Source organism: Sphaeramia orbicularis, chromosome 7 (assembly GCF_902148855.1).
Source record: "Sphaeramia orbicularis chromosome 7, fSphaOr1.1, whole genome shotgun sequence".
Classification (NCBI taxonomy): domain Eukaryota; kingdom Metazoa; phylum Chordata; class Actinopteri; order Kurtiformes; family Apogonidae; genus Sphaeramia; species Sphaeramia orbicularis.
The window spans coordinates 17482843-17554931 of record NC_043963.1 but is presented as its reverse complement, the minus strand read 5'-3'; the positions used below and the strand labels follow the sequence as shown (position 1 = coordinate 17554931).

Below are 72089 nucleotides of genomic sequence, written 5' to 3'. Positions count from 1 at the left end.
CAAGAAGAAAATATTTTTTTGTCGGTTTTTATGCTATTATTTTATTTGAGATCATATTGCTCGTATGTGGAACCTGAACTAAAATGAGTTCGACAGCCTTGACTGGAATTTTTGCGTTTTGCAAATTCATCCCACAGGCTGGATTGGAACTTTTGGCGGGCCACATTTGGCCCATGTTTTAGACCCCTGCCTTAAATAATTAATAACAATAATAAACTTCCGAGTCTAAACATATTTCAGACAATACTATAACAATTTCAATTGTTGTTAAATAATAATAAATAAAATATAAACAAGAAAGAAAAACAAAAAAATGAAAACGAACTTACAAAATATCTACATTTGAATAAATACCAAATATTATCGATATAGTACTTTTTAATATTGATACAGTATTGTGAAATGAAATATCGCGATATATTGCAGAACCGACTATACAGGATAGTTGGTAAATGTAAATATTTTCATAATTTAATGTTATTTTTGCACTTTGAAGTTGTCATTATTTATAGGCATAATGTATATAATTTTTTTCACATCAAACCAAGAAGAAGATATTTTCTGTAGGTTTTTATGCTATTATTTTATTTGAGATCATATTGGTTTGTATGTGGAACCTGAACGAAAATGACTTCGACAGCCTTGACTGTGGAATTTTTGCGCTTTGCAAATTCATCCCATGGGCCAGATTGGAACTTTAGGCGGGCCACATTTGGCCCATGTTTTAGACCCCTGCCTTAAATAATTAATAACAATAACACTGGGTTACAAAAAAAAGTTTTTTGCAAGTTGTCTAGGTTTTTTCAACTGAATTAGGACCATTTGCACCGCTAAATCCAAAAATGACATCTGTTTTTCTCAATCAGGTCAGGTTTTTTTTGCTAATTTGATTTTGAAAAATTTGATCTTCTCACAAAATTGATTACATTTTTGTGACTTCATCAGTTGATTTTTTTTTATATAGTTCTCACCCAAAATAGGTTTCAAGAGAAAAAAAAATCATTTTCCAACAGGATTCCTGTTAGGTCCAATGGTGTATTCACCGCAGATGTAGCAGAATACGTCAGGCTTATTTTTGCAAGATCTTCTAGTCGAAGCCATTTCATTCACCTGTAATATTAAAAAAAACATTAATCATAAATTGACAAAAGTAAAATCTTCAGAACTCGTTTATTGCAAGAAATGTGAAAGAATTTTGTATCATATGATGTGAAAATGCCCATAAATGTAAGCAAAAATATTAAAAAGCCAATATGTAGCATAGTTCAGAAAGTTGACCTGATTGAGCAAAATTAATGTGATTTTTGGATTCAGCACACCAAAATTATCCTAAATCAGCTCAAAAAACTTTAACAATAAATTTGTTGTTGACCAGTGTAATAAGCGTCCGAGTCTAAACATATTTCAGACAATACTATAACAATTTCAATAATAATAACCAGAAGATTTTGATTCAGAATTTCTATCCAAAAACCTGAAACCGGCTTTAGCTTTGCCTTCTGTTCTGCAGTTCCTCATACATGCCCTTTTTTTTTTTTTTCTGCTCTGGTACTGAAAGTGCTTTACAATGTGTCTCATTCACACACTGGCTTACATAAGAACGTACACATTCATACACCAGTGGCACAGCCTGTGGGGAAACATAAGGTTCAGTATCTGACCCAGGGACTCTCTGACATGTGGACCGAAGCCAGGAATTGAACCACCAACGCACCTCGTGAGCCGCAGCTGCCCATGGTGCAGTCTGCTCACTGTTTCCATTTTCACATTTATGTTTGTTTCTTGTTTTAACCCTGTAAAGCTGTGGTTCCCAACCTTTTTTTTACTCATGACTTCATTTTAACATCATAAATTTCTGGTGACCCCAGATATTCAAAATGGAGACTTTTTTTTTTTTTTTTTGCTAAAATTAATTTGTTTTGATCATGTAATAGTTTGCTATACTATGTTGCAAATAAACATTAATTTTAGACGACATTTAGTCTATATAATGTATATTATTATGGACGGAGGCAGTAAAACCAGGTGTAGATTACTGCACAAAGGGAGAATTTTCTTTTCCTTGGTCAGGATATGTACAGTCAGTCCAGCTTGGATTTACAAGGTTGACAATTAATACTGAACAAACAAGAACTCAAACTATGAATTATGAAAGAGCTGCAGCATCTGAAACTGACCACAATGAACATTTGACAGATAACAGTACCACAGTGCTTCAGTTTCAGCTTCAGTTTGTCATGTCTGTTATGGATTGGGATTGTCTCTCTCACTCACTATATATTTTTATTAGTAAGTTTTTATTTATTAATACTAGAAATTTCATGCAACCTCATTGAATTCCAGGCGACCCCATGTTGGGTCCTGACCCCAAGGTTGAAAACCACTGCTGTAAAGCCTGAATCATTAAATCACTGACCTGGTCCTTCTGAACAACCAATTTTTTTTTTTTTTTTAAATATTAATTTCCATGTACGAGTTTCAGTTTTGTATCATATTAGAGCTGGACAATATTGAAAAAAACTGACATTGTGATTTGTTTTAACCCTGCGGTATACAGGGTGGGGAAGCAAAATGTACAATATTTTGAGGCAGGGATTGAAAGACAGTGTATGACCAATTAGTTTATTGAAAGTCATGAGAATTTATTTGCCACAAGAAATTGACATAATAGAAAATGTTTTTATTCTATGTGTCCTCCTTCTTTCTCAATAACTGCCTTCACACGCTTCCTGAAACTTGTGCAAGTGTTCCTCAAATATTCGGGTGACAACTTCTCCCATTCTTCTTTAATAGTATCTTTAAGAAAGTCGACATTGCTGTGTGATGTTCTATTGGTAGCATGTTCTAAAACGCCCCAAATAGCAGAATCCAGAGGGTTTAGATCTGGGCTAGAAGGCGGCCATAAACATGATTCCCAAAAATTGCTTAAGTTGGATTTGTTGCTGTTGTCAACAAGTGTTTTGGTGTTCTTGTGTAAGATTTTAACTTCAAATCATATTTTACTGCATTTCTAACGCTCTTGTTGTCTACCTCAAGTTCAATTGCCATTTTTCTCATGGATTTGGTTGGATCCTTTAGGATTTTGGATTTGAGAGCTTTAATAAAAGCTTTGGTACGTTTTTTGTTGCTTCTTCCACTTCCAGACTTTCTCGTAATAGTTTTGCTCATAGTCATTCTCTTCTTTCCATTATAAACAGTCTTTATGGACACTCCAACTATTTTTGAAATCTCCTTTGGTGTGACGAGTGCATTCAGCAAATCGCACACTCTTTGACGTTTGCTTTCCTGATTACTCATATGGGCAAAAGTTTCTGAAAAGGTATGGATAATAGTGTTAGGTATGATTATGACATCAATATATGTTTGGTTTCAAAACAATTGACGTAGTGCCTGCTGAGAAAAAACAACTGAATGTTCATTGTAAATTTTGCTTCCCCACCCTGTATATTGCGATATGCAAAAATACTCAGGGGGATATACTAGCTGTGTGGCACCGATGTAAATGGTCAAACAAATTAGTTGTGTTTCCTCTCGTTGTGGCAACAATTGCACGGCACTGTCGACACAGAACACGTGTTTCAGTATCATCCTTCTTGTAGCCGAAATAGTTCCAGATAACTTTCTTTTTGGCACCAAGTCTTCGTTTACGGTGATTTTCTCTTGTTCATTGCTCATTTTTCAATGTTGTTACCAGCGACTCACTCCAAACTGATTAAGAACGTTTGTGATTGGTGGATCAGTGCGTGCAATATGTGTCAGGTATCCTTCAAATTAGGCCACGTTTCCAATATGTGGTACCGGCTCGACTCAATTCGACTCGGCCTTTTTGTGTTTCTATTATGAAAAATGACCTGGAATTTGGTACCTGGTACTAGTTTATAGGGGTGTGCCAAAAAACTGATTCATATAAAAATTGCGATTCTCATTCACTACGATTATGAATCGATTTAAAACGTCCCAGAATCGATTTTAAAAAGTATAATAAATTCGCTGGCAGTCTTACACCACTAGCGCGATTAGTGGCTAGCACAATTAGCGGTTAGGGTTAGCGATTAAGCGGCGAGTGCGATTAGCGGTTAGGGTTAGCGATAAGTGCGATTAGCGGCTAGCGTGATTAGCGGTTAGGGTTAGCGGCTAGCGTGATTAGCTGTTAGGGTTAGCGAGTAGCGGCTAGACTGGAGTAGGTCATGAGGATCCTTTGCATGCCTATAGATTGAAGCAGAAATCATTATGAATCAAATCGTTTTGAATCGAAAATCATTTTGAATCGAAAATTGATTTGGAATCTAATCGTAGCCCCAAAAGTCAGAATCAAATCGAATTGTGAAAAGAAAATTGAAACAGAACAGAAAATTCCAATAAATAAATAAATAAATAAATAAATCATATATATCACTATGTGGCGTATGAATAAAAGGTAAATGTGATGAGGTGAAAAAGGAACAGATTGAAGGAATAAATATGAACTCGGCGTGGGAATCTTTTACTATCTCACAATTCCATTGATTCTGATTTTTGGGGCTACGATTAGATTCCAAATCAATTTTCGATTCAAAATGATTTTGATTCAAAACGATTTGACTCATGACCTACTCCAGTCTAGCCGTTACTCACTAACCCTAACAGCTAATCACGCTAGCCGCTAATCACACTTATCGCTAACTCTAACTGCTAATCACACTCGCCGCTAATCGCTAACCCTAGCCGCTAATCGTGCTAGCCACTAATCACGCTAATGGTGTAAGACTGCCGGAGGATTTGTTATACTTTTTAAAATCGATTTTGGGACGTTTTAAATCGATTCATGAATTGTAGTAAAATAGTAAAAGATTCCCACCCCGAGTTCATATTTATTCCTTCAATCTGTTCCTTTTTCACGTCATCACATTTACCTTTTATTCATACACCACATACTGATATATATGATTTATTTATTTATTTATTGGAATTTTCTGCCTTTCCACTGATTTTCCACCTAGTTGGAGTAACTTGAGTTTTGTTTTCTTTGATAAACCTCATAGAGTTTGTGTCTTTTCAGTGAATGTGTGCTTATTTTTGTACTGTAAGTGTGTGTGTGTGTGTGTAGCTGTGTTTGTGTATATGTCTGTGTTTAGACAGGCGTGTCCTTATAAGGAGAACAGATGAATTTGGAGCTGGTGTGGTTTGTCAGTTCAACCCTTCACTGAAAAACCTTGAATCTGTTACCGCAGAGCTGCACTCCTGTTGGATTATGGGCCCACTTAACAGTGTGTGTGTTGTTAAGGAAAACAGAGTGTTTGAGTGCAAAAGTGAAGGAGTGCGTGTGATATTTCTAAAGAAAGAGTAAATGGAGAGAGATGGGAGTAGAATGGTGTAGTGTGCAAACTGTATGTGGGTATTTGTGTGTTTCTTTGTGTGTGTTACCTGTGTATTAGTGAAGTATTATGTGTTCAACATGTCAGGGCAGGAGTTTAGAGAAGCTCCTCAGCTCAAAACACGATTCTGGATCCGATCCATCTGTACTTTATACTAAACTGTGTGTTTTACAATCTGGACATGTCACAGTAGTGCTTCATATGCACTGAAAAAATGAACTCAACCTGGTCTTTTAGGGATCACTGATGGTTTTTGTTTGTTTTTGTTTTTTTTGCAGGAATGGCATTGATTTTGTGTAATCAGTATGGCCGATAGATAGATAGATAGATAGATAGATAGATAGATAGATAGATAGATAGATAGATAGATAGATAGATAGATAGATAGATAGATAGATAGATAGATAGATAGATAGATAGATAGATAGATAGATAGATAGATAGATAGATAGATAGATAGATAGATAGATACTGGGGTAAATAACCAATGTTTAGAAGTGATATACAGTGTATTTGCAGTGTAAATGCCAGTATTGATCTTCATCCATACATCCATCTGTTTTCTGAACCAGTTAATTGATTTTGATACACTAACGGCTTATGTTAGTGTAATTCAAGTCCTTACCACAAGGTGTCACTGCTGGACTTTGTTGAAGTTGTTTCAAGGTAAATGTCTCGTAGAACTTGGCGGTCCGTCCCCTGACCACATGATGGTCTTTTGAGGTGGCCCTGCAGGGTCTGGGTAACATTGGTTAATCCATAATTCATTTGGAATTCAGAAACTAAAATAATGCAAATCTGTTTTTGTTTTTTTTTCTGACCATGGTTTTCATTAGAATCATGATTGACAATCTGAGCCACAATGCATTCTATACTCTAGTGAAACATAGAAAAGGTACAACTATACTATATTATACTATACTATATATACTGTACTGTACGAAACTATACAATACAGTACTATACTGTACTGTTTAGTACTATACTATACTATTCTATACTATACAAAACTATACCATACAAAACTATACTATACTATACTTTACTATACCATACTATAGTATATCATGCTATCCTGTGCTGTACTGTAGTCTACTATACTATACTGTACTGTACTGTACTGTACTATGATGTATTGTACTGTACTATACTATACTATGCTATACCATACTATAGTATATCATACTATCCTGTACTGTACTGTACTGTACTATACTATACTATACTATACTATATCATGCTATCCTGTGCTGTACTGTAGTCTACTATACTATACTATACTGTACTGTACTGTACTATGATGTATTGTACTGTATTATACTATACTATGCTTTACCATACTATTGTATATCATACTATCCTGTACTATGATGTATTGTACTGTACTATACTATACTATGCTATACCATACTATAGTATATCATACTATCCTGTACTGTACTGTACTGTACTATACTATACTATACTATACTATACTATAGTATACTATATCATGCTATCCTGTGCTGTCCTGTAGTCTACTATACTATACTATACTGTACTGTACTGTACTATGATGTATTGTACTGTACTATACTATACTATGCTTTACCATACTATTGTATATCATACTATCCTGTACTATGATGTATTGTACTGTACTATACTATACTATACTATACTATATCATGCTATCCTGTGCTGTACTGTAGTCTACTATACTATACTATACTGTACTGTACTGTACTATGATGTATTGTACTGTACAATACTATACTATGCTTTACCATACTATTGTATATCATACTATCCTGTACTATGATGTATTGTACTGTACTGTACTATACTATACTATACTATACTATGCTTTACTATGCTTTACCATACTATTGTATATCATACTATCCTGTACTATGATGTATTGTACTGTGCTATACTATACTATACTATACTATGCTATACTATACTATAATGTATTGTACTGTACTATACTATACTGTACTTTACTTTACTCTACTATACTATACTACACTGTACTGTACTGTACTGTACTATACTATGCTATACTATACTATACTATACTATAATGTACTGTACTATACTATACTGTTCTGTACTGTACTATACTATACTATACTGTTCTGTACTATACTATACAATACTTTTCTGGGATACTTAGGGTTGGAAAACCAAATGCTTTCTTATAATTTTGGAGTGATATTAGTAAATATAGACAATGTCTAGAAGGCATTCTAGATCAGCTTTTTAATGAAGTAAGTCAGTGAATCTCAGCCTGGTTATCTGTGAGAGTCGGACCTGAGTAACACCACGATTCAGGAAAATTGCTTTAAAATGTAAAATGTTGTGTAGTTATACCTCCTTCTAATCAGTTCACAGGCCACAAGCTCGTATCATGACTTTTTTTAACAAAATTATGACAGATTTTTTTTTTTATAAGTTTAAGGGGGAAATTGTGATGTGAAGACTGTGTGGTTACTTAGCTTAAAAGAATGCATTTGTCCTCATTTTGGGGTGATATTACAACCAGAACAAACTCCTAATAAACCTGCTAACTGATGAGGTAAACACTATGTGGACATCTCCTCTGAGCTGCAGTTGTTTCTTGTTTAATACCTTGAATAGTCGCCTGGCACAGACTCATTTGTCTTCAACGGTTTACAGTGAACTGAAAAGATTTTTACATTTCTCATAATAATGTAAACGATCACTAATGTCGTGTATTGCAGTTTTACATCAGTGCAAACCAGACTTAGAACTGCAGACTTGTACAGTTTATGGAGTTGTTGTAATTCATCTTTGTTGTCATTTCCTGAATGCTAATAAAATAACTCCTTGCGCATTTACACATACATAAACACTCACAGTTGCAAAGAATTTTTCTAGATTTTAACACTTCAATGCAAAATTTGTCCTGTACTTGTCAATAATAAATGCAATATCGATACAGAAAAAAAGAGCAGGCAATGTCAGTGTTTGTTCCAATATTGATCTTTTTTTTTTTTTTACTAAATACTTTTCTTTTTCTTTTTTTTTGCTTTATATCTCACTGCCACTGCACAGCCTCTCTCATCTCTTGATCTGTTAAACACAGAGCTGTGGTCAGATTATGAAGCAGTAATCTCTCAGATTAATACGGAAAATGAGCACTTAATTACTTAAGCCCTGCAGCAGCTGTGTGTGTGTGTATGTGTGTGTGTGTGTGTGTTACTGGAATGTGAGTGTGATTGTGCCATAGCATTAGTCACTGAAAGAACCGCAATGATATAGGAGACATCTGTATTAAAAAGTGTAGGTTACGTTGTGTATTTTGTGTTAGCGTTGGTTCTATTTTTGGTCCTTTTTTGTCATATAATGATTCTACTGGTCATTCTTCACGTTGGCTTGATGGTTTTAGAAATATTTAACCAATGAAAAGTGATGAAAATGGTTCTTAACTCCCTTCATGTATATCACAGATGTCAAACATGCGGCCCGGGGGCCAAATCCGGCCCGCCAAAGGGTCCAGTCTGGGCCTTGGGATGAATTTGTGAAATGCAAAAATTACACTAAAAAATTAACAATCATATTTTTTCAGGTTCCACATTCAGACCAATTCAATCTCAAACGGCTAGGACCAGTAAAATACTATCATAATAACATAGAAATACTGACAACTCCAAATATTTCTCTCAGTAAATGTAAATATTTTCATGTATTTACACAAAAACAAAGTTTAATGTTGCAAAAAATGTGAATAACCTGAACAAATATGAACAACCTGAAATGTCTTAAGACACAGGTGTCAAACATGTGGCCCGGGGGCCAAATCCGGCCCGCCAAAGGGTCCAGTCCGGCCCTTGGGATGAATCTGTAAAATGTAAAAATTACACTAAAATATTAACAATCCTTTTAGTTCAGGTTCCACATTCAGACCAGTTCAATCTCAAACGGCTAGGACCAGTAAAATACTATCATAATAACATAGAAATAATGACAACTCCAAATATTTCTCTCTCTAAATGTAAATATTTTCATGTATTTACACTAAAACAAAGTTTAATTTTGCAAAAAAATGTGAATAACCTGAACAAATGTGAACAACCTGAAATGTTTTAAGAGAAGTAAGTACAATTTTAACAATATTCTGCCTGTTACGGAATGTCGTTGCGTATTTGTAGATCCACTGTGATCTGTAAGTTATAATGTACATTTGGAAATGATAAACTGAGGCAGAATAGTGTTAAAATTACACTTATTTTTTCAGTTTGTTCATGTTATTCACATCTTTTGAAAGGATAGTTTGTAGATGGAAACCATCTCATAATGTAAATTTACTTTTTTTGCTCTAAAACATAGAAAAAAGTTTGAAGTTGACATTATTTATATATCATTATGTTGTTATTTTACTGGTCCGGCCCACTTCAGATCAAATTTAACCGAATGTGGAACTGAACTAAAATGAGTTTGACACACCTGATGTATGACATTGTTTTTCCAGTTTCCTAAAGAATAACCGTTTTAGACATAAGTGGTTTTTACCCGACAGCGACAATATGGTGTAGGTTCCCTCATTTCCCACAAAACCAGCTCTGACCTGAGGCCTAATGTCGCGTTTCTACTACGTAGTACCGGCTTGATTTGACTTGACTCGGAATTTTTGTGTTTCCATTACGAAAAAAGGACCTGGAATCTAGTACCTGGTGCTAGTTTTTTGGTATCACCTCCGCCGAGGTTCCAGGACTGGGGAACAGATGCTAAAACACAGATGTCAAACATGCGGCCCGGGGGCCAAATCCAGCCCACCAAAGGGTCCAGTCTGGGCCTTGGGATGAATTTGTGAAATGCAAAAATTACACTAAAAAATTAACAATCATATTTTTTCAGGTTCCACATTCAGACCAATTCAATCTCAAACGGCTAGGACCAGTAAAATACTATCATAATAACATAGAAATAATGACAACTCCAAATATTTCTCTCTCTAAATGTAAATATTTTCATGTATTTACACTAAAACAAAGTTTAATTTTGCAAAAAAATGTGAATAACCTGAACAAATGTGAACAACCTGAAATGTTTGAAGAGAAGTAAGTACAATTTTAACAATATTCTGCCTGTTACGGAATGTTGTTGCGTATTTGTAGATCCACTGTGATCTGTAAGTTATAATGTACATGTGGAAATGATAAACTGAGGCAGAATAGTGTTAAAATTACACTTATTTTTTCAGTTTGTTCATGTTATTCACATCTTTTGAAAAGATAGTTTGTAGATGGAAACCATCTCATAATGTAAATGGACTTTTTTTGCTCTAAAACATAGAAAAAAGTTTGAAGTTGACATTATTTATATATCATTATGTTATTATTTTACTGGTCCGGCCCACTTCAGATCAAATTTAACCGAATGTGGAACTGAACTAAAACGAGTTTGACACACCTGATGTATGACATTGTTTTTCCAGTTTCCTAAAGAATAACCGTTTTAGTGGTTTCTACCTGACAGCGGCAATATGGTGTAGCTTCCCTCATTTCCCACAAAACCAGCTCAGACCTGAGGCCTAATGTTGCGTTTCCACTACATGGTACCGGCTCGACTTGACTCGGAATTTTTGCATTTTCATTACGAAAAAGGACCTGGAATCTGGTACCTGGTGCTAGTGTTTTTGGTATCACCTCCGCCGAGGTTCCAGGACTGGGGAACAGATGCTAAAACACAGGTGTCAAACATGCGGCCCGGGGCCAAATTCAGCCCACCAAAAGGTCCAGTCCGGCCCGTAGGATGACTGTGCAAAGTGCAGAAGATATTAACCCTTTCATGTATAGTGATCACTACAGTGGACAGCTATTCTACAGCTGTTCTCTTATATATTCATGGGGTTTGTTGTTTTAGTTGGATATCAGCCAACACAGTGGACACTTATGCACCATCCCATAAACTGCAATTCACACTATTACAGTAACTTTGCTGTTCTTGATAAACCTGATCTGCTGTAACATGTCTGAGTGGAAATCAATTGCTTGTCATTATTATTAAACAGTTTTGGGGTTTTGTTTTACATAAAGGTTTTTTTTTGGTTTTTTTGCATTATCTTCATGAAGTGAGTAATGACTAGTATTAGAGTACGTTAAAATGTGAGAAAGCATCAGATTAGCTGCATTAAAAGTGTTGTTATTTCATAGTTTTCACATGATCTATCAGTAAATACATGCTTCTTTGCTTCAAAAATTAAATCCATAGTATCAAACTGAGTGGACATTTTTTGAACTCCATGAAAAATAGATTCATAGCAAAATTTTCAACCGCTTTTTTTTTTTTTTTTTTTTTTCATGCCTAAAGAGGAATAAAAACACTCAAGAAAATAAATTTTGATCAAGTTCTCATAATTCGTGCATGAAAGGATTAACAGTCAAGGGCATCGAAGTCGAAAACAACAGCATAATAACCTAAAAATAATGACTCCAAATGTTCTTCTTGGTTTAATGTGAAAAAAATAATATGACATCATGCCTCTAAATCACATGTGTCAAACAAGAGGCCCAGGGGCCAAATCCGGCCTGCCAAAGGGTCCAGTCTGGCCCGTAGGATGAAATACACTGAAAATACTAACAATCAATGGTGGAAAAATCATTTTAATTCAGGTTCCACATACAGAACAGTTAGATCTCAGTTGGGTCAGACCAGTAAAATATTATCGTAATAACCTATAAATAATGAAAACTGCAGATTTTATCTTTGTTTTAGTGTAAAAAAAGTAAAATTACATGAAAATGTTTCTATTAACAAACTATCCTTTTACAAAAAATGTGAATAACCTGAACAAATATGAACGACCTGAAACGTCGTACGAGAAGTACATGCAATTTTACCAATATTCAGCCTGTTACTAAATGTTTTGTGTATTTGTAATTGTAATGTAAGTTGTAATGTACATGTGTAAATGATAAACTGAGGCAGAATATTGTTAAAATTGCACTTGTTTTTCTTAAGACATTTCAGGTTATTCATTTTATTCAGATTTTTATGGAAACGTAGATGTAAACATTTTCATAACGTAATTTTACTTTTTTCACTGTTATTATTTTACTGGTCCGGCCCACTGGAGATCATATTGGGCCCTTGAACTAAAACTAAAACACCAATTTTTTCTCTTTGATTTATTGCAAAGAACATTAAATTTTGATATCCTTTAATAATAAAATGTCAATAACTTGAACAAATATGAGCAACATGAAATGTCTAAAGAAAAATAAGTGTAATTTTAACAATATTCTGCCTGTTTTGTGTCTCGGTAGATGCACATATAAATATTGATCCAATTTTTCTTATTATTTCTTCTTATTTTTCTTCAGAAATTTCAATTTTTTCAGGTTTTTCAGATCTTTTTTGTTTGGATAGTTTGTAAAATGTAAATGATTTTATAATTTAATGCTATTTTTTGCTTATAAAAAATTTGGCGTTGTCATTATTTATAGGTTATTATGCTATTATTTGACTGGAGATCAAACTGAGATGAATGTGGTCCCTGAAAGAAAATGAGTTTGACAACCCTGTGCTAAAACATGACGTGTAAACACTGCAGACCACTGACTGGTCGGAGAATCGTCTCTGTGACCCGCCGTTTTACAAAAAAACAGATGCCAAAAACGATTAATTTCTTCTGGAAAAATAAATCAGATTTAAAAAACATCATGTAACCGTACCCGTTATGGCTGATCAACATGCATTCACAACAAAGCAGAAAACAGTGAATGTCATTACAGCCGTCAAACACCCATTCATACGTCAGTAAATAAATTATCGAAAACAGATTAGAAACATGAAAACTTGGACACTAACTCACGGTAAGAAATTTATTAGTCGTGCATTTTCAGTTTTTGATTGTGATCCTGATATTTCACTTGACTGGATCTGTTATGGTCTGGTGAAAACCTTTTCTTTTGTGTTTTTTTTTCTTTATATTTCTATTCAAACTTATACAAATGTTTTTTTCTCTTCAGGGTGCTTTCACGCCTCTTTGTATGAACCAGTAGTTTTAGAGCAGACTGTTGACTTTTAATCAGTTACTTACTGTAGCTGTGCAATAAAACTGTGAACAACAGCATCCAGTTTGAGCTCCGGAAGGGAAAGCAACAGCTAACGACAGTGAAGTGTGTGTTTCTGTGTGTAGCGTAGCATCGCAAATTGACCCGTGTGCTCTGTCAACCAAACCAGGATAAATAAAGGTTAAAAAATATTTGCAGAGATGAAGTAACGATGACAAAAAGGGAGTGGTGTACAACTCTCTCTCTCTGTGTGTGTGTGTGTGTGTGTGTGTGTGTGTGTGTCTGAGCCTTTCTAATATCATCGACTTTAATCAGATTAACACTCCGACCCAAATCCTGTTAAACACACACACAAATATATCGCGTTGTGTTTCGACGGGCTTCACACTGACTTGGGTTCATTTCCTGGAGAGTGATCGTCTTATTAAAGCTGTATTATACATCTGTTATATGTCATGTAATGAACACACACACACACACATTAAACAACACGTGGGACCAAAGAGGAAGTGAGAAAACTGTTGACAGAGAAGTTTAGACGTTACAGTATTTCTGTTTGTTGTGTTTGTGTCTGCACTGTAAGACCGGATTAGTTGAGTTTACTTTAAAAATTTGAGTAAACCAGTTGCCTTAAAAAATTTAAGTAACTGAAATGCTTGATTCGAATGGAATTGCTATTTTAAATACAACACACTGAATGCCAAGTTAATTTAACTTAAAATGTGTTTATATAATCATTAGACCTCATATCATCAGTTCATTGTACTCAATTCCAAGTTGATTACCTCCGCCAAGGAGGTTATGTTTTTGCCAGGGTTTGTTTGTTTGTTTGTTTGTCTGTCCATTAGTGTGCAACATAACTCAAAAAGTTATGGACAGATTTGGATGAAATTTTCAGGGTTTGTTGGAAATGGGATAAGGAAGAAATGATTAAATTTTGGTGGTGATTCGGGGTGGGGGGGCCCACAGGGGGGCCCACTGATCAGCCTTTACGGAGGTCTGCGCTCTCCGAGTGCTTCTAGTTTAAATTAAAATCTTTTGCAGTATAAATTACTTTGTATAATTTTTCAACTTAATATGTTGTAGCATGGATGGAACTTAGGCAGGAAGTTAACTCAATGTCATTTGCCAGAACAGGAAGTGCTTTTTCGTACTTTCGGCTACACTGTAAGCCTGGATAAGTAGAGTTTACTCAAAAAATTTGAGGTAAGCGATCGCACTTAAATGATTTGAGTAATGATCGACTAATCAGTTGGTTTAAATAGGTTCAACTTTAATGTTAAAAGTGTTGAACTTAAACTATTAAGTAGAAAACACTAAAAGACAAGTTATTTGTACTTTAAATCTGTTGTAAAATCAACCCCACTGTCCAACCATTCAAACTCAGCATTTCAGGTTACACTGACTAATTTTCTCAATTGCAGCTAGATTAATTTATCATTGATGAAACAACTTTTTTTAAGATAATCAAACTCAAAATCCTATTCCTGACTAAAATAGTTATGAAGTTATTCAACTTAATATATTGAAGCATGAATGGAAGTTAGCTCAGTGTCATTTGCCAGTACAGGGAGTGCTTTTAATTTGACAAGACATTAATATTCCCACTGTACAATAACACTCTTAGATGAACAGTAAAGCCATTGTTCTTCCTCTGGCTCTGACTCATGGTGCAGCTCTACAAAAATACAAAAACAAACACAAAAAGGCCAATAAACACTGCCATACCCACATTAAATCCAAATTAATACTAACACCACAACCCCGCTGAACCCCTGCACATAAAAATAACACATTTTCAACAACATGCCCGATACCCACAATGCAATGCGAAGATAAAAAGGTGCACTGTATTGCTTAAGGTGCACGGAATTTGTATTTACTAAAATGCTTTAATTACAATGCACTTAAATGATTTAAGTTTTATGATGGTCATGACTAAAACTTAGTGATTTAAATCCATTCAACTTAAACTTTTTCGTACTTTCAACTATGTCTACAAATTAGTAGAATATACTTAACATTTTATAGTAATGGAATAAAACTAAAATCATTTAAGTACATTGTAATTAAAGCATTTTAGTAAATACAAAGTCCAGGCTTACAGTGTTTTTGCTGTTTTTAATTCCCTGTAACTCACTTTTTTCCACTTTTATCTCACATGTACACAGAGGTGGACATGTGATATCTGAGTTAGAAAAGGAGTGTTTTTGTGTTTCTGCTCTGACGTGGCAGGTGAACTGGGATGTATCTGAATGTGTGATTGTTGCTGTTTGTTTTGTCTGTGTGTATTCAGGGTCTTAACAAGCCTCAAAAGTCTGCAGTTTACAAATCTGCATTTAAAGTCTTTAAAATGTATTAAATTTGATATGGTAGGTCTTCAGTTGTGTTATGAACTTGTTTGCTGTGTTGTGTTGAAATGTTGAAGCTGCGAAGAAAGTAACGTTAGTAGGGCATAGTAGGGCATCATGGCCAATTTCCTTAATTGATTTGATTTCGATTCATAATGTTCTGAACCGATTAATCATGATTTGATTCGATCACCTAAGGCTGAGTGTGGATCCAAGTTAATATTCCTAGAACGACCGGCTTCTGTGACTCGCCTCATAGATGGCAGGTTGACAGATGACTGTATCAGCACTTATGTTGGTCTAGTGTTCTAAAAGTGATGTTCTAATGTTCTAAAATACATGTTCCTTTCATATTACATGCGGTTTTTTTTGTGTATTTTTACCTCAAGTTATGCCAACTGTAACGGCGGAGATTATGTTTTTATCGGGGTTTGTCTGTTGGTTTGTTTGTCTGTTAGCAAGATAACTCAAAAAGTTATGGATGGATTTTGATGAAATTTTCAGGAAATGTTGATACTGGCACAAGGAACAAATGATTAAATTTTGGTGGTGATGGGGGCGGCTGATCTGCCTTAGTGGAGGTCTGCGTTCTCTGAGTGCTTTTCTACTTTATATATACAGGGTGACACAAAAAAACTGGAACTTTTTAACAATCCAAGAAAACCTAGAGTGATGGAAGAAAAATATTTTATTCATAGTAATTGAAACCTTAAAACATGCCATTTAAGAAACAATGATGGAATTTTCATTTTTTTAAAAATTACTTCCTGTAGATGGCGTCCTCCTGTACGAATGCATTCTTGAAATCTGCTGTTGAGATTCCTCATTGACCGCTGCAACATCTCAGCTGGGATACTGTGAATTTCATCCTGAATTCTCTGTTTAAACTCATCCAGAGTTCTTGGTCGAGTCGTGTACACTTTACTCTTGAGATAGCCCCACAAGAAAAAATCACAAACGGACAAATCTGACGATCTAGGGGGCCAGGGAACGTTACCGAATCTTGAGATCACACGGTTACCGAACAATTCTCACACAGCCGCCGATGGTTACTAAAATGGGGGTGTGTTTACTTGCTCAAGGTCACTGTCTCGCAGTGCTGCCACTTGCTCATGTCTGCCAATACGCACTTCAAAAATTCCCGTTTTTTTGGGTCACCCTGTAATTTAAAAAAAATGAAAATTCCATCATTGTTTCTTAAATGGCATGTTTTAAGGTTTCAGTTACTATGAATAAAATATTTTTCTTCCATCACTCTTGGTTTTATTGGATTGTTAAAAAGTTCACGTTTTTTTGTGTCACCCTGTATTTGATGCATTCTTTTTTTTTTCTTTATCTTTTTTGCCACATATAAGCAAACGGAACAAATGCTTAAATTTTGGTGGTGATCGGGGGGTGGGGTGTGTGTGGATATTTTGTTTGTTCGTCTGTCTGTTAGCAAGATAACTCAAAAAGTTAAGGACGGATTTTGATGAAATTTTCAGGACATGTTGATTCTGGCAAAAGGAACAAATGCTTAAATTTTGGTGGTGATAGGACGGGGGACTGATCTACCTTAGCGGAGGTCTGCGCTCTCCGAGTGCTTTTCCAGTTTATATATACTTCTTGTATTTTTTTTTTTTTTTTTTTTTTTTGCTACTTACAGGCACGGAGCCAAAAACGGTAACTTCACTGACCCTGATTTTCTATATGACAATAAAAAATTGTGAAAAATTTCACAATAGTAATACAGTCTTGTTAGGTTCTCAAATCTATATTATAAAAGCCAAGTGGCCTCTGTGTGTGTGTGTGTGTGTGCATGTGTGTGTGTGCATACGTGTGTGTGTCTGGGGATTCACACAAAATCTGTACAGAGCTGATTGCTACAGTTTGGCGTATTTATGTGGAACCTGAACTAAAATGAGTTCCGCAGCCTTGACTGTGGAATTTTTGCACTTTGAAAATTCATCCCCTGGGCCGGATTAGAACCTTTGGTGGGCCGCATTTGGCCCCCGGACCGCATGTTTGAGACCCCTGATCTAGACCTACGGGGGTTGTTTTCTTACAGCGAGGTCCAAAAGACATAAAAAAATGAATAAATAAACAAAAGGACATTCTAAAATAAACCCAGACCAGGAGGAGCAGGTGTAAAGTGTGATATAAACAGACGTATTCACATGAAGCCATGTGGGCTGGTGCTTTCATTAACTAATTTGTAGTTTTACCAGCATCATCTGTCATCCTGCTATGTTTACCTGCTGGCATCGAACACACACACACACACACACACACACACACACACACACACACACAGTGGACAGCTGGAGGCTAATGTTAGCTGAGAAATGTAAGAAATAGCAAATTAATCTCATTTAGTGATGGAAGCGTTGACAGACGGACAGGAGGGGACATGTGTGCACACTGAAAAAAATATTTTTTTGGTGCAGTAATATTTATTGGGTTATCAGTCACAATTTTTATTTTCTAATTGTAAGTATCAGTGACAACTGGAATTATTCAAGTAAAACTAAATATGTCTTTTGTGTAATAAATAAACTGTGTGGGAAGAGCAAGTTGTATTATGTATTTTCACATAATATTCAAAGGTTATAGTCATTACACATGAACCTAGAAATACCAAGTAAGTTTTGATAGACAATGTAAACTGCAGAAAAAAACATGTAAATGTTGTGTAAATGTTACTTAAATATTGTCCATTAATAAAAGTTACAAAAAGTATTGTAGTGAGCCACACTGATTGTAATGGGGGCAGTTTATGCTAAGTCATGTGACTCATGTAGTTCGCAGTGTCATTGTGTCATGTGACGGTGCGCTACCTTGCAAGTTTTAAATATTTGTTAAAAGCAAGTTGCTGTTGTGTGTTCCGTAGTTCTATGACTCAAGTTCTGCCTGTAGGGGAGAGTATCTGAGTGAACTGAGTGGAAGGAATATTTCAGTTTGACACCATAACTGAATGGTCTGTGCTGCTGTCAGACAGTCTACGCTGTTTTTAACATGCATTGTTTTATGAAAGTAAATGTCACTGTTGAGAAGTGTAACCAATGTTCACTCTCTGGTAACTTTGTTTTACCAAAACATTATAGTATTTGAACATTACAGGGTGGGGAAGCAAAATTTACAATATTTTGAGGAAGGGATTGAAAGACAGTGTATGACCAATTAGTTTATTGAAAGTCATGAGAATTTATTTGCCACAAGAAAATGTACATAATAGAAAATGTTTTTATTCTATGTGTCCTCCTTCTTTCTCAATAACTGCCTTCACACGCTTCCTGAAAGTTGCGCAAGTGTTCCTCAAATATTCAGGTGACAACTTCTCCCATTCTTCTTTAATAGTATCTTCCAGACTTTCTCGTAATAGTTTTGCTCATAGTCATTCTCTTCTTTCCATTATAAACAGTCTTTATGGACACTCCAACTATTTTTGAAATCTCCTTTGGTGTGACGAGTGCATTCAGCAAATCACACACTCTTTGACATTTGCTTTCCTGATTACTCATATGGGCAAAAGTTTCTGAAAAGGTATGGATAATAGTGTTAGGTATGATTATGACATCAATATATGTTTGGTTTCAAAACAATTGACGTAGTGCCTGCTGAGAAAAAACAACTAAATGTTCATTGTAAATTTTGCTTCCCCACCCTGTACCTTGTAAAGCCATTAGCTTTGGGTGCATTAGCATTAGCATTTTTTTAGCTTAAAGCAGTCAGAATGTAAGTAAAACTTACAAAGAAGGAGAAAGTAAAATTCAATGACCATATTAATAATCATCAGTAAATTACCTGAGGTTTGCTAATAAAATAAACATATATCCGCAAGTAAAGTTTACTTGATGATCGTCCATCTAGAATTTACTTGCAATTCTAAGTGCAAATACTTTCCTAAGTTTTCCTAAGTAAATAACACCCCCAATTTTTTTTCAGTGCAGGCTTTTTCCTTAGGTTTCTGTGCATAGATGTTGTGTTTTTGTGCATTTCTTCAAGTGCGTGTGTGTGGTATGTTTGGTGTACGGCACTTTGGCCAGCTGTAAAGTTCTTAAAGTGCTTTATAAATAAAGTTGGTATGGTATAAAGTTTGAATTTGAACCCTCCAGGTGCTGCAAAACTATCTTTATATTCATTCTGGCAAAAATCGAGTGGATTTCTACAACCTGTTTGAATTCCTGCTTAATTTGTTACGTTTTATAACTAGTTACGTCACCACATTTGCACATATAAGGTCAAGACTTCCGCCGAACATTTCTCCCAGTACAACATAATTGTTTATCAGCAGCAGCGGTTGTAGTAAAAACTGAAAATATGTCCAAACTTTGAGCCGATTACCTAAAATATACAGTTGTTTGTTGTATTAACAAACACAAGTGGCTGAACAGGACAAAAAGCACTGTCAACAATCTGGCTCATTTGCATTTAAAGGGCCAGCGCTCAAAACCACCTTTCTGGTGTCATTACTCAGAAATAGGGTTGAAGATGGACCTGTGGAGTTGAATTAATGAAGGATTCAGACCCAAGCAGAGCATTTACAGTTTATGTAGACCACAGGGAAATGTTTAAAATGCATAATTCCATTTTAAAAAAGCAAAATATCACTCCTTTAAGTACAGTAAATGCTAGGTTCTTTAGGATTTTAACTTGAGTAGTATTTCAGATGGTGACTTGAACTTCTACCAGAGTCCTTTTCTGGTATGGGTACTTGTACTTCTACTCAAGTGTGACTTTCCAGTACTTTATAAAACACCGGATGAACGTAAAAATACAAAGAATTGGCAAAAGTAAAAATAGCTTTAGATTTGTTCTTGATGTAAATCACAGGTGTCAAAAATCCGGCCAAAACCGGCCCGCCAAAGGGTCCAATCTGGCCCACGAGATGAATTTACAAAGTGCAAAATGCAAAAATTACCCTGAAGATATTAACAGTCGAGGGCATCAAATCCAACTCAAAAATAACAGCATAATAACCTAGAAATAATGACTCCAAATGTTCTTCTTGGTTTAATGTGAGAAAAATGATATGACATTATGCTGATAAATAATGGAAACACCCATTTTTTCTCTTTGATTTATTGCAAAGAACATGGCTGAACAGGACAAAAAGCACTGTCAACAATCTGGCTCATTTGCATTTAAAGGGCCAGCGCTCAAAACCACCTTTCTGGTGTCATTACTCAGAAATAGGGTTGAAGATGGACCTGTGGAGTTGAATTAATGAAGGATTCAGACCCAAGCAGAGCATTTACAGTTTATGTAGACCACAGGGAAATGTTTAAAATGCATAATTCCATTTTAAAAAAGCAAAATATCACTCCTTTAAGTACAGTAAATGCTAGGTTCTTAAAGACTTTAACTTGTGTAGCATTTCTTGAACTTCTACCAGAGTCCTTTTCTGGTATGGGTACTTGTACTTCTACTCAAGTGTGACTTTCCAGTACTTTATAAAACACTGGATGAACGTAAAAATACAAAGAATTGGCAAAAGTAAAAATAGCTTTCGATTTGCTCTTGATGTAAATCACAGGTGTCAAAAATCCGGCCAAAACCGGCCCACCAAAGGGTCCAATCTGGCCCACGAGATGAATTTACAAAGTGCAAAAATTACCCTGAAGATATTAACAGTCGAGGGCATCAAATCCAACTAAAAAATAACAGCATAATAACCTAGAAATAATGACTCCAAATGTTCTTCTTGGTTTAATGTGAGAAAAATGATATGACATTATGCTGATAAATAATGGAAACACCCATTTTTTCTCTTTGATTTATTGCAAAGAACATGGCTGAACAGGACAAAAAGCACTGTCAACAATCTGGCTCATTTGCATTTAAAGGGCCAGCGCTCAAAACCACCTTTCTGGTGTCATTACTCAGAAATAGGGTTGAAGATGGACCTGTGGAGTTGAATTAATGAAGGATTCAGACCCAAGCAGAGCATTTACAGTTTATGTAGACCACAGGGAAATGTTTAAAATGCATAATTCTATTTTAAAAAGCAAAATATCACTCCTTTAAGTTTTTCCTTACTTCAGACATCAAGTTAATCTAAAAATGTTTTTCTTCTTTACTATTCCGACTTATTTTGTACTCATATGCAATACATATCATTTAGAAAATTCGTCTGATTTAATGCAGCGTTAAAACCCACTGTGTGTTTGTGTGCTCATTTGTGTGTGTGTGTGTGTGTGTGTGTGTGTGTTTGTGCATGCGATCACAGCTCAGTCACATGATGCATCACATTGCCGGTGTGTGTTTCACTTCCTCTGTTCTAAACACTGTTTCTGCTTCTTTGCCGTGTCTCTCTTCCTCTCACACTAAATAATGGCTGTTTTTGTCGTTACTATAACCCTATAACCCTTTTTTTTCCTACTTTTCATTTTCTCTTACAATTGTCTAAATCAAACAAAAACACATTTGTATATATTTTTTACTCAACATACTGTGTGATGTACAGTATGTGTGGATATTTGGGTTCACACACATAACAAGTATATACAGTATATACTCCTGAATAATCACAAATAACAGACAGAAGTACCCGAGGGATGGTTTGTTCATTAATCCCATAGACATTATTCCAGGTAAATGTTCTGCTGTGAATGTGCGTCTGTTTCAGTGTCGTAAAAGCTGCTGTGAGTATGTGTTTGTGTTCCTTTTCTTCAGTGGTTTTGGTTTTACTGTGTGTTTTAGCAACAAAACAGGTGGAATAACAGAAAAAGACAAAGAGAAGAATTGAAGTTTGACAGGTGTTTACTAAATAAGGCACTCAGAATGTACATCAGGAAGAGATTTAGGATGTTGAACATGAACACTGAACTGAAACACACTGAACAATAACAAGGATTTGAGTTTTGGCCCAGTGGTTTTTATTTTGGGGCTCTTTTTTTTTCCAAATCAGTCCATTTTTGGCACCTGGTTGAACTCCAAAAAGCAGTTACATGGTTACTCAGTAAAAAAAAAATGAAGCAAAATCACCACAACATTGAAAACAACAGTAAAAACAAAAAACGACAAAGAAAAAAGCCCAAACTGTCTATTTTTTATAGTAAGTCCGTCTCACAGGGGGCGGGGGGTGCACTGAGCATGCTCAGATGTCTATGGAGAGAACAAGATGTATTCTATCAGCATGTTTTGAAAATTCTCCTATTGAGCAAACGGCCAATGTGATATCATGAATTGCGTAAATATACACCTCACTTTTAATGGGCGTGCTATCTGTACGCATTATAAGCTTTCCGCATGTATGTTCATGCCGCGTCAAATAGCACGCGGTTAGGTTTAGGGTTAGCGGTTACAGATATATGAACCGGAGATCTTGGCATAAATTGACACACGATCAAATTGCGTTGAATAACACACGAAAGGATGAAAATGCGTATGTATAGCACGCCAAATGCCATAGGAACTGGTGTGACATACAGTGTGATTTTATGAGATCAGTCTGAAACGGCTGAATTTTAACAAATATTTAAAATAATCCTACATCCAGACACTTCAGGGGTTAAAGGGTTAAGAGCACAACGCATAAAGATAATGTCAGCAAAAAATTACAGGTCTTATTTTATTTAAATAATCAAAAAAATGTAGCCTGCAACACTGATGGAAACTAGAAATAAAGGTTATAATAGTTTTGGATTTTTCATTCTAGTTTAGTTTAATTTAGTTTTGACTATTTTTTTCTCTAATTCATTCAGGTAGTTATAAAAATCGCATGGTTCCGTTTTTTTTTTTTTTTCTCTCGCCACTTTGAACGCAAATTTGACCCCCTGAATGTTAACGAAAAGTCAATTTTATTTGACCAAAAATTCAAGCCTGGCGAAATTTTTTTTTTATTTGGAGTCGCCAAGAAAAAATATCGCAAAATGACTCGGTAGCAACCCCTCAAAAATCAAAATACATTACGCGGATGGGAGCCCTCCCCAAATTTTTTTCATTGTACAAATATGAAACTTGGTACAGACATAGCCCATGGAAGGACAAGTAAAAAAAGATTACATTATGGCCCCGCCCTAAACCCAACAGGAAGTCGGCCATATTGGGTGGAAGTGTGGACCTCTAAAATCCCACCCCTCATACTTTCATCATCTCCTCCTAGGGTTTACATCCAATTTGGACCAAACTGGATGAAAATCACCTACACACGTGTGTGATCAAAAGTTATCACCTACATTTTTGATCGAATGTTGGGCGTGGCTGTGATGACCTCACAATGAAGTGGCCATTTTCAGAAGTATACAAGTGTGTATATCTTGCACATAGAGTGTCAGATTGAGTTGGACCCAATGTAACATTTGTGTGGAATGACAACCTGAACACGATGATATGGAACTCGTATAGTTGGATCGTAAAATGGCTCTCTGACGCCCTCTACAGTTTTTGAATGGGACAAAAAAGTTTTTTTTGACATAGTCAAACAAAATTTAGCACACACATCCCTCATACCAAACTGAACAAAAAAGTCAATGAGGACACACTCCTATTTACAATTGTGTTGCCATGACGACACCAACACTGTGCCATAGAATTGAATGGCTTTTGGCAGCATCCCACCCCTCATACTTTCATCATCTCCTCCTAGGGTTTACATCCAATTTGGACCAAACTGGGTGAAAATCACCTACACACGTGATCAAAAGTTATCACCTACATTTTTGATCAAATGTTGGGCGTGGCTGTGACGAGCCTGTGATGAAGCGTTCATTTTCAGAAGTATAAAACTGTGTATCGCGCAGAATGTCGGATTAAGTCCACGAAACGGTGTCCTCTCACTGTCGATGTTCTCGGCGGTCGTATCAGGAGGGCGAGGGCCTTAACACCGCTTGTGGTTTTAATTTTACTTAGTTTTTAGAGCAGGTTTGCTAGTTTTTTTTAGTTTTTGTTTTTTTTTTTCTAAATGCTTGGTTTTAGTTTAGTTTTTTCATATCTTTTATCTTCTTCGCCGTCGTATTCAAATAAATCCCAGACAGGACTCTGCTGCTTTCTCCCAACTTTAGTCTCCATGTTTCCAGGTAGAGTGGGGACCAGAAGACGACTGGAAATGACAAGTGACAGACTGCGAAGTGCCGTATGGTGCCACCAGCTAAAATTGCTCAAGCAAAATAAATCAATTTCATATCAATCTGACATTGACAGATGAAAATGAAGGGAATTTTATCCATAATTTTTAGATGTTTTAGTTAGTTTTTTTTGTTTTTTTTTTTTACTTTTATTGAAGAAAACAAAATAAAACAAAAAAAAAAACAAAAACAATGTACAGAGTAACAACGTTTGTCCTGAGATTGGGCCCAAGATTATAATATAAAATATTTGGTTACAAGAAGAAAAGGAGAGGGGAAAAAAAAAAAAAATCCAGGCTTAAATATCCATTCCAACAAGACTGAATACTGGTCTCCATCTTCTTTCAAAGGTCGGAGTCTTCAGCTGTAGCTGTGCTGTTAACTGTTCCATGAGACAAACTTGTTTAATTTTTTGTATCCATTGTCCAACTGTAGGTGATTCAGGTTTCAGCCATAACATTGTTATCATTTTTCTCGCAGTCATCAGAAGAAGATGTAGTATGAATTCTTGGTCGTGGGATAGACCATCAGGGAATATGTCCAGTAAAAATAATAATAATGGGTCCATAGAGAGGTTCACTTTAAGTAAACTATCCAATATGCCTTTCACATTAATCCAGAAGTGTTTCACAATGGGGCACTTCCAACATATGTGTGTCTGATCACCGACAAGACCACAGTTTCGCTAACACTTGTTGCTAACACCACTTTTAGAGAGAAAAGATTTTAATGGGGTTCTGAAAAATCCTATTTTAACCTTCCAGTCAAATTCCTTCCAAAGCTGACTCCCCACCCCCCTGTGACAACCAGAGCAAACATTTCCCCAAATATCCTCATCCAATATTACATTTAATTCCAGTTCCCATTGTTGTTTTATGTGCTGTGTTTTAGTTCGTTTTGTAAGTACACGATACAGTTTCAGTTAGTTATCATTTGTTTATTTTATTATAGTTTTTATTTATGTCAGTCAATTCTAGTTTTTGTCATTTCGTTAGTTTTCGTTAACGATAATAACCTTGGTAGAAATAACAAGAAATGACTGGATGTAACTTTCTCTGTACTGTCACAAGTGGCAGATTGTAATTTATAATAAGTTCAGTGAAGTTTTCGTGAATAAAATAAATATTGTTCCACTTCTGGCCCAAATTCCCTCATCCCTGTTGGAATCTAGACTTATGATTTATATCCTCTACTTTTTCCCTCTTCATTCTCCATCTGAATTATTGTTATTATTATCAGAATGACATTTAGAGATATTCTCAAATTAGTATGTAAGAGCTGAAGCGTACTGTAAAAACAACTAACAGGTAATTAAACCTGATAAAAGCCTCATGATCGTTTTCCGTGCACGCGTTATTTCCCATCTGTCACCTGTGAAGACAAACCGGCTGCGTTGTGTAGCATTTTCAAACAGACATGTTTGTCATACTTATGTTGTGATTACTGTCAACAGAGGAGATCACGTGAAGACCATTTTTAGTGTCTGTTTGGTCACAGCTCATGTTTCAGTATTCAGACACATTTCTGCTGTTTACGTCTTACTTTCCATTTTTTTTCCCACTACGTTTTGTAAAAGGAGTTCTGAAAAGCTGGATGCGACTGCGCTACATGTGGAGAATGTGGAATGGTCGAATGTTTTTATCAAAACATGGTATACGTGATCATATCCAGCAGACATGGAAAAAATGTTCAAGTGAATCTCAGAATCCTATGGCAAGTTAAATCAGACTTAAACCCATAAAAAGACAAAAACATCTACTGATCTAACCTGTTTAATACCTGTTGATCCATTAATTCTATCAATACATGTAAATAACTGGTGTAAAATACAGTTTGTCGTCTTTTCATGGTCATCAGATATGACCCATTTGGATGTTCAGAGGCTCCGTAGTTACCGTGGAAACACCGTCATCTTCTACAACATTGATTCACCAGTAAAACCCACGGAGTTGGATCAATAACAGTGGATGGAAACACTTGGTTTATGTTCAAATATTGATATATTTGACTAAAAAAGTCACTTTTTTTCAGTTTTCCCTGTTTTTGATATAATAACCTTTAAGTTTAATCTCAGCTCTTATGAACATCTACATGATCATTAAATTAAATATAGGAAAATACCTGATGTTTACTGAAAAAACACAAAATATGGAAGATAATATTATGATAAATAGTGATAAATCGCTTAAGAAAAGTTAAATATAGACAGAAAAATATTTTGGGACTGCCACAAAAGTAGTATTGGGTGTTTATGGGTTAAACTAAGAAACACAATTCAAGACATTTTATCTAAAGTGCGAAAAAAAAAAAAGATATTTTACTAAAAGTCACTTTTTCTTCAGTTTTCTCAGATTCTGATTGAATAACCCTCATCTTTAATCTGAGCTTTTATGAACACCTACCTGATCAGTGATTTAAATACAGGAAAATACGTGATTTACACTGAAAAAACTCAAAATAAAAAGGATAATATTGCAATAAATGTGATAAAAACACTTAAGACAGGTTAAATATAGAGAAAAAATCATTTTGGAACTGCCATGAAAGTACTACTGGGTCTTTATGGGTTAAATGGATCCAATGAGGCTTAAAAATGTTCTTGGAAACTTTAGACGTGTCTTGAGTTAAGGTATAGAGACATTTCATATCATAATATCATAGAGGTTTGAAGGGAATCTTATCGAAAAGCCAATCATTTCATTTTTTCAAGCATCATAGTTATTATAAAAAAATATACACTGTGTAAAATGACATAAAAGATAAAAAAGAAAAAAACAACCTCTTGTTAATGTGTGTGTCTTTCTCTCTGCAGTACACTGGTCCGATCCCGGCCGAGCGAGGGGGCGTGGCCATGGGCGGAGGTCGCAGCGAGACCTCGGCGCTGAGCGGGACGGGAGGGGGGCGGGGCATCACCACTACCCAGAATTCACAGCGACCCAATGCCTGCTGCTTCTGTTGGTGCTGCTGCTGCAGCTGCTCATGGTACGAGATAACAACACAAAGACAACTACCACAGTAATAGAGTACACAAATATATATATCTGTCAGGTTCAATGGCAAACCAAAGTTACTTACAGAGGTGATACATTTTGAAAAATAAACCTTTTCATTTTTTTTCATTTATTAAGATCCCCATTAGCAGCTGAATCATCAGTTGCTATTCTTCCTGGGGTCTCCTCTACATTACATTACAATTTTAATTATTTTACATTAACCCTTTCATGCATACTGGACAACTATTCTACAGCTGTTCTCTTGTATATTCATGGATTTTGTTGTTCTTTTCATTGTTGTTTGTTTTGTTTTTTTTAACACAGATCTTTGTTAAAGTTTTAAGACGCTACATATCTTTTCTCACATGAATTGGTAACATTATGTAGATCTCTCCTGAGCATAAACCCCCAGAATCACAAGCCCTCCCCATAGTTTTCACACAATTTATCAGTAAATACATGTTTCTGTGCATCCAAAATTAAATGTATGGTGTCCAGCTGAGTGAACATTTCTGCAACTTCATGAAAAATAGGTTCATAAGAATTTATTTTTTCATTATTATTTTTTTATGTATTTAAAAATAAATTAATTATTTTTATTTTATTTATTTATTTATTTATTTATTTTTTCCAGAAGAAAATTTTCAATCGCATTGATTTTTTCATGCCTAAAGAGGAATAAAAACACTCAGGAAAAAAATGTGATTAAGGTCCTCATAATTCGTGCATGAAAGGGTTAATCTTACACCATTCACACACACACACACACACTCACACACACACACACACACAAACGGGACATATACAACAGCCCAATGCAATAAAAATAACTAAATAAAGACAAAATAAGTACTATACATTCGTACTCCACCAAACGATAGCTGTCTGATACAAATAAACAAAAACAAAATAAGTACTATACATTCGTATTTCTTCACCAACCAATAGCTGTCTGATAAAAATCATAAGACATCTTTCAGCATTATCAATACACTTTCCATTTCATGTCTGCTGTGTAAACAAGAAAAGTTTATATCAAAAAAAGAAAATTAGCTGGTGTTCTCAGGTGGACTCCAGGTACATTTTTATCTTAATCTTTGTCTTGGTGTGAATGTGTCTGAAGAACGCCAAGTAGCTTCCCCTTTTTTGGACAAAACTTTGTGTCCTCCTTTAATTTCTAAACTTTTTGATATTATGAAACATCATTTTAGATGTTTATAGTGTAATACAATGTACTTTATTGTGATAAGAAGGGAAAAAAATAATCGTGAGTACCGTAAATTCCGGACTATAGACCGCACCTGAATATAAGCCGCAGAGCCTAATTTTAGAAAGAAAATCAGTTTTGTACACGTATAAGCCGCGGGTGTCCACCAGTGGCGATTTCTCAAAGACTGCAAGAGAAGCCTGGCTTCCCCTATCATTACGAAAATTAAATGGTTAAATATGTTTGGTTGTGTTGACATTTCATTGACTACACGTGTTAAAACACGTTCATCTCACAGACGAGTGAAGGATAGTAATAAAAACACATTTTCTCTTTCTTTTTTTTTTTGTCGGTGGACTTATCGGGGTTTCCTTTGGATTCGTGCCGATACGTGATTGACTTGCTTTTGCGCCGGCTGTGGATTCAAGGACTTAAAATGACTTGAAAGACACTTGAAAGTGAACAAATTTTTGTTTTTCGTTATAGGACTTTTAATTTATTTTTAAAATATAAAGATTAAAAACAAGTAATTATGTCTGTTGTAATTTCATTTTCATTTAACATTACGCACGACGTGCGCATTAATTCTGAGATGCTTTAAATTTATGACGGTCTCTAGAGAGCTTTATTGGGTGTTTTCATTCAGAGTTTTGTTTTGTATATTTGTGAAACAATATTAACATTTGAAGGTTCACTATTTTTCCTTAAAAGTTCCCCTTTTATGTGTGTTAATATTAACTTTATAAAGGTTAAGTTGTTAATGTTATCCATTCCTGCATACCTGCTAACAATAGACAGATTCTTCCCTGGGGTGTGGCAGGCAATAAGGGAAAATCGTCGTATAAGCCGCGTCGGAGTATAAGCCGCAGTGTTTAAAGCGTGGGAAAAAAGTAGCGGCTTATAGTCTGGAATTTACGGTATATGTATTCCTGTATTTTAGCCTAGCGATAAGGTGCTGTGCTGGAAAAATTAGAAAATGGCCCTTAAAAGTGCTTGAAACATGCTTGAATTTCACCTTGAAAAATTTGTAGGAACACTGTCATCTGATATTGTGTGATCTCAGTCACTGCAGGTGTGTGTTAATTTTTCCACAGACTTCCATTTGTAGAACCTTAAAGGACCTACATTAAATTAACCTTTGCACTATAAAACGAATAGAGTCTATTCACTCAAATGTAAGAGGGCTTTTATTTTGTAACAGAATTGGAAGTTTTGCATTTATAGAAAAGCCTATTGCAGTTTTGAACGGATCAAAAGGAGGGTTCAGACTATGTACAGATACTTCTACTTATTTAACAGAGGAAATTAGAAAGGTCTGCTTCTAATAAAGGTCTGTTACGTCCTGCAGCTGAGAGAAAAAGGCCTTGGACACCGTTTAACCCTCCGGTATTCTCTCCAGCAAGGCCCTTACTAAGCACCAAGTGTACCTTTTAGGTACACTTGTGGAATAATGTCCAAAAAAAATGTCATACAGTTTGTTTTTAATTCTTTTACACTTTTTTTCTATTTCATCAACTAGAGCTGTAAATAAAAATACCAAATACTCAATAATTGTCACATTTTTTAACCCTTTAAATGCTGTGTTTGTAATGTAAACAAACCATTTTTTTGGATGCAAAATACAGGTACCAGGCATTAAAATGAACAAGAAATTGAAGCAAAAAAGGGTGGTCTAATAATATTTTCTGCAACTGTATGTAAAAGTGGCCATAAATTGGAGGGTCTTTAGGCATTTAATAGTATCTACACTCTTGGGAGTTTGCTAGTATTGATAAAAAACAATGTAAATACGTAAAAATATCTACTTATCATATTTCAGGTTTACTATGTTATGGTAAAATTAAGGCTATTTTGTGTCACGGATCTTAGAGGATTTACACTTCTTCAGTCAGTCTACTTAATTTTCATTGCCATGTGTTTAAATTAAAATGAGTATTTTTAATGCCAAACAGATGTAACATTTTGGAGGTAATTCATCAATATAAATAAATACCAGAAATTTGTTGATAAATTCTAAATGTCTTTTTTTTTTTTTTCTTTTTAACCCTCTGGTATCCCGTCCAGCAAAGCCCTTACTAAGCACCAAGTGTGCCTTTTTGGCACACTTGTGGAATAATGTCAAAAAATTTTTTTCATAGTTTGTTTTTAATTCTTTTACACTTTTTTCTATTTCATCAACTTGTGCCGTAAATAAAAATACCAAATACTCAATAATTGTCACATTTTTTAACCCTTTAAATGCCGTGTTTGTAATGTAAACAAACCATTTTTTTTAGATGCAAAATACACAAAAAAATAGAAGAAAAAATAGATTACACATTATTAGATTTTTTCATCCTGGCATATGTCAATGATTAACTCCAACATCGGTTAATTTGCATGATTATTTTTGGCGCTAGGTCAAATGTTCAAAAATACTAGCATCTGTCACCAAGTGTGCGTAAAATGCACACCTATAAATCAAACTATTAAATATTATATATTGATTTATTTTTCCGCTCTAATTTGATTTTATTTTTGTAAATCCAGGTCAGCCCTAATCATACATGTCAAATGGAAGAAATAGTGCGTTTTAGGCACACTTGGGAGACAGATGCTAGTCTTGTAATTTTCTTTTGTTTACAAAGTGCAAATTTGAGTTGGTGGCCAGAATTTAAAAGATCATGCAAAAACGAACAACTTTTGAATTCTAACCTTATTTAAACTGTGAAAAATAATATGAAGTTTTTTAAAACAAAGTGCAAAGTGTGCCTAAAAGGCGCACCTGGATACCGGAGGGTTAAGGAAATCCATACTTAGATTTACTAGATGTCTTTCCTGTGTTTCATAAATACTGATACTTTTATTTATTGGTTTTCCTCATTTATTACTCTATACTCTGTCTAGTTACAGTAGATTTTTTTTCACTATTTCACTGTACAAACCACTCATTCTACAGTCAGATGGTTCAGTTACAGGTTTGGCAGGTCACAGTACTTTTTCTGCAGCTCATTGTTTTATGTTACATCTGAACTGTGTGTGCGCTGATCTGTTAGCTCTTATTTTGTGATTATAGGCAGTTAAAGTTAACCATCCGGTCCTTAAATTATCAGTAAATTCAGAAAATGTGAGGAGAATATGTGTTGTTATGATAGAGTTTTGTTTCTTTCTATAATTCCTAAAACACATGAGATATACAGATGAGAGAAGCAGTTTCACTTATGATTTAATGCCCTGAAATATGTTTGTTCAGCTACTGGGTTGAAAAAACGTATAAATCAATTTGTCAGTTTATTATTAACAAATTGCCATTGCAGTCTATTGCTTTTTTTTTTTTTTTTTTTACCAGTCAGAACACTGCAAAATAACAAAAAATTAGTATAAGTTGATTGTATATTGATGTGATAGCAGGGATTTTATGGTGCATTCAGGTACACCTCAGAAATCCATTCTTGGAAAGCCACAAATGTTGTTAAAAACAGGAAATTTGATAGATTTTTCGTACTTTCCCGTGTTTAATACATAGGCTTGACTCTGTGGAGCTTCTCTTTTTTTTTTCCTTTACAGCTTTTTTAACCATTTGTTATTAAAATATTGAACAATATCACTGATCTACAAGTAAAATGCTTCCGGAATAAAAGTAGTTAACCCTTTCATGCACGATTTATGAGAACCTTAATCAAGATTTTTTTTTTTTTTCCTGAGTGTTTTTATTCTTCTTTAGGCATGAAAAAAAAAAAAAAAAACAGGAAACAATGCAATTTAATTTTTTTCATCAACCAATTTTTCATGGAGTTACAAAAATGTCCACTCAGCTGGACACTATGTGTTCAATTTTAAAGGCAAAGAAACATGCATTTACTGATATACGGTGTGAAAACTATTAAATAAAAACATTTTAAAGCTGAAAAAAAACACCAGACATCATTACTATATTATTATACTTCGCGTCGTACAGGATTTGAGGGTTGCAAGGCTAACCCTTCTTCCATTCAGAAAACTGTCTGCCCATCATTAATAGATTTTTCAGATCTGCAGGTACAGGGGTTGGACAAAATAATGGAAACACCTTCTATGATGCCACAATGTTAGGTGTTTCCATTATTTTGTCCAACCCCTGTATATAATCTAAGAAGGGTGACCAGACTTTTAAGAATAGTTCATCCTTGCCCTTTATAGCAGCTTGTAACCTTTCATGGTGGAGGAAGAGTCTGCTTTTGACCAACTCTATATGTAAAGTGTCATGAGATAACTTTTGTTATGATTTGGCGCTATATAAATAAAGTTTGATTGATTGATGGTTTAGTTTTATTATACAGGGTGTCCCATAAGTCTCCATACATAGGAAAAATAAACGTTTCTTGACATAAATCATTTTTATTTCTACAATATGCTCTATATGACTGCCATTTTGTCGGGAACACATTTCAATGCGTGTCCTCCACTGCTGAAGAACTATAAAGAAGAAATATAAAGAAATACATGTTAGAACCATATGTATTATGTCTCGTATGTATGGAGACTTATGGGACACCCTGTAGTATGGTCTTTGTTGTTGTTGTCAGGTGACCTTCATGTCATAAGAAAGGGCGGGATTATCTTGCAGATAGACTGAAATGTGGAGTCATCCTTGTTCTCACCATTTAATGTGAAAACTGAAAATCTAAAAATTTGCAGATTTTGCAGGTTTTGTTTTTTGGCCATCAATATATTTTTTATTAGTAAATTTTTACCTCTGCCAAGGAAGTTATGTTTTTGCCAGGGTTTGTTTGTCTGTTTGTCTGTCCGTTAGTGTGCAACATAACTCAAAAAGTTATGGACAGATTTGGATGAAATTTTCAGGGTTTGTTGGAAATGGGATAAGGAAGAAATGATTAACTTTTGGGGGTGATCCGGAAGAAATCCTGGATTCTGGATCACTTTGAAATTTTTGTTAACATTGTGGTAAATGGGGCCAAAATTTTCGTTTCCCAATATCTCGCTTAATTATTGACCAAAACTCATGAAATTTCACTCAGGAATTGACAATGGGGTCCTCTATCACATTTTAAAGGCTGATCCGGATCTGATCCAGAAGGCGGATTTTATCTCAACTTATATAAAAAATGGGGGTGCCCTTACTTTTTGGCCTACTGTGCCTTTAATATTAAAGGGAGAAATTTCTGACAAGCGCCATCGTGTAGCTCAGTCAGTTCCGCATCGGGAGTATGCCACCGGATTTCATGTAGCTTTAATACTTAAGGAGCTAGATCCAGAAGAAAACCGCCATTACGAGAAATGTGATTTTCGTGAATAACTACTGAACTAATAAGGATATAATTATGAATCCAGTTGCTAATGGTATGTTTTCATGGTCAAGGAATCTTAAAATATAGGTAAAATAAATATGGGACTAATATTTATGGTGGAAATCACAATATGGGGGAATTGTGCAAATCTCATGCAATTTGACTCAGGGATTTACAATGGGGTGTTCTATCAAATGGCAAAGACTGATCCGGATCTTTCAAAAAGTTATGGACAGATTTGGATGAAAATTTCAGGAAATATTGATACTGGCACAAGGAACAAATGATTAAATTTTGGTGGTGATCGGGGTGGGGGGGGCACTGATCTGCCTTGGCGGAGGTCTGCGCTCTCAGAGTGCTTTTGTAGTTATTTTTTATTTTTATCAATTACTAGAAATTTCCCGACCCCATTTGAACTCCAGGCGACCCCATGTGGAGTCCCGACCCTAAGGTTGAAAACCACTGCCTTAGTCACTGATACCCAACCCAGCAAATATCAGCATGTGATATGTGAATTAATGCAAGTTCATTTATATTTTCACGACACCGTTAAACAGAATAATCGGCTTTTCTTTACATGTACTTACGGACGACCACACATGCACCTCAGAGCTGTTTTATTCCAGAAGCTCTGTGTGTGTGTTTGCATTTACACACTAAACCCAGAATACAGAAGTGATAAATCTGTCCACAGCCTGTCCACATTAGTCACACCGTAGTTAAACAGTGGTTACAGCTCAGAGAGGAAACGACACACACCTGTTATTAAAATACCTGTGGTTGAGCTGAATCAGTGGGTGACTGTTCATGTTTATAGAGCTGCGTGTAATTAGTCATCTTTTAACTGCTGTTTCCTTTAGTTAGTGGGTTTGACTCCAGCTCCCATGATGCACTTCAGCAGCAAACATCAAACATAGGTATATTCAAATACAGTAACAGAAGATTAATAGGTAACGTATTTATGTCTTTGTGCATAAGAAATCAATATAAGTGAATCCCCAGAGGAACTTTGTGTTGGTAAATGCAAGTTATGCAAATTTACAGGATTTCAGTTCTGTTGCAACATGTTGATGGTCATATGAACTATGTTTTCAGCTGAAAAATGTCTAATTTCATCACAATTAATGCTATATTTTCATGTCACAAATGGCCAAGTTATATTTTAACTGAATTTACCTGAAAAAAAAAAAATTCTATTCTTTTAGATTCCCCAGTTTTTTTTTTTTTTCTTACCAGATTATATACTACATATCACGTTTTATTTTTACAGGTTGCTATATGGAGTATGGTGCTGATCCATCCTGCTTATGTTACACCGATACATACAGGGTGGGGAAGCAAAATGTACAATGAACATTTAGTTGTTTTTTCTCAGCAGGCACTACGTCAATTGTTTTGAAACCAAACATATATTGATGTCATAATCATACCTAACACTATTATCCATACCTTTTCACAAACTTTTGCCCATATGAGTAATCAGGAAAGCAAATGTCAAAGAGTGTGTGATTTGCTGAATGCACTCGTCACACCAAAGGAGATTTCAAAAACAGTTGGAGTGTCCATAAAGACTGTTTATAATGGAAAGAAGAGAATGACTATGAGCAAAACTATTACGAGAAAGTCTGGAAGATACTATTAAAGAAGAATGGGAGAAGTTGTCACCCCAATATTTGAGGAACACTTGCAGAAGTTTCAGGAAGCGTGTGAAGGCAGTTATTGAGAAAGAAGGAGGACACATAGAATAAAAACACTTTCTATTATGTCAATTTTCTTGTGGCAAATAAATTCTCATGACTTTCAATAAATGAATTGGTCATACACTGTCTTTCAATCCCTGCCTCAAAATATTGTACATTTTGCTTCCCCACCCTATACATTAAGAATGTCTTTTTAAATCAACAGTTTTCTAATAATAAGCATTTTTATAAAGAAATAACAATTCTATATTGTTATTTACTCTTTAGTATGATGATAAACTATACAATAAATAATTCTGATCCTAGTTTTTGCACAGGGATCATTTGTGGAAACGGTGACATGGCTGCCGAGCATCAGTATGATGGGATCCGTAACAACCATGTCACATCCGTCCACTGCCACATTTTGTGTTTTTGTGTCAGCTGTTATTGTTTTAGATCCACAATACTAACATTTATGAATAAGAGGAGAATTAGCAATAGTAAGTATATAAGTTTATTACTAATAAAGTACTGGTACTGACCAGAGCATCATGGGTAATGTCACGTCCGTCCACCAGCAAAAGTTTTCACATACACGTGCTATTCAAAATCCAATATTTCTGAAAATAGAGCTTCCACTGTCAAATAATATCAGTAGTCTGTGCACAAATGGATTAGCATTATTTCAACACAGTTCTATGCATTTCTTACAACTTTTTTTTTTTTTTTTGACAAAAATAGCCACTCATTTGACCCCCTAAGTAAATTTTACCTGTATTATATTACATGGACAAATGTATTGGGACACATTGAATTCAGGTGTTTTATTAATAACAGGTGGTTGTTCTACAAACTGATGACGACAAATGTAATAATATTGCTTTATATTGCCGAAAAATGCAGCAGCTTCAGTGTTATTTTTGTTTATTACATTATCTTAGAGTTTGGTTTTATTGGGATTTCTGAAACGTTTGTCACCTTCTGACCATAAATAATAATTTTAAACCATAAATAACCATTGAATTCAAGAAGAAAAATTGTGCATTTACAGAGTGATGATACATTTGGAAAAATAAAACTTCATGTCAAAAAAGAAACTTGTCAGGTGTTCTCCAGGTACATTTTTATTTTAATCTTTGGTTCGGTGCAAGTGTGACTAAAAGAACGCCAAGTGGCTTCCCTTTTTTTTTTTTTTTTTAGGATAAAACTTATTCTTTCAATTTCCAAACTTTTTGCTATTATCAAACATAATTTTAGGTGTTAATAGCTTAAAACTATGTACATCACTGTGATAAAAAGTGACAAAAAAATAATCCTGAGTGTATGTAGTCACGTACACATTTATTTTACCCCAGTGAAAATTTGAAATGAACCTTAAAAGTGCTTGAAAAGTGCTTGAATTTGACCTTGAAAAAGACGAACCCAGAAAATATTTGTAATTTTTAATAAATAAACTTACTGAATTTACCTTTATATGACATTTTCTGGCTAGATTAAATATGCTGTAAAAAAAAAAAAAGACTGTAGAATTAACACCAAAAAGTTGTACAACTGCAACATAAAAAAACTAAGTGACAATACAATGCAAAGTTGTTTATTTGAAAAGATTTTTGTGTTAATGATTAAATCAAATATAGCTGTAGTTCTTACAGGAAGAGTATGTGAACAAAACCAGATTTGTACGTAGAATTGTTGTATTTCTGTATGAATATGTATGAATATATCTGTATGTATTTCTGTTGTTTTTAGAAAATAAAACTGTAAATTGGAAAACAATAATAACAATGTTGAAATAATGGCCTATTTGCTTTTTTTTTTTTAAATATATAAAACAGTTATAAAAAAGTAAATATTTAACAATGTAACATTTTAAATTTGTAAATTAATGGGTTGGTAGAGTTGGTAGAGCGGCTTGTCCAATAACCAAAGGGTTGGTGGTTCGAATCCTGGCTCCGACTGTCCATATGTCAGAGTTTACATGGAAGACACTGACGCCTAAATTGCTCCCAGTTGGACCTGGTGAACTTGGAAAGTGCTTTGGACACCATGAAGGTGTCAAAAATGTGCTAAATAAGTGCAGTCCATTTACCATTTAAATCCAATGTTAAATCTACATGTTTAAACTGTTAAATCTACACGTTTAAACTGTTAAATCTACACGTTTAAACTGTTAAATCTACGCATTTAAAATGTTAAATCTACGCGTTTAAAATGTTAAATCTACGCGTTTAAACTGTTAAATCTACACGTTTAAACTGTTAAATCTACACGTTTAAACTGTTAAATCTACACGTTTAAACTGTTAAATCTACGAGTTTAAACTGTTGAATCTACGCGTTTAAAATGTTAAATCTACGCGTTTAAACTGTTAAATCTACGCGTTTAAAATGTTAAATCTACGCGTTTAAACTGTTAAATCTACGCGTTTAAAATGTTAAATCTACGCGTTTAAACTGTTAAATCTACACGTTTAAACTGTTAAATCTACACGTTTAAAATGTTAAATCTACACGTTTAAACTGTTAAATCTACGCATTTAAAATGTTAAATCTACGCGTTTAAAATGTTAAATCTACGCGTTTAAACTGTTAAATCTACACGTTTAAACTGTTAAATCTACACGTTTAAACTGTTGAATCTACGCGTTTAAAATGTTAAATCTACGCGTTTAAACTGTTAAATCTACGCGTTTAAACTGTTAAATCTACGCGTTTAAACTGTTAAATCTACACGTTTAAACTGTTAAATCTACACATTTAAAATGTTAAATCTACGCGTTTAAACTGTTAAATCTACACGTTTAAACTATTAAATCTACACGTTTAAACTGTTAAATCTACACGTTTAAACTGTTAAATCTACACGTTTAAACTGTAAAATCTACGTGTTTAAAATGTTAAATCTACACGTTTAAAATGTTAAATCTACACGTTTAAACTGTTAAATCTACACGTTTAAAATGTTAAATCTACGCGTTTAAACTGTTAAATCTACGCGTTTAAAATGTTAAATCTACACGTTTAAAATGTTAAATCTACACGTTTAAACTGTTAAATCTACACGTTTAAACTGTTAAATGTACGAGTTTAAACTGTTAAATCTACACGTTTAAAATGTTAAATCTACACGTTTAAACTGTTAAATCTACGTGTTTAAACTGTTAAATCTACACGTTTAAACTGTTAAATCTACACGTTTAAACTGTTAAATCTACATGTTTAAACTGTTAAATCTACACGTTTAAACTGTTAAATGTACGAGTTTAAACTGTTAAATCTACACGTTTAAACTGTTAAATCTACACGTTTAAAATGTTAAATCTACACGTTTAAAATGTTAAATCTACACGTTTAAACTGTTAAATCTACACGTTTAAAATGTTAAATCTACGCGTTTAAACTGTTAAATCTACGCGTTTAAAATGTTAAATCTACACGTTTAAAATGTTAAATCTACACGTTTAAACTGTTAAATCTACACGTTTAAACTGTTAAATCTACACGTTTAAACTGTTAAATGTATGAGTTTAAACTGTTAAATCTACACGTTTAAAATGTTAAATCTACACGTTTAAACTGTTAAATCTACGCGTTTAAACTGTTAAATCTACACATTTAAACTGTTAAATCTACAAGTTTAAAATGTTAAATCTACAAGTTTAAAATGTTAAATCTACACGTTTAAACTGTTAAATCTACGAGTTTAAACTGTTAAATCTACATGTTTAAACTGTTAAATCTACGCGTTTAAACTGTTAAATCTACACGTTTAAACTGTTAAATCTACACGTTTAAACTGTTAAATCTACACGTTTAAACTGTTAAATCTACACGTTTAAACTGTTAAATCTACACGTTTAAACTGCTAAATCTACACGTTTAAACTGTTAAATCTACACGTTTAAACTGTTAAATCTACACGTTTAAACTGCTAAATCTACACGTTTAAACTGTTAAATCTACACGTTTAAACTGTTAAATCTACACATTTAAAATGTTAAATCTACACGTTTGAACTGTTAAATCTACACGTTTAAACTGTTAAATCTAAATGTTTCTCTGTAAATATGTTTACAGTTGGATGTGTTTTTTACAGTATTGTTCTGGAAACCACAGCTGCCAGTTTTTTTTTTTTCCGTAAAAACAGGATTTATTTTTTTTACAGTGTACTATCTTGTAAAATATGATGCACAACATACACATACAACAAACATTTTACTCCTGTGACCTTGAACTTTGACCTTATGACTCCAGAATCTCTGGCCGACACATCTGCAGCGTTTAATCATCTTGGTTCTGCTTGTAATGAAGGTACGGTATGGTAACATGAGCTCAGTAAAAGCCCTACTACAGCCTGAGTCTGTCAGCGAGGGTTATGATGCATTCAAGGCCCTCTGTCACCAAGTAAGATTTGTGGTTAGTGAGGTAACGCTGGGTTTCAGTGTCATAAAACGTGGTTTAAAAACCAACAGCGGAAACTTTGGTCGAAAAACTAAGCACTCGGAGTCATTATGTGGTAGAATTTGCTAATGGAAGATCTGGTTTGGTGATACAGGACGCTGCACTGCGAGCAGAGCGTGGACAGGTTTGTAAAGGGAGTGTTAAGTAAACATGAAGCACATGATGAGTCTACACTACACATCACAACTACAAGACAAGGAAATACGACGAGGTATATTTGGATGTGGTTTCAGCAGAAAAACAATGGGTAATGGAGAAACCGTGGTGTGTTTAATGTCTCAGTTTATCTTCTGACTGTAAGAATTTGTGTGTGTGTGCGTGTGTGTGTTGATCGGAGTGTGTGTGGGTGTTTCCTGTCTGAAAGCCGTTTTATCATGTTAGTCTCACCGTCAGGAATGAAGAGGAGAGGAGGAAGAGGAGGAGGAGGAAGAGGATATCACAGGACACCAAGATGGAAACCATACCAAACTGTGAAGCTTGGTGAGTCTGAAGGAGTGTTGTGTTCAAGGTCAAATCAGGATTCAGCATCAGCATTAGTCCACACTGTAGGAAAAATGACCTAGTCCTGTTGTTTCCATAAAAACCATTAAAGGGGTCATATGTACGATTTCTACTTTTTTATTTATTTTCCATTTTATTTATTTATTTATTTATTTTCCATTCTATCTATCTATCTATCTATCTATCTATCTATCTATCTATCTATCTATCTATCTATCTATCTATCTATCTATCTATCTATCTATCTATTTATCTATCTATCTATCTATCGTTTTCATAAAAACCATTAAAGGGGTCATATGTACTATTTCTACTTTTTTATTTATTTATTTTCCATTTTATTTATTTATTTATCTATTTTCCATTTTATCTATCTGTCTGTCATATCTATCTATTGTTTTCATAAAAACCAGTAAAGGGGTCACATGTACTATTTCTACTTTTTTATTTATTTTCCATTTTATTTATTTATTTTCCATTTTATTTATTTTCCATTCTATCTATCTATCTATCTATCTATTGTTTTCATAAAAACCATTAAAGGGGTCATATGTACTATTTCTACTTTTTTATTTATTTCTTTATTTTCCATTTTATTTATTTATGTATTTATTTTCCATTTTATCTATCTATCTATCTATCTATCTATCTATCTATCTATCTATCTATCTATCTATCTATCTATCTATCTATCTATCTATCTATCTATCTATCTATCTATCTATCTGTCTATCTATGTATCTATCTATCTATCTATCTATCTACTTTTAAATATTTAAAAAATTACCTAAAACTATCATTAACCCTTTCATGCATAGTGGCCACTACAGCTGTTCTCTTGTATATTCATGGATTTTGTTTTTTTAGTTTCATATCAGCCAACAGAGTGGACGTTTATGCATCATCCCATACGCTGCAATTCATACGATTACTGTAACCTTGCTGTTCTTGATAAAACTAATCTGCTGTAACATGTCTGAGTGTAAATCAACTGCTTGTTATTGTTATTGTACTGTAATTAAAAGGTTTTTGTTTTGTTTTTTTTTTTAACAAAAAGGTTTTTTTTTTTTGCATGTTACCTCCATGAAGTGAGTAGTAACCAGTATTAGAATATGTTAAAATGTGAGAAAACATCAGATTAGCAGCATTTAAAATGTTTTATGTCATAGTTTTCACACAGTATATCAATACACACGTTTCTTTGCTTCAAAAAATTAAACACATGGTGTCCAGCTGAGTGGACATTTTTGTAACTCTATGAAAAAGTCGTTCACAAGAAAAATTTCAATCGCATTGCCTTTTACATGCCTCAAGAGGAATAAAAACACTCAAGAAAAAAATCTTGATTAAGGTTCTCATAATTCATGCATGAAAGGGTTAAAGTGTAGAGATATGAACTGAATTTACTTATATGTGGATTTTTGTGACCACTAGAGGGAGTAGTGAGTCCGTCTACTGGTCTAACATGGTGAGGAAAACTAACGCGAAAACATCAGAGTGCCAAGATGGGATGAGAACCATAAAGAAATAACTTTTAGATTACAAGAAAGTGACAAAGTAGTGGCTTTTCCATTGGACATGTGCGCAAAACTTTACCGATATTTAACTCAATAAGGATTTAAGTTACAAAAAAAGAAAACCAATAAATAACATGTCAGTTATAATTCCACTTTTCATAAGTGCAAAGGGTTTTTTGCAACTACTCTTCTCAAAATAAAAATATAAAAAAAAAAAAAAAAAAAAAAACTTTACCGATATTTAACTCGAGGATTTAAGTTAAAAACAAAAAAAAGAAAACCAATAAATAATATGTCAGTTATAATTCCGCTTTTCATAAGTGCAAAGGGTTTTTTTGCACATAATCTTAAAATAAAAATGTCATCAAAAAAAAAAAAAAAACTTTACCGATATTTACTAAATGTCGAAAAACAGAAGTGCGTAATGTCGGTTTTTCCATTAAATCACAAATGCGATGGTAATAAAAATAAAATATGTATAAATATGAAATAAAAATATGTTTAGTATTTGTACATATTAATTCTTCCTGGAAATAATCTTTGAAAAAAAAGAAACAAAAAAAATTTGCCTTTTTAAATGTATCATGATATATCATGATATATCGTGATATATCGTATCGTGATCCCAGTATTATGATTTGTATCGTATTGCCAGATTCTGGCCAATACACAGCCCTACTGCTGTTGCAAATTTGGAATATCAATACTACATAGAACCCCTTTAAGAAACATTCCACATATATAAAATACATAGTAAGATATAGGGAACAAGGCACAAATAATATAATATAAAATATAACTTCGTCATAATAAGATATTCTACCTAATATTTAGCTAGATTTAATTCATATCCTATCCAAGGATGTCATTTGTTTTTCTTATAAAGGGTATGATCGTCCCTTTACATGAAGCTTCGAGTTTAGAAATTTCTTACTTTTAATCTTTTACTTAATTTTTTTTTTTTTTTGCGTCTTTAGTCTAGTTTCAGTTCAGCTTTTCGTATTTTAATATTTAATGACCCTTGTTCCCATTCTTCTTGACCAGCACCAAACCCTCAATGGAGGAGATCCGGCTCTGGTCCCAGTCCTTCGACAAGCTCATGAGAAATCCGGCAGGTCGGAATGTTTTCCGGGAGTTTCTTCGGACGGAGTACAGTGAGGAGAATATGCTGTTCTGGCTCGCCTGCGAAGACCTCAAACAGGAAATCAACAAGAGCGCCATTGAGGAGAAAGCGCGCTCCATTTACGAGGACTACATTTCCATTTTGTCGCCCAAAGAGGTACGATGCTGTGTTTATATTATTCTGTATTAGGATGTAGGACATTTAGATGATAGTTATGAAAGCAACTGCAGATACATTAGGCCTGGTCATGATAGTCAGTCTTTCAGCTGACGTTTTATCGCTTTTCTTGAATGCAAACGGTACCTGTCAAAGTTCCAACAGAGCCGTAAATTAGTGGAAACAACAAGAAAAATTGCAAGAAAAGGGAACATTCTGCACAAAATATGACTCCACATAACACTGCAGGAGCTGGGATAGAAGCTGTTTGAATAAATACAATTGCCATGTTTGTTTTTTAGCAAAAAAAAACAAAGGCAGTTTAAGACATTTGGACGATAATATATTCATGTTTACCATTATAAACCATTATAAAAAAAAATTTAAAAAAAAAACAAAACACTGTGGATATCACTTTGCATTGCAACTCAGTACCAGAAGGTAGTAGAAATGTATATGTTGTAGTCCGCAAACACATTTAAAGATTCACTAAGTGTTTAATAATAATGTTTTAACTATGGTAACTGCCTAATAAGTTCCAACAGAGGCATAAATTAGTACAAATAACAAGAAAAATTAGAAAAAAAGGGAACATTCCACACAAAATATGAATCCACGTAATACTGTAGGAGCTGGGATAAAAGTTATATGAATAAATACAATTGCCATGTTTGTTTTTTAGCAAAAAATAAGCAGTTTAAGACATTTGGACAATAATATATTAATTTTTAACATTATAAACCATTGTAAAAAGAAAAAAAAAAAAAAACATAAAAAAAAACCCCACTGTGGATATCACTTTGCATTGCAACTCAGTAACAGAACGTAATAGAAATGTATATGTTATAGTCAGTAACAACATTTAACGATTCAGTAAGTATTTAATAATAGTGTTTTAACTGTGGTAACCTCCAACAGAGGCATAAATTAGTACAAATAAGAAAATGACAAGAAAAGGGAACATTCAGCAAAAAATATGAATTCACAGTATACTGTAGGAGCTGGGATAAAAGTTTTTAAATAAATGCAATTGCCATGTTTGTTTGTTTTTTTTGGGGTGTTTTTTTTTAGCAAATTTGTCGGGTCGTAATTATAGAAAAAAATCAAGAAAAGGCACTTTAAGACATTTGGACAATAATATATTCATGTTTACCATTTTAAACCATAGATATATTTTACACCACAAAAACTAAGATTTAAAAAAACACTGCGGATATCACTTTGCATTGCAACTCAGTAATAGAAGGTAGTAGAAATATATATGTTACAGTCAGCAAACACATTTAAAGACTCACTAAGTATTTAATAATAATGTTTTAACTATGGTAACTGCCTAATAAGTTCCAACAGTGGCATAAATTAGTACAAATAACAAGAAAAATGACAAGAAAAGAGAACATTCTGCAAAAAAATATGAATCCACATAATACCGTAGGAGCTGGGATAGAAGTTGTTAAATAAATACAATTGCCAGGTTTGCTTTTTAGCACACAAAAAAAGGCAGTTTAAGACATTTGGACAATAATATATTAATGTTCACCATTATAAACTATTGTAAATAAATAAATAAATAAATAAACTGTGAATATCACTTTGTTTTGCAACTCAGTAACAGAAGGTAACAGAAATGTATATGTTGTAGTCAGCAAACACATTTAAAGATCCACTAAGTGTTTAATAATAATGTTTTAACTATGTTAACTGCCTAATAAGTTCCAACAGTGGCATAAATTAGTACAAATAACAAGAAAAATGACAAGAAAAGAGAACATTCTGCAAAAAATATGAATCCACATAATACTGTAGGAGCTGGGATAGAAGTTGTTAAATAAATACAATTGCCAGGTTTGCTTTTTAGCACACAAAAAAAGGCAGTTTAAGACATTTGGACAATAATATATTAATGTTCACCATTATAAACTATTGTAAATAAATAAATAAATGAATAAACTGTGAATATCACTTTGTTTTGCAACTCAGTAACAGAAGGTAACAGAAATGTATATGTTGTAGTCAGCAAACACATTTAAAGATCCACTAAGTGTTTAATAATAATGTTTTAACTATGTTAACTGCCTAATAAGTTCCAACAGTGGCATAAATTAGTACAAATAACAGGAAAAATGACAAGAAAAGAGAACATTCCGCAAAAAATATGAATCCACACAATAGTGTAGGAGCTGAGGTATAAGTTGTTGAATAAATACAATTGCTGTGTTTGTTTGTTTTGTTTTTAGCAAATTTGTCGGGTCGTAATTATAGAAAAATCAAGAAAAAGCACTTTAAGACATTTGGACAATAATATATTCATGTTTACCATTTTAAAAAATAGATATATTTTACACCACAAAAACTAAGATTGTAAAAAAAAAAAACAAAAAGAAAAAGTGGATATCACTTTACATTGCAACTCAGTAATGGAAGGTAACAGAAATGTATCTGTCATAGTCAGCAAACACATTTAAAGATTCGCTAAGTATTTAATAATAATGTTTTATCTATGGTAACTGCCTAATAAGTTCCAACAGGGGCAGAAAATAGTACCAATAACAAGAAAAATGACAAGAAAAGGGAACATTCAGAGCTGCTATTAATGCTACATGTTTTTTTTTTATTGCAGGATTATTTTTTGTGATAAATCCCAACCACAACAACACTGTAAGACAAAAAGCAACAAACAAAACTAGCTAAAATAACAGAAGCCATGCCACCAGAGTTATTGGTATTAATGTGAAGTTTGTACTAAAGGAAATCATTTATATAATTTAATCTAGTATAAGAATAAGTTGCCAGTTGAAGTCCAGATCTTTCTTCAAGCTCCCTCTGGATAACAATGCATTGACTGTATAAGACTGAGAACAGCTGACTCACTGACTGTTTGACCTTTGACCTGTAGAGTGAACCTCAGAGTAGATTTTCATGTGTAATCTATGTCTGCTATTTTTACTGCCTATGTTTGTGTAACTGCTCTTTATTTAGTCTGAACACCGGAGACTGCACATGTCGCATTCTATTACCGCTGTGTGTGTCTTTAAACACATGTACAGTGTGTTTGTATCTGCGTCTGTGTGTGTACAGTGTGTGTGTGTGTGTTTTTGTATGATTATGTGTATATATCAGGGATTAAAGTTCTCCGTCACCACGATGGATTTCCGTCAAATGTAAAAATTGAGGGGAAAAAAAGTCATATTGAAGTAACTTCCCCACGTGTTTCACATAGTCCAGTCAGCACCGCGATCCTGTCCTGAATCTGCAGGTGTTTAACACAGGCACAGGCACAGGGGGCTGACAGGTTTAACAGTGATGATAATAAGATGACTTCTTTATTTTTATGTTGGGAGGAGAGATTGATGACTATTTATGTTTGGAAGGAAACGCTGCTCATTCTGTGCCTCAGAAATACATGGACAAGTTCAGCTTTACTGAAGTTCAGCCTCCAGACGCTAACTTTAGTTTAGTGCTAACAAGTAGCTTTCATTATGAAAGAACCACAGCGAAAAGGGAAGAAGACAGAACTGATCGACATGTACCTTCATGTTTGGGTTCATAGCTTATCTCCTCTTGCCGGTATATGACTAGAGTGTGTGTTTGTGTGTATGTGCCCTTCCCGTGTGTGTGGCTGTGCGCGCTGCTGCCTTACGCGGTTACGCGCCCGACTGCGTAAGTGCTTTATTTGGACCTGTTTAGCATCTTATTTCTATCTGTGTGGTACAGTACAAAGATAAAACTGAATGAATGAGTAACACCCTTGGTATTTGCAAAGCCACTGTATTTTAAATACCCTCAGAGAGGATCTGTAACAGAATATATAAATATATATAAATATAAAAGCAGAAAAAATAAAAGATTAGTTGGTTAGGGTTACACTTACACAGACATTTTCCCCAAAATTCATGTACTGTTGGAGTTGGAGTTATGTTTTAGGAGTTCCTAAATTGTTAAATAAAAAGTTTTTCACTCATTTTTTGCAGTAAGGTTTTCTTCTAGTTATTTTCACTTGCTTCAAAGGTTTTCATACCCTTTAAAATTAACCACAGAGCACCAAAATTGACCTGAAGCTTTAAAAATTTTCTGGGGGAGGACCCCCAGACCCCCCACCAATACCACTCATGACATTTTTTTCTATCCATGTTACTAATCTTCTACACCTGTACACTCTCCCATTCAGTGTGTTTTACAGTATTGCCAAATTTGACTATATAAACTTGTACGCTATAGTAGTATTGTATTGCATCATTTTTAATAGTGGCCAATGATTTTGACCAAAAGAAAATTTTCAGTCGGATGAAAAATTTTTGCTTTAATCCCTGGTATATATGTACAGTTTGGATGGTAAGACTAACCAATTTGTACTGATGCATCAGCATAAAAGTGTGTTGGATACTTTATACTTTGAAATGGAATTGAGATGCATCATTTCCAATCCTGTTTTTATTATTTAGAAATGTGATCAATAATAATACCATCCCAGAACTGCAGGGGATTTAGTCACAGTGTCACAACATGGACATAGATGCATATAACACACAACAGGACAAAGTGAACGATAAAGATAACAAGTGGTTCCAGGTACAACAAACCCCGCCCCTCACATGTATTATAACTTATTTTGGCATCGATCCAGCTGATGTCATCATGTCCATGTGTGTGCTGATGTCAGCATATCAACTGCCTCTATATATGTGCCAAGTCTGAAGTAAATTGAAACAAAATTGATGTTTTTATAGACGTGAAATTTTGCCCATTATAAGTAAATGGAAGAAAAAAAGATTTTAAAAGATTCATAAAAAATTTGATCTGTGACCTACTTTTCCCAAAATGTAATGACATGTATTCTGGGTCATTGGCAATCTATAAACCCAATTTGGTATGAATTCATGTGTTAGTTTTGCTGCTACAGACATGTGAAATTTTGCCCATTATAAGTAAATGGAGAAAAAAAGGTTTTTAAAAATTCATACTTTTTTTTTTACTTCAACCTACTGTTCCCAAAATGTAATGAGATCTATTCTGGGTCACTGGCAATCTACAAACCCAACAGAGGACCGAGGGGTGAGAAAACTGGAGAAAACACCTATGTAAAGATATGATTTTATATCAAAAATCTGAGTATAGTTTTAATTTATTACAAGTTTAATTTTATATACCTAATATTTAGAACCAATATTCACTTTTAAAGTCTTTGAAAAGGTTCGTTAAGCATCTTTGTGTTATTTGTGCAAGAAATTATATACATTTTTCAAATCAGATTTTATATTTTTTGTATGTTTTTTGACCTTTTATGTTGATATGGTATGTTAAAGTGAAAAAATAATAGGCAGATGAAATAGATGAAGTTGTGCTGAAAAACAAGATACCAAACATGGATATAGTAAACATTTCTTTATATAGTATATAAAGGCAAAATCAAAAATACTCAAAAATGGAGAAAATAGGCTCAGACCCCTAAGGGTTCAAGTCTTTGAAAAGGTTTGTTAAGCATCTTTGCGTTATTTATGCAATAAATTATTTACATTTTTCAGATCTGATTTTATATTTTTTCAATCAATCAATCAATCAATCAATCAATCTTTATTTATATAGCACTTTTCATACACTGAGGATGTACCACAAAGTGGTTTACATATAACTTTTTTGTGTTACATATAATTATTTTGTGTGTTTTTTGGCATTTAATGTTGATATAGTAGGTTAAAATGAAAAAATAATAGGCAGATGAGATAGATGAAGATACCAAGCATGGGTTTAATAAACATTTCTTTATATTGTCTATAAAGACAAAATCAAAAATACTCAAAAATGGCCCAAATAGGCTCAGACCCCCAAGGTTAAAGTCTTTGAAAAGGGTCATTAAGCATCTTTGTGTTATTTATGCAATAAATTATATACATTTTTCAAACCGGATTTTGTATTTTTGTATGGTTTTTTGTCCTTTTGTGTTGATATTGTAGGTTAAAGTGAAAAAATAATAGATGAAATAGATGAAGATACCAAACATGGGTATAATAAACATTTCTTTACATTGCCTAAGACGACAAAATCAAAAATACTTAATATTAGCCCAAATAGGCTCAGATTCCTAAGGGTTAAAGTCTTTGAAAAGGGTCATTAAGCATCTTTGTGTTATTTATGCAATAAATTATATACATTTTTCAAACCGGATTATATATTTTTGTATAATTTTTGTCCTTTTGTGTTGATATAGTAGGTTAAAGTGAAAAAATAATAGACAGATGAAATAGACGAAGATACCAAACATGGGTATAATAAACATTTCTTTGTATTGTATATAAAGGCAAAATCAAAAGTACTCAAAAACAGCCAGAATAGGCTCAGACCCCTAAGGGTTAAAATTGAAACCCAGATGTTCACCTTCTCAAACATTCAGATCCAGCTCTCATTTACAGTCAGATTCCTCTTGTGTCTCTAAACTCTGTCTGCCATCTCCTCTGTTTCTATGTGCACTGTTATCTACAAATGTGTGGTAGGAATGTTACAATTCACAGATTTCTATCAATGTATTGGCTTAAAAGTTCAAGATGCGAGGGCCGCAACTGAAAAAGTGTGCAGCGGTTACAACTTAGGATCAGTTCTGTTCGTACGTACCATTTTATGTAAGTGTGTACAGTGGACTGTGTTTGTTGTGCAGTTTTTTCTGTACGAGTGCAGCGAGTACAGTGTGTTTGGAGTGCACTTTTATCTGTGTGTGTGTGTGTGTGCGTGCAGTGTGTATAGTGTGTTTACAGGAAGCTATAAATTGCAGCTCTCATCACCTTCTGGCAGTGGAGGCTTTTTTTAGACACACACACACACACACCTACACACACACACACACAGTAAAATACAGACGTGTGAGTTTGGCAGAGAAGATGCATGCCAGACTGTCTGTCTACATCTCTGACCTTGGTAGGATGCTTATCTCTCTCGTGTGTGTGTGTGTGTGTGTGTGTGTGTGTGTGTGTGTGTGTGTAAATAAGAGCAGAGTGAAAACATAAGAGAAAGCTTGTCGTTCTATAAATATCTGCTGCTGCTCTGGCTGCAGGGCCACTCTTGAGTGTGAGTGTAGTTATGCCACTGTGTTAAACAACAAAACTACTGAACATTTACCAAAGAAGTTCAAACTTTAACCTACGGTGCATTAACCAGTGTTGGGCTAATTACTTTTAAAAAGTAATTAATTATAGTTACTTTCTCAAAAAGTAACTGAATTAGTAACAGAATTACTCTTTCATAAATGTAATTAGTTACCAGGGAAAGTAATTATGTTACTTTTTCGAAAAACCTTCAAATATGTTAAAGGAAAGTGATTGGGTCCACCAGGGCCGGGCTTTTCCAGCCCGTGAATGCAGTCTTGTAGTGTCACTGGAAAGGCCTCAGGTGAAAGAATTCCTCCCCCCTGGTGGATTATCTGTGTATTGCATGTATCTAATTGTATACATCAAGTTTTTCAAGAAAAAAAAATATCACATTGATCATGTCGACGGCTTCAAAACTTATGTATCAAATATGACACGTTTGGCCTTATAGGGTTAATAGTAATAATATTGTTACTATGGTAACCCTATTATAATAAAATGCTTATATCAGTGCAGTGTTGATTAGATTAATATCAGAGTGAATGCCCTGATAATGATAAATATAAATGAGTGTAGTTATGCCACTGTTTTAAACAACAAAACTACTGAACATTTACAAAGTAAGTTCAAACTTTAACCTACGGTGCATTAACCAGTGTTGGGCAAATTACTTTTAAAAAGTAATTAATTATAGTTACTAGTTACTTTCTCAAAAAGTAACTGAATTAGTAACAGAATTACTCTTTCATAAATATAATTAGTTACCGGGGAAAGTAATTGTGTCACTTTTTTGGAAAACCTTCAAATATGTAAAAGGAAACTGATTGGGTCCACCAGGGTCCACCAGGGCCCGGCTTTTCCAGCCCATGAATGCAGTCTTGTAGTGTCACTGGACAGGCTTCTGGTGAAAGAATTCCTCCCCCTGGTGGATTATCTGTGTATTGCATGTATCTAATTGTATACATCAAGTTTTTCAAGAAAAAAAAAAATTACACTGATCATGTAGACAGCTTCAAAACTTATGTATCAAATATGATACATGTGGCGTTATAGGGTTAATAGTAATAATATTGTTACTATGGTAACCCTATTATAATAAATTTCACGTGCCGTAACAACCGTACCTAGCGTGAAACCAAAACTGAAGCTTAACTTTGGATGTGTGACTTGTGGCTTCTACGGCTCTCTTTTACGCTGGAGCTTACACAAAATTTTCACAGCTTCTAACCTATACCCACTGGGCCCTCTGGAAATGCTGGGCCCGATGAATTTGTCATGTTTACCCCCCCTTTACGGCACCCCAGGTTCAACTGGACTGGTTTTCTTTGAGAAAATTTTTAATCTCTCATCTAATGCACTTCATTAGTTCTGATTCAGATGTTTTTAGGAACAAATCCCCCAGTCCAAAGGGGATAAAGGGTGGTCTAGTGTTCTACAAGTAGGACGAAAACCACATTTGGCCCATGAATTAGATGTATGACTATTAGCTGGACTTGAGTACCTTGGCATATACCTTCCCTGGGAGGCTGGGAAAAGTGACCCCCCCTGTTGTTGGAACCCTTTGACCATCCTCCTTAAAAAGGGAACAACCTCTACAGCTCCACAACAACCATTAGCTTTGAAGAGCTTTTGGGATGGAACTACCAAACAGTTACTTGATTTTTATACCTCAGGGACCTCAGCCCAGTGATGGTCAAAGTAGGAGTTGAAGATCTCCTGGACAGAATAAACAGTCAGACACTCCCAACTCAACAGTACACACTGACCCGCTGACAGCTGCTTTCTTCACTAAGTGTTCAAGACATACCATGCCACTGAGTCGATCATCAGTCTACATCCTGTGGTACCCACATGTACTTATGGTGTTGATTATGGGCCAACTGGGAACACTGCGGAATACCCAGTGGGAGTACTTCTAGCCAAACTACAACTATCTAGCTAATATCTCTCAATGTCCCACATCAGTTTGGATCCACTAGAAAGGTTAGATTCCATGGTTCTGGAGATAGTTTCAGCAGTCAGGGACTGGACAGACAAGGACCCCACCTCTTGCAGTGATCCACATTACACTTGACCCCTGTGGTGTCTCCTTAGATAGAGGTCCCACTGGAGCATGGTTTCATGTTTTTGTTCAGGTGGACTATTGCAAGGCCCAACTGGTGGCCCAACTACCAGGCCACTGACAAGGAAACTCAGTTAAGTTCAGGTCCTACATGTGCCATTGTAAAGTCAGTCTCTTTCTGAATGATAATCCGTGCGTTTCCATGACCATTTTTATTCCTGGTTTAATCTGAATAATTGTTAGATCCTATTTAAGATGCCCATGTAAACACCTTATTCCGATTGAAAAAGAATAGTTCGGATTAAATTTAAACCCGAATAAAGTCACTGGTTTAATCCCCTTTTAATTCCGAACTAAATTATTCCTGGGACATCTAAACCCTTTATTCCGTTTGGACTTTATTCCTTCCATTCTGCGCATGCTCGTTGTCTTGTCCTGTCACAATAATGCACACATTCTGTGCTGGCGGAAGAATATGCAATGCAGTCTAGTCAACCCAAACCGTTCCAGTGGGCTATTCTGATGGGATCTACCAGCCTGGAAAACCCTGAAGGAAGAGTTCATCATCTGTTTTTTTTTTTATTCATTCATTTGTCATGCACTAATGAGTTCGATAAGTGGGCAAATCAGTTTGCACTGCAGTGCACCGATTGACTTGTTCTCACAGCCCTTCCGTTAGCTTAGCTTCGCCTGGGTTAGCATAATGGCTTCATTCCTCTGGTCAGATGTAGCCAGGATTTTATAGGTGATCTGTAGTATTTTATGAGTGATTTTGTGAAATTCAGTTCTGTCTAATCATTCCTTTAGTCCGCTGGGGTCAATATGATCACAAATTGAGGCTCAAATCATGGCGATGTGACTTACTGCAGTAATAAAATCTTGGGAAATAAAAACTAATGCAAAACTAAAACAGTAAAGCAAAGCTAATTTAGTGCATGCATCCCTTCCAACAAAAAGATTTTCCAACTTCCGTCAACACAACAGTCCCAAGATTGTATGAGTGCAGTAAGTCATGGATCTAAAGAAATAATTGGGGAGAATCGTATTTCAGAAAATAACTTACAAAAGACAACAAATCACCTCTAAAAAAACTGGCTATGTGTGACCATGGAAATGCAGTGACTATGCTAAGCTAAGCTAACAGAAGGACTGCGAGAACAAGGCAACGTGAGCACTGCAGCGCAAACCCTTTAGCTCACTTATCTACCTCATTAATACCTCATGTAAACCTTTATTCGGGTTTAACATTTCCATGTAAACAGAAGAGAAAATATTTAAGTTCCGAATTAATTTCTTCTGGAAAAATAAATCGGATTTAAAAAACATCATGTAACTGTACCCACTGAAAACTTTAACTTACTTTAAAATGAACAATGACATATATTCTGTTTCCTCTGCAGGTGAGTCTGGATGCCCGGGTGCGAGAGGTGATCAACAAGAAGATGCAGGACCCGACGCCTCACACATTTGAAGATGCCCAGCTGCAGATCTACACACTGATGCACAGGGACTCCTACCCACGATTCCTCTCCTCCAACATCTACAAGACCCTTGTCCACGGCGGTTCACGCACCTCCTCCGAGTCCTAGTCCCACACTGCCTCCACCTCCTCTGAATTCTAGTCCCACACTGCACCCACCTCCTCCAAGTTCTAGTCCCACACTGCCTCCACCTCCTCCGAATTCTAGTCCCACACTGCACCCACCTCCTCCAAGTTCTAGTCCCACACTGCCTCCACCTCCTCCGAATTCTAGTCCCACACTGCCTCCACCTCCTCTGAATTCTAGTCCCACACTGCACCCACCTCCTCCGACTCCTAGTCCCACACTGCCTCCACCTCCTCCGAGTCCAGTTTGACTAATCCAGACTTTTCTTCTATAGATCCAATATTCACTAAGATTTTCCTTCTCTAATCACTTTTTCCCTCCCTCATCCATCTGATCTTTTCTTATTTTTTCGTTTCTCTCACTTCTGGTTCATCTTGTTCTCTTTACATCAAACGCCACAAAAGTATGACATAGACTTCCAAAGTTAAATTATTGAAATCTAAATAGATTAATAGCTCCAATTACCATGTTTGTTTGTTTGTTTTTTTAGCAAATTTGTCGGGCAGTAATTATGGAAAAAATAAGAAAAAGCAATTTAAAATTTAAGACATTTGGGCAATTATATGTTCTTGTTCACCATTTTACACCATAGAAACTTTATACTACAAAAAAAATTACCAAGATTATAAAAAACTAAATCCTGTAGTTAGCACTTTTCATAGCAGCTCAGTAATAATAAGGTAATATAAATTTATGAAACAGGTCAGAAAAGACAATTAAAGATTTAGAAGTGTTAACCCTGTAAAACCTGAACCATTAAATCATTGACAGAAAATTCCAGTTCTTTGAAACTGGAGCCTTTATTGGTCCTTTTGAACAACCAAAAAATAAAGTTTTTTCAGATATCAATTTCCATGTATGAGTTTCAATTTTGTATCATATTTAATACATCAGGTCTCAATGTACAAATATTATTATTTTTGAACAAACAAAAACATAATATAACACAAACATGTCTAACAAATTGGTAATTCCTTTTCAAAATTGCCAAAGTTCTGCCTTCTTCATCATTAATGACAATCTTGTAGTGTCACTGGAAAGGCCTCTGGTGAACGAATTCCTCCCCCTGGTGGATTATCTGTGTATTGCATGTATCTAATTGTATACATCAGGATTTTCAAGAAAAAAAAAATATTACACTGATCATGTAGAGGGCTTCAAAACTCATGTATCAAATATGATACGTTTGGCGTTACAGGGTTAATAGTAATAATATTGTTACTATGGTAACCCTATTATAATAAAATGCTTATATCAGTGCAGCGTTGATTAGATTACTATCAGAGTGAATGCCCTGATAATGATAAATATCAGTAGTAATACCTTGAAAATAAGATCAAATGTATTGGAAATCAACACTGTCGATGCATCTATACTTCTTTTCCAATAATTCACCTTTGTTTAACCCTTTCATGTATGAATTATGAGAACCTCAGCTGAGATTTTATTCCTGAGTGTTTTTATTCCTCTTTAGGCATGAAAAAACAATGCGATTGAATTTTTTTATTGAACCTATTTTTTATGAAGGTACATTTTTTTCTTTATTGCTCTAACCATAAAAAATATTTTGAATCAAAAAATTGCAATAAAAAAAAAAAACACAAAACTTCTCAATCAAAGGAAAAAAGTGTTGAATGCAAAAAAAATATTTAAGATCCAAAAAATTGCATTTGAACACTTTTTTTCTTTGAAAATCTTTTTTTTATTTTTTGAGTGAAGTGAATTTTTTTTTTTTTTTTGATTCAAAATATTTGTTTTTGGTTTGTACTTGTAGCATACTAAATGTACTGTGGTTCATTCCCCTACTAGAAAACAAAGTCAAAGCAATTTTGGGTGATTTAACTGGTAAAATATTCAATAAAATAATCTGAAATATAATTAAAAGTAACAAAATAAGATGAATGCAAAAAATATTTAAGATCCAAAAAAAATTGCATTTGAACACTTTTTAACTTTGAGTAGGTTTTTTTTTTTTTTTTCTTGAAGTGAATTGTTTTTAAATTGTAATTTTTCTTTTAATTGAAAAAAAATTATCATTATTTTGGTTAAAGCAATAAAGAAACAAATCTACCTTCATAATTTTTCATGGAGTTCTAAAAATGTCCACTCTGCTGGACACCGTGTGTTTAATTTTTGAAGCAAAGAATGCAAATACCAGAAAGTGATATACTGTGTGAAAACTATAAAATCAAAACATTTTTTATGCAGCTAATCTGATGTTTTCTCACATTTTATCATTTTCCCAATGTTTATTAGCAACTGATTTACACTCAAACATGTCACTATAGATCAGGTTTATCAAAAACAGCAAAGTTACAGTGATGGTATGAATGTCAGTGTTTGGGATGGTGCATAAGTGTCCACTGTGTCGGCTGATATGGAACTAAAACAACAAAACCCATGAATATACAAGAGAACAGATGGAGAAGAACTGTCCACTGGAGTGCCCACTATGCATGAAAGGGTTAAAGGTAAAAATGTGCAAATTATGCCTGAAATTGTACTGGATCCAATGGATCAAGTGCTAAACCTTCTATTTCACGCCAATAAAGCACTTTGTTGTTATATTGTTATTACTGAGCTGTAATGTAACTAGAGTTTGAGTGATATATGGTGTAAACACTAAATATCTGTTTTCCACATCTGATGGACTTTAAAAAACAGTCCAGACATTAGGGACATAAATTAGCAAACCTGGTACTAGTATTGGTAGATGTTATTGATGAATTGTTACCAGACTGTATTCAAGCTAAACAAACCTGTGCGCTCTGATTCGCACTGTAACGAACACAGTTTCAGTATTATTTTGTCGCCAAACTGTACAGAGTGGGGAAGCAAAATTTACAATGAACATTTAGTTGTTTTTTTCTCAGCAGGCACTACGTCAATTGTTTTGAAACCAAACATATATTGATGTCATAATCATACCTAACACTACTATCCATACCTTTTCACAAACTTTTGCCCATATGAGTAATCAGGAAAGCAAACGTCAAAGAGTGTGTGATTTGCTGAATGCACTCGTCACACCAAAGGAGATTTCAAAAATAGTTGGAGTGTCCATAAAGACTGTTTATAATGGAAAGAAGAGAATGACTATGAGCAAAAATATTACGAGAAAGTCTGGAAGTGGAGGAAGCAACAAAAAAACGTACCAAAGCTTTTATTAAAGCTCTCAAATCCAAAATTCTAAAGGATCCAACCAAATCCATGAGAAAAATGGCAATTGAACTTGAGGTAGACAACAAGAGTGTTAGAAATGCAGTAAAATATGATTTGAAGTTAAAATCTTACACAAGAACACCAAAACGCTTGTTGACAACAGCAACAAATCCAACTTTAGCAATTTTTGGGAATCATGTTTGTGGCCGCCTTCTAGCCCAGATCTAAACCCTCTGGATTCTGCTATTTGGGGCGTTTTAGAACATGCTACCAATAGAACATCACACAGCAATGTCGACTTTCTTAAAGATACTATTAAAGAAGAATGGGAGAAATTGTCACCTGAATATTTGAGGAACACTTGCACAAGTTTCAGGAAGTGTGTGAAGGCAGTTATTGAGAAAGAAGGAGGACACATAGAATAAAAACATTTTCTATTATGTCAATTTTCTTGTGGCAAATAAATTCTCATGACTTTCAATAAACTAATTGGTCATACACTGTCTTTCAATCCCTGCCTCAAAATATTGTACATTTTGCTTCCCCACCCTGTATTCTGGATTAAAAAAAAAAACAAAAACCTTAAAGATCACATTTAAAACAGTCTCCTAGACGGTGTTACTGTGACCATAATATGCACTGAGTTAAAAATGTAAACTTTAATATCGTTTACTGATTAGAAAAAGGCTCTACTGATGAATTCACTGCCATTATTTCTGTCTTGTTTTCCTTCTTTACCTTTCTCTTTTTCCTTTCAAATAATCCACCAGAACTGTATTTAATTTAGGCCCTTTTCTCTTTTTGCACCTGTTTTTTTTTTTTAATTTTCTAACTCCAACTAAGCTGTCTGGGGTGTTTGTTTGTGTGGAAATTGTCATTTTTGGGGGAAATTTGAATGCATTTCAATGGGATTACACAGATTCCCATTTACCGATTTGCCCTCGTCCTCCACCTCCACCTCCACCCCTTCGATCCCGTTCTAGAGCCAGTTTAAAGTGGACTGACTCCACTCACATCCTCGCCTTATTTCTCATGGTATCAGGACTTAAGGACAGAAAAAGAGAACCACTCATTCTGTGTCATCTTCTTTGTTTTCTTCTTTTTCAACTGGAAAACACAGGGTGCTCTTGCATTTTTGTTGGTTTCTTTCACCCCTCTGGTTTGCTGGATCAATCATTTCAACCCTGCGATAAAACCCGTGGACAAATGGATGGATGTCACTTCCTTCCGACTACTGATTTACAAACAGACATCTATTTTTTAAGAAAGACTCTATATGGAACATTGAATTCTATTGAACTTTTTGGTTTGTTTTTGCTTTTGTTTCTCCCACTCTCTCCACTTCCTGGAGTGTTTCAAAAAAAAAAAAAAAAAAAGAAGAGGAGGATTCCTCTGAGACTGTACTGATATCCACCCAACAACAACAAAAACAACAACAACACACTGCAATAAAACACAGGAGTTGAGCAAAACAACACACACACATACACACTGTTTGTGTCACTATACTTAATAAGGACTTTCATGAACATCCAGTAAAATCTGAAACATTCTGGAATAGTTCGAGACATTTTGAAGTTAAAAATATGACCAAAGTTTAACATTTTTGGTCCCATATGAGAATCAGTGATTTGTCTAAATTAATAACAGTACCAGATGTTTATTTAGCTCACATGGAGGTTATTGGAATTTTCTGTTTTTAATACTAATGATTAAACTCAATTTTTCGAAGAGGGGCTTTTATTAATGAGTCTGGGTACAAAAGAAGGTAAAAAAGACTCTTAATGGGAGTAAAGAAAGGAGAAATCCATGCACTCTAGTGGGAAAATAAAGTTTAACACAAGACAGGAAACATGAAAAAGGCTTTATTTACATGGATAACTCCCCTCCACCTGACAACTGAATGACCTGTTGAAAAGAAAAACACTCATCTTTGGCTTTAACCCTCCAATAACCGGGTGCGCCTTTTAGGCACACTTTGCACTTCTTTTTAAAAAACGTCATATTATTTTTCACAATTTAAATAAGGTTAGAATTCAAAAGTTGTTCATTTTTGCATTATCTTTAAAATTGTGGCCACCAACTCAAATTTGCACATTGTAAACAAAATTACAAGACTAGCATCTGTCTCCCAAGCGTGCCTAAAACACACTATTTCTTCCATTTGATCTGTATGATTAGGGCTGACCTGGATTTACAAAAATAAAATCAAATTAGAGCAGAAGAATAAATCAATATATAATATTTAATAGTTTGATTTATAGGTGTGCATTTTTGGCACACTTGGTGACAGATGCTAGTATTTTTGAACATTTGACCTAGCACCAAAAATAATCATGCAAATTAACCAATGTTGGAGTTAATCATTGACATATGCCAGGCTGCCAAAATCAAATAATATGTGATCCACTTTTTATGTAGCATATTGAAAAAAATGTTTTTGTGTTTTTTGCATCCAAAAAAATGGTTTGTTTACATTACAAACACAGCATTTAAAGGGTTAAAAAATTTGACAATTATTGAGTATTTGGTATTTTTATTTACAGCTGAAGTTGATGAAATAGAAAAAAGTGTAAAATAATTAAAAACAAACTGTATGATTTTTTTTTTTTACATTATTCCACAAGTGTGCCAAAAAGGCACACTTGGTGCTTAGTAAAGGCCTTGCTGGACGGGATACCAGAGGGTTAAAAAGAAAAAAAAAGACATTTAGAATTTATCAACAAATGTCTGGTATTTATTTATATTGATGAATTACCTCCAAAATGTTACATCTGTTTGGCATTAAAAATACTCATTTTAATTTAAACACATGGCAATGAAAATTACGTAGACTGACTGAAGAAGTGTAAATCCTCCAAGATCCGTGACACAAAATAGCCTTAATTTTACCATAACATAGTAAACCTGAAATATGATAAGTAGATATTTTTACATATTTACATTGTATTTATCAATACTAGCAAACTCCCAAAAGTGTAGATGCTGTTAAATGCTTAAAGACCCTCCTACTTGTGCCCACTTATACATACAGTTGTGGAAAATATTATTAGACCACCCTTGTTTTCTACAATTTCTTGTGTTTATGGAAATGACAGACTTCTAAAAAAAACATTCACAATTTACAGTTTTTTCATCTGCTTGAGGTCTTTTTTGCCTTTTTTTGAATACGTGTTCAGGAATCAGAGATGAATTTTTTGATAAATTCTGACCCGACAAATACAGTTGCAGAAAAAACCATTAGACCACCCTTGTTTTCTTCAATTTCTTGTTCATTTTAATGTCTGGTACAACTAAAGGTACATTTGTTTGGACAAATATAATGAAAACAACAAAAATAGCTCATAACAGTTTAATTTCAGAGCTGATATCTATCCATTTTCCATGTTTTTTTTTTTTTTATAATAACCAAAATCACTTCAGGTTTTACATCAGTATCTATGGCATTGTACTGACAAAAACAGTGCTTTTAGGCATTCCATCTTTTCTTTTCTGTCTGTTTTAGTCACATGATACACACAGGAGTTAGTACTTGATTGCATAACTGTTGTTTTTGATGACTTTCCATGGTCTAATAATGTTTTCCGCCATTGTAGATGATACTTCCACTGTTAAATTTTGGTCATTTTTGGGGAGAAAATCTTATAAAGACAAATTAAAGCATCCACTAGGGTTCGCCTTGTGTAAGTGACGATGTTAAAATGACTTTTAAGTTTGTGGACATTTACGTTTTCAGTTAAGTATAGTGACACAAATAATAATAATACACATAAAAACACACACAAACACACCAGGGTGGCCTACCTGGGCACTGCTGCTGCTGACCTCTGCCTCTGTGACCTCTCACCTTTGACCTCACCACTGTCTGTGCTCCTGATTGGCTGCAGGAGGCTGCAGGGCTGAACTGTGGTTGGTCGATTCAGGAAGGGGAGTGGGAGGAAATCCCAGGTGCAAAAAATATATAGACATAAAAAATAAAAATAAAAAAAATAAAAATACAGAAAATATCTATTATGTGAAATGGGATGCTTACATCCAGTGCTTCATGGGAAATGTAGTTTGAGGAAATGTTTGTGGTTATCTGCAGAGGCAGAGACGACAAATTAAAAGAGAGAGAGAGAGAGAGAGAGAGATGCCTGGGTCTGAACCAGACTGGTCACTCAGAATGCATTTATCTTAGTATTGTTAATGTTATTTATTTTATATTTTGTTAAATCTGTGATTTTAATTGTATATATATAAACGGAAACCTTGAACATGCCAAGATAAGTCGTGTGTTTTGTTTGTGTGACGCTTATCTTTTCTGTTTTTGGTTGTGACTTCACAGTTCAGTGAAGCTGTTTTGGTTTTTCCACTCACATGGTTTTCACCGACACAGAAATGATTGGTCAGTATATATTGTACATACGGACATGCAACACACACTCTGCATTTAAACATACCCTATATCACAGGTGTCAAACATGCGGTCAAATCCGGCCCACCAAAGGGTCCAGTCCGGCCCTTGGGATGAATTTTTGAAAAGCTAAAATTACACTGAAGATATTAATCTTTTTAGTTCAGGTTCCACATTCAGAACAATTCAATCTCAAGTGGATGAGAGCAGTAAAATACTATCATAATAATCTGTAAATACTCGCAACTCCATTTTTTTTTTTTTTTTAATTTAAATATTTTTATGTATTTATACTAAAACAAAGTATAATTTCACAAAAATTGTGAATAACCTGAACAAATATGAACAACCTGAAATCTCTTAAGAGAAGTAAGTACAGTTTTAACAATTTTCTGTCTGTTACTAAATGTTTTGTGTATTTGTAGATCCACTGTGATCTATTACAAATGAAACTAAAGCGTAATATTGTGAAAATTACGCTTATTTTTTCCAGTTCATGTTATTCACATTGTTTTAAAGGATAGTTTGTCGATGTAAACATTTTCATAATGTTATTTAACTTTTGTCACTCTAAAACACAGGTGTCAAACATGCGGCCCGGGGGCCAAAACCAGCTCGCCAAAGGTTCCAATCTGGCCCGCGGCATGAATTTGCAAAGTGCAGAAGATATTAACAGTTACGGGTGTCAAACTGGAAAATAATAGTATAATAACCTAGAAATAATGACTCCAAATTTTCTTCTTGGTTTCATGTGAAAAAAATAATATGACATCATGCCTTGTAGAAGCCGATAATGTAATAACAGCCAATAATGTAATAAATTTGCCATATTTAAAATGTAATAAACCAATAACGTAATATCTGACCCACCAAAGGTTCCAGTCCGACCCTTGGGATGAATTTTTGAAAAGCTGAAATTACACTGAAGATATTAATCTTTTTAGTTCACGTTCCACATTCAGAACAATTCAATCTCAAGTGGATGAGAGCAGTAAAATACTATCATAATAATCTGTAAATACTCGCAACTCCATTTTATTTATTTATTTATTTATTTAATTAATTAATTAAATATTTTCATGTATTTATTCTAAAAGTATAATTTCACAAAAATTGTGAATAACCTGAACAAATATGAACAACCTGAAATCTCTTAAGAGAAGTAAGTACAGTTTTAACAATTTTCTGTCTGTTACTAAATGTTTTGTGTATTTGTAGATCCACTGTGATCTATTATAAATGAAACTAAAGCACAATATTGTGAAAATTACGCTTATTTTTTCCAGTTTGTTCATGTTATTCACATGTTATTCACGTAATAACAGCCAATAACGTAATAAATTTGCCATATTTAAAATGTAATAAGCCAATAACGTAATATCTGGCAATGTAATAAAAGTCCTGAACTGATCACGTAATAACTTTTGGTCAATAATATTATAACTTATTGGCTGGTTATTACGTTATTGGCCTGGTAAAAAAAAAAATTATTTGCAAATGTAATAACTTAGCCAATAACGTAATAAGTTATAATATTATTGGCCAAAAGCTATTACGTTATCAGTTCAGGACTTTTAGTACGTTATTAGCCAGATATTACGTTCTCGGCCTATTACATTTTAAAAATGGCAAATTTGTTACATTACCGGTCATTATTACGTTATCGGTTGTTATTACATTATTGCCTATAAATAATGGCAACACCAATTTTTTCTCTTTGTTTTATTGCAAAGAACAGTAAGTTCTGATATCCTTTAAAAATAAAACATCAATAACCTCATCAAATATGAACAACCTGAAATGTCTAAAGAAAAATACGTGTAATTTTAACAATATTCTGCCTGTTTTGTGTCTCGGTAGATCTGATCTGTAATGCACATGTAGAAATCATAAATTGAGGCAGAATATTGATCAGATTTTTCTTATTACAATTTCTTCTTATTTTTCTTCAGAAATTTCAGTTTTTCAGGTTATTCACATCTTTTTTGTTTGGATAGTTTGTAAAATGTAAATGTTTTTATGATTTAATGTTATTTTTTGCATATAAAAATACTGGAGTGTTCATTATTTATACAGGGTGGGGAAGCAAAATTTACAATGAACATTTAGTTGTTTTTTTCTCAGCAGGCACTACGTCAATTGTTTTGAAACCAAACATATATTGATGTCATAATCATACCTAACACTATTATCCACACCTTTTCACAAACTTTTGCCCATATGAGTAATCAGGAAAGCAAACGTCAAAGAGTGTGTGATTTGCTGAATGCACTCGTCACACCAAAGGAGATTTCAAAAATAGTTGGAGTGTCCATAAAGACTGTTTATAATGGAAAGAAGAGAATGACTATGAGCAAAACTATTACGAGAAAGTCTGGAAGATACTATTAAAGAAGAATGGGAGAAGTTGTCACCCCGAATATTTGAGGAACACTTGCAGAAGTTTCAGGAAGCGTGTGAAGGCAGTTATTGAGAAAGAAGGAGGACACATAGAATAAAAACATTTTCTATTATGTCAATTTTCTTGTGGCAAATAAATTCTCATGACTTTCAATAAACTAAGTGGTCATACACTGTCTTTCAATCCCTGCTTCAAAATATTGTAAATTTTGCTTCCCCACCCTGTAGGCTATTATGCTATTATTTGACTGGTCCGGCCCACAGGAGATCAAATTGAGCTGAATTTGGCCCCTGGAGGAAAATTATTTTAACACCCCTGCTCTAAAACATCGAGAAAAGTTTGGACTTGACATTATTTATGTATTATTATGTTAATTTTTTACTGGTCTGGGCCACTTCAGATCAAATTTAGCTGGCCCCTGAGCTAAAATGAGTTTGACATCCCTGATATAGTGTATGAGGAAGTAAAACAGGAAGCTGTAAAGCATCTCACCTACTGTTCTCAGCGGTTCTTCTTCGCAGTGACAGATGTTGGCGGCGTTTCACTGTGCTCACTTTCACTTTCACCTCAAAAGACGTTTGTTTATAATGTGTCTGATCATCTGACTCTTTAGGTAGGATCCGGTTTTATCAGAAATGACAGGAACGCTACACAGTGAAAAGGACAAACGGGAAATGCCCACATTCACTATACGGCCATACTGTAAATAAATCATACAGCAACAGTTCAGTGTTATCAGTTGGAATTTTGGTTGGTATTTAAGTGGGGATTCCCAGAGTTAATTTGCAAATGTCAAAGAGATTCCCTCAACATGTGATGACAGTTGTGTAATGTTCTCTAAATAACACACAGGCTTTTAACCCACAGTGGGAAAAAAAACCAAACATCAAAAATAACCACAGTGCAGTTTTTCATCAAAAAAATCTGAAACACCCCAATGAAGCACATATTACTACGATAGCAATGATTAAAACTATTTGAAATCATGTTTTAAAGCCTGTTTTCACACACACAATATAGATTCAGGAAAACCCTTTAACCCAGGGTCCCAAACATGTGGCCCCCCAAAAGTTCCGATCTGGCCCGTGGGATGAATTCGCAAAGTGCAGAAATTCCACAGTCAAGGCAGTTGAACTCATGTTAGTTCAGGTTCCACATACAGACCAATATGATCTAAAGTAAAATAATAATAGCATAAAACCTACAAAAATAACTCCATATTTTCTTCTCGGTTTGATGTGAAAATTTTTTTATTTCTGTCTGTAAATAATGACAACCTGAAATTTTATTTCTGTTTTTAATGCAAAAAAATAACATTACATTATGAAAATCTTTACATTTACAAACTATCCTGTAACAATAAAATGTGAATAACCTGAACAAATATGAACAACCTGAAATGTCTAAAGAAAATTAAGCACAACTGTAACAATGTTCTCCCTGTTGCTAAGTGTTTAGTGTCTTTGTAGTTGTAGTTGAGGCATATTATTATTAAAACTGCACTTATTTTTGTAGGAAATTTCTTTTTTTTTCAGGTTATTCACATCTTTTTTATTTGGATAGTTTATAAAAGTAAGTATTTTCATAATTTAATTGGGGGGTTTTGCATTAAAACAAAGAGAAAAATTTGGAGTTGTCATTATTTACAGGTTATTATGCTATTATTTTACTGGTCAGGCCCACTGGAGATTAAATCAGGCTGAATGTAGCCCCTGAAAGAAAATGAGTTTGAGACCCCTGCTTTAACCCTTTATAGGACACTCATAGAAATAGAAATACTCTGAAACTGTAAATTTCAACCTTAGTGTGTTATTGGAGGACATAACAAGACTTTATTACTTTTGTGAGTGTAGCCCCCTTAGAGTGGACCAGTGCAGGTGAGGCACTCACATCTACTAGGTTCGGTAGAGGAGATGATAGGTTGGAATGAATTGCCAAGATTTAAGAAAAATGAACAATGGTGATTTATTACTCCACCACAAGAGAAATGCATTTGTTAGAGCACAATGTTATGAAAATAAAAATACAAAAATAAAACCCCAAAATAAAATAGAGCTTTTTCCCTCCAAAAAATATGATTTGAATTCAGTTTGGTTGATGAAGTGTCTTTAGTTGTAACTGTTGCTACCCGGGTAGTGTATTACTGTGCTGTTGTGTCTTATCTGGATCCAATGGAAATAGTTCAAGTTGAAGTTCTTCTGCGGCAGAGGACTCAGGCTGGCCACACCGGTAACACCCCTCGCAGTCACCATGGGCTGGACTCGCCATCAGATTTCAAAGATCACTATAAAACCAATCTACACAAAGTGTGCAGAAAGTAAACATTTGGTTCTGGTTCTTGTAATTATGCTTCTGTCTGAAGTGCATTAAAATTTAACATTCAAATGTCATAATGACACTTGCATTCAAATGAATGAACGTACATCTCAGTACTCTGGTACTTTAGCTTAGTCAGCTTACAAAGTTATAATGATTTACCAAGTAGTTTTAGTAGTAAAACACATTGTGGTATCGAAACAACAATAGAATTCCTATTTTTAACAAATAAAACACTGGTTAACATGAAATTGTAAATTGACCACATATCCTTAATCAGAATAAACTACTTATCATGCCATTTTAACCCTTTCATGCATAGTGGTCACTACAGTGGACAGTTCTTCTCCAGCTGTTCTCTTGTATATTCATGGGTTTTGTTGTTTTAGTTCCATATCAGCCAACACAGTGGACACTTATGCATATATAACTTTGCTGTTCTTGATAAACCTGATCTGCAGTAACATGTTTGAGTGTAAATCAATTGTTATTAAACTGTAATTATCATTTTTTCTTTAACAAAATAGTTTTTTTTGTATACTATCTCCATGAAGTGAGTAATAACTAGCATTAAAGTAGGTTTAAATATGAGAAAACATCAGATTAGCAGCATTAAAAGTGTTTATATTTCATAGTTTTCACTGTATATCAGTAAATACATATTTCTTTGCTTCAAAAATTGAACGCATCGTATCCATTTGAGTGGACATTTTTGCAGCTCCATGAAAAAAAGGTTCATAAAAAGATGTCAATTGCATTTTTTTTTTTTTTTTCATGTCTAAAGAGGAATAAAAACAGGGGGGGGGGGGAATCATGATTAAGGTTCTCATAATTCATGCATGAAAGGGTTAACCATGTTGGCTTTTAACTGTATTTAACAATAACAATGAAATGAAATTTTAACAGTATTCACACAATATTTATGATTTCACAACCAAAACCATGTTCCAACCGAATGGCTGTATATTTAATCATAACTCTTATTTACAGAGCAAAGAGCACGTGCTTCCACAGTGTAGTAATGCTAATTCAGGCCTAAATAAGGGCATGGATCACGTTAGCGATTAGCATCAGCAGCTAGCGTTAGCGCATTAGCTTATTCTAATCATTACATACAATTTGCAGTGATACAAAATGCACCAAAGCAGGTAAAACATTAGGCAAAACATTATGACAAGGTCATGAAACTCCCGATTGTTGTTTTTTTTTTTTTTTTTAGAATGATATCTGGTAAGAATGTCAAGTTCATAGCATAACATTAGCTCCCGGCTAATAGCGAACATGTTGTACACTCACCGGGATTCTCACATGTAATTTCTCAACAGGTAGTCACTTCTCACAGCTCGCAGGCGTTTGCCAAGGTGTACAGCCTGTTTACAACAGATTATTAGTACCCATACACCAGTATATTTGATGTTACTTGAGGATTTCCTTACTTACTCGCTCTGGTTAGCTCCAGATAACCGTACAGAGGATGTTTGAAGTGAAGTGACTGAACGCACGAGGCTTAGGTTATTCAAAGCACAACTGCGCATCCTACTGGACAGGGTGAGTTTTGCACTTAAATGACATACACACCTTTAGTAGGCCATTGTCTCATATGGGTTACATGAGATTATTCAAAATGTTTTATTGCCATGTAGAAAATCAATGTCAATGAAGTTACCGTATTTGTTCAGCACCCATAACTGGCAAAAAACAACAACAAAAACAAAAAAACAACAACAAGTGGTTCCAGGCACAGCAAACCCCGCCCCCAAAAAACAAGTGGTTCCAGGAACAACAAACCCCGCCCCCAAAAAATAAGTGGTTCCAGGCACAACAAACCCCGCCCCCAAAAAACAAGTGGTTCCAGGAACAACAAACCCCGCCCCCAAAAAACAAGTGGTTCCAGGAACAACAAACCCCGCCCCCCAAAAATAAGTGGTTCCAGGCACAACAAACCCCGCCCCCAAAAAACAACTGGTTCCAGGCACAACAAACCCCGCCCCCAAAAAACAAGTGGTACCAGGCACAACAAACCCCGCCCCTCAGTTATTGTAGCTTATTTTAGCATCGATCCAGCTGATGTCATCATGTCTATGCATGTGCTGATGTCAGCATATCAGCCGCCTCTATATCTGTGCCGAGTCTGAAGTAAATTGAAACAAAATTGATGTTTTTATAGACATTTGAAATTTCACCCTTTATAAGTAAATGGGAGGGAAAAAAAGATTTAAAAAATTCATAGGAAATTTGAACTTTGACCTACTTTTCCCAAAATGTAATGACATGTATTCTGGGTCATTGGCAATCTATTAACCAAATTTGGTCTAAATTCATATAATAGTTTTGCTCCTACAGACATTTGAAATATTGCCCATCATAAATAAATGGAGAAAAAAAGATTTTTTAAAATTCATAAGAAATTTGAACTTTGACCTACTTTTCCCAAAATGCAATCACATCTATTCCAGGTCATTGGTAATATATAAGCCCAATTTGATATGAATTTAACCAATAGTTTTGCTGCTACAGACATGTGAAATTTCACCCATTATAAGTAAATGGGAGAATAAAAAGATTAAAGAAATTCATAAAAAATTGGAACTTTGACCTACTTTTCCCAAAATGTAATGACATGTAATCTGGGTCATTGGCAATCTATAAACCAAATTTGGTCTAAATTCATATAATAGTTTTGCTCCTACAGACATTTGAAATATTGCCCATCATGAATAAATGGGGAAAAAAAAAAGATTTTAAAAATTCATAAAAAAATTGGAACTTTGACCTACTTTTCCCAAAATGTAATCACATCTATTCCAGGTCATTGGCAATCTATAAACCCAATTTGATATGAATTTAACCGACAGTTTTGCTGCTACAGACATGTGAAATTTGGGCCCTTTTAAGTAAACGTGGAAAAAAAAAAAAAAAAATTTAGGAAATTCATAAAAATGTTAACAAATAAAATTAATATCTACAAATAAAAAGTAAAAGTAAAATCTACAAATAAAATAGAATTGAACTGAATGTTGATGATGATGATGGTTATTAATAATATATTTTTAATAATGTTTTGTTTTTGTTTTTTTTTCATACCAATAACTACCATTATTTCTGAAAATCTCTGTAAAACATCAAAAAATGCCTCATGGTGAAGAATGTTTCTTGTGTTTGTTTTTTTTTTTTTAATCTACCATCTGGATCTGGATCATTTTCTAGGAGGACCAAGATATGAGATAGAACTAACTCTAAACGTGCTGCAGTTTTTCAGTTCCACTTGCAGACGGACGGACGGACGGACAGACGGACGGACAGATCTGCAGACTGAGGCGGATAATTCCATTCTTCCAGTTTGAGTTCCAGTCTCAGAGCAGGTATGAGCTCTGGTTCTAAAGTCAAACAGATCTACTGCTGATCTGTGTTGTTACTGCCAACAGTCAGTTCCTGAAGGAAACACACACACACACACACACACACACACACACACACACACACACACAGATGGTGAAACGGTCCATTTGTGGTTCATGTGTGTGTCGTCTTTTTCCACAAGTCACTGTAACTGGATCTGTTTGTGTTTGGGGTGAATTCTCTCCACACACATACCTTCATATTCATTCTATACACAGACCTACTGTCCCACAGAGACCAGAGCCTCTTCAACAGCCTGTTCACCTCTGTTATGGCCATCGCACCCATAATACACACCCATAATACACACTGATTATACACACCCATAATACACACTAATAGTCAAGTCAAGTTTATTTGTGAAGCACATTTTCTAAAAAAAAAAAACAAAAAAAACAGACATTGACCTAAGTCCTGTACAGATTCAAAGCTGGAATAGAAAAAAAAATAAAATAAAAAATAAAAAAATAAAAACAGATAAAATCTACACAAACAAAACAAAATAAAATGAAGTAAAATTAACACAATAACATAAGTAAAATAAATAAAATAAATTAAGAAAATAAATCAAATGACATAAATAAATAAAAATTAAATGAAGTAAAATAAATAAAATAAATAAAATAAAATGAAGTAAAATAAATAAAATAAAACAAAGCAAAATAAATAACATAAAATGATGTACAATAAATCAAATAAAATTAAGTAAAATAAATGAAATGAAATAAAATAAAATGGTGTAAAATAAATACAATAATATGAAATAAAATAAAACAAAGTAAAATAAAAAAAAAAATAAAAAAAAAAATGAAGTAAAATAAATAAAATAAAATGCCAAAATGTCAATTCTTAGTTGTGTTTAAAAGCCAAAGAGTAAAAATGGGTTTTTAAATGAGTTTTAAAAGTATCAACCATAGGTGAGGACCTGATATTATTAATTATTATTATTATTATTATTATTATTATTATTATTATTATTATTATTATCATTATTATTATTATTATTATTATTTTCTGTTTGATTCATCCTTGATTTAATTTTTACATGTGTAAATGTATTTCTACTTTTATTTTATAAAACTGTCTGGTATTTTTTTTTTTTTGTCTGTTCTATTTTTATTTTGTTGTTTCAAACCAGACTGATTTGACACTTGAGTAATTTGTTACACTTGAGATGCTGCTGTTACAATGAGATGAATATGGGGCCATTAGCTTTTGTGTTCAATTATTTGTAAGTAGCTACGATAGGCTCCAAGCAACCCCAGAGACCCTAGTGAGGATAAAGCGGGTTCAGAAAATGAATGAATGAATGAATGAATGAATGAATGAATGAATGAATATCTGAGGAAATGATTGATTTCTAAAACTGAAAATGCAAGAATGAAAGAATACATGACATCAAATATGATTTTAAAAAAACACTGGACAAAGAAATAAAATAAAATAAAATAAAATAAAATAAAAATCTGTGGCCTTTACCTTTTTTTAACCTGACTCCATGAAACCCCTGCACAGGTTTTTCTATGTGGACTATTTGTTGCACTAATGGTGAATAAAAATCTTGAATCTTGATCATTACAGTTTATGCTAAAGATTATAAACTGGACATCAAGTTTTTTTTTTTTTAATAGTTTTAGTATTTCTGGTAATATTAAGGAAGTGCATGATTTCTTAAAGCTGAAAAGGGTTCAAATGAAAGAACGCATGAAAACAAAAAAGAACATTTTAAGAATTATTCTATTATAAATTCCATATTGTACAGTCAGGGCCAATAGTTAGAGCAGAAACATTTTGACATCTTTATGTGATTTATGGACAATAAAAGTCTGATAAAGTGCTTATAATTGTTCATCAGTGGACTCCAGAGACACCAAAAAAAAAAAAAAAAAATCTAAGTGTCTCTGTCCCATTATTTTTGGCCTCGGCTGCACTGAACCTTTCTTCGTGTCCTGCAGGAACAAGACCAACGGCTGCATTTGTACCTGTGT

At 34.2% G+C, this 72089-nt stretch overlaps 1 protein-coding gene and 1 long non-coding RNA gene across 2 annotated transcripts; both read left to right on the top strand.

The window, feature by feature from the left end:
• Nucleotides 1-27564: 27564 nt before the first annotated feature.
• On the top strand, nt 27565-55239 carry LOC115422107 (regulator of G-protein signaling 20-like). Its single transcript, XM_030138181.1, is given in 5 exon segments — nt 27565-27758; nt 40779-40865; nt 43448-43682; nt 54221-54379; nt 54381-55239. Coding segments are annotated over 5 exon segments (972 nt in total). The 3' UTR covers nt 54678-55239.
• Nucleotides 55240-55632: 393 nt separating this feature from the next.
• On the top strand, nt 55633-57088 carry LOC115422306 (uncharacterized). Its single transcript, XR_003935825.1, has 2 exons — nt 55633-55826; nt 56891-57088. It is a non-coding gene; the product is annotated as an uncharacterized LOC115422306 (long non-coding RNA).
• The last annotated feature ends 15001 nt before the right edge of the window (nt 57089-72089 follow it).